Below are 72,089 nucleotides of genomic sequence, written 5' to 3' on the forward strand. Positions count from 1 at the left end.
GGGTGGAAGTCGCTGGGCTTCATGTTTGTTACAGCATCATGTAAATGATACCTCATTTTTCATTTGATTCAGATGTACTCAGTGTTCATGTACAGATTTTTTTGTAAATCTAAAGATAACTACTTTAGTGAGAACTAAACTAACCCTAACCTTATCTAACATCATCGTGCAAGTTGTAATATTTACAAGAAACTTTTTTCCTTTTGGTGAAAGCTTCAACATGTTTGATTTAATTACACAGGAGAAATATGGAGGCCTCACATTAGCCAAAGTTGGTTCTTCAACGGTAATTCAATTAAATGAATTAGACTGTGTCATCCTAGGACTGCCTTTGAGTTGTCCAACAACGTGAATGTTCATTCAGGTTTTTCTAATCATTGAAATCCATTCTATTTGGCATCAGTAAATCAGTTAAATGCTGTTGAATGGATTGCTTTCTACAATTCCTCTCATCCCGGCTCATTTACTGGACATGAAGTCCTAAACCTCACACACTGGCTACACTCACATTAAGGAGGCAGCCTGGCCAGTTAATGACCAGGAGGCAAGCAGTACTGCATTGTGGGAAAGCAGTGAATTCGCCAATTGATAATGCCTTATTCTACATTTCATCTGGAGTTTTAGTGACAGAAGTTGAGTATAAAACTAGAATCTTTTTCCTTTTCTGTAATGTTGATAAGATTGGCCGAGGAATTACATTCTCTCAGTCACTGTGTTGCTCAAGCATCGGAAAACTTAGGTAACCCCTCTGTCTAATAGCGTACTGTAAATGACTCATACCAAGATGGATTGCTAAAAGCAAAATGCTGCCTGTATCCTAGACTATACACTGTGCAGCATATCGTAACTGTGGTCATCATTCCAAGCTTTGTGGATAAACCACCGTAATATCACAGCTGAGAGTGAGGCTTTTCTTCCAGTCACTCCACTCACAGTTTACCATTAGATGGATAGCTGGACTGCACTATGGTATTGTGTATTGTGATTCATTTTTAGCCCATGCAAGGACTGTGGTCTAATTGTGTCCGGGAAACCTTTCCTGTGTCTAAACGCTCGGCCACTCTGACTGATCATTATGCTAAATGTCAGCTGGCTTTAAAGTTGTGGCTGAGGAAGCTGAGTGGCAAAGCCACCCTTCTTCAGTGGATTACTGCTCTCTGTGAAGATTCATCTGTCCACGGATGAGCGGCCGACAGCGGCAGCAGGCAGTAATCCTTCAGCCCACAACAGCAAGGCCTGATCCAAGGTGGAATGAAACATGCAACTGTAAAACCCCAATCAGAATTAAAATCCCAGTAACTCTACTGGACTGGGGCAGCAAGCTGATCCGGCGGCTGGTGATAACTACGGTACATGACGCAGATATACAATTTCTCTCCGTCAGGCTGGGTGCTGCGTTCTTACATCCAGCTTCGGAGAAGTAAAAGGGGTTTTGGTGATGGAGTGTTTAGCAGAGCTTTCCCGATGTACCTTCACTAAAGGGTGAGTCATATCAATTGGGGGGAGAGGAGGAAGGAGGAGTGAGGTCAGCGAGGGTGAGGAGGAGGGAATGATGTGGAGGAAGTTGCTGGAGGAAGAAGAGGAGGAGTAGGAGGAGGATGAGGGGAGCAAGGCTTTGCCGAGGGCATTGCTCATGATAGGAGACACCATCGTCCAGGCGGGAGAGTGCTCTGCCTTTTAAGTGGCCGATGCTCTCAAAATTGAGCTGGCATTCATTACCAGAATGACGTAGTCCGTCTGCACACCGTGTCTATCCCCAGTCTGACCCTGAATTCACACTGGCCCCTGCTTCCGCTCATTGAAGTGGAACTGAAAGAGGAGCAATTTTGAGTTGTAGTGCACAATAGGAATTCTTCAACATATATGCAACTCCAGGTTCCATCCCAAATTCCTGAGATACTGGGGATTAACCCACTCGTTGCTTTCAGTTCCCCCGAACGCCATCCCTGCCACTCCGCCTCTCTTGTCCCCCCTTCCTCTACACCGTGGAGCCTCATGGAGGAGGCAGTGTGTAATGCAATTTGGTTGATTAAAAGAAAACATTAAAGCACTACCTTATTGAATTTGACGGCACGTACGGATCCGGATCTCACCGGCCACTCTGTTTTATTGGCCAGGATAAAGGGGATCACGTCATTCCCCATCACCTCCCACCTCCACACCAGCCTCCACACCCAGCGGCCCCGCCTTCCTCCATCCCTCCCAGCCAAAGGCAAACCTTGGCAGGAGGACGTCCTGGCAGGACAGAGACTTATTTAGACCCCCCCCCCCCCTTGTCCGACTCCCCGCCCTTTCTCATTGCGCCTCTCTAACCTTGGCCGCCACAACAGAGAGAGAGAGAGAGAGAGACAGAGAGCGAGGGTGACAGAGCAGAAGATATTACAGAGAGATGAAAAGAGAAAGTGAGAGAGACCCTTGGCATAAGTAAAGAGGAGATACTTTGTTTGTGTAAATAAATAGGCTGATAGGTCATTAATCTCTTGAGCTGATGGGTTAGAGGTAGTCACCTCGGTCCCTGTCTGCCCACGATGACTCATCCCTTGTTCCTTACAGGTTCCAAGTCCTGCAGTCTATAATTTAGTCTTCGGTGTTCCTCTTGAGGGGTGGGGGCTGGGAGACGCAGAGATGGACTGAGAAGGGGTAGCCTTCAATGAATATCAAACACCTGCCAATCTCCTCAGCGGGGGCCAAGTATGCTCTCAGCTCGCCATACTCAGTCCATTTATTAGAGTTATGGTGATGGGGCTGGTCGGCCCGGTCATGTACGGGAGCAACAAAACAACTTCTGAATGGAAGTCCTGTGTTTAGATGACATCATCTGTGGCTGCTTCAATTACACTGCAAGAAATGAATAACAGCACACAAGGGGTGACGTGATGTATCGGCAGTCGGTTGAGCCACTGAATTTAAACTTTTAATGCGAATTAGTCAGTCAGTGCATTGTTGACTCCAAAGAGTGCATTACATCATCTATAGCACAAGAAAGATAAAAGAAAAAACTTTTGTCCGCAGAGGAGGCGACAGCAGGCTTACTTTGCAGAATTTGTAATTGAAGCTCACATTGAATGAAGGTCAATGTATTAATGATTGACTACTGTCAAACAGCATCTGTAAATATCATTGTTTTCTCCGGGAATAATATAACAAAGTGTGATTAAATAAATGAAATGCAGTAATTACAACGATCTGCTGAGTCTTGTTTTCTGTTGCACCACGCCCTGTCCACAAAAGGTTACATCACACAACACTACTTTCAGCCTGATTTGAAATTCACCAACTAATGCCCCCGATCAGCGCTTGATCGGCGGTCGCCTATCACTTTGTGTGAACTCTTCCAAGATGTGGTTAGAGAGGCTCGGCGTGCATCACAGACTCTGCGACGTCTCCAGCCAATCAAAGTGCAGACGGGTTTGAGGTGGTGAAGGTACATGTAGTCGGGAGGTGTCCCGTGTAGGATGGACAGGGTAACAGAGACTCAGTGCAGTTGTTAACTCCGACAGGTTCTGGTCGGGTTGGGGCTCAGGCAGTTTTCTCATTTGCTCCTTTAGTCGGATTCGGCCACAAAAATATGTCCTGAGCCTAATCTTTAGAACTGATGTGTCATCGGACACACCATGTCTCACTTCTAGTTTGTTTTTGTGATTGAATATGGTTTGGGGACCAGTCGGCGGTTTCTCCTGGTGAAAGATCGTGTAGTGTGAACTCACACACTGACTGCAAGACTCTTTGTCAAATGAGAATCAATAAAACTTAGGCAGACTTTTGAATCGTGCATGTTTAGCGTTGCTGGCTTGTCACCAGTACCTTCAGGAACTATCTGGGTTTAGTTTGGGGTCAAGCTACCTGATGTTGGTAGAAATATTTTCAAAATGTTAGTTGTTCTGGTTGCTTGCTGTTGCAACGGCCTGCTCCTTATCTCTGGATGTGAAATACTGATGTGTGGGAGAAGCAGAGCTGTTGGAGGCCACACCGATGGAGTTGGATGGACTAACAGCACCAATTAGCAGAGTTTAGAATTTTAGATTACTTCTGTTGAGTAAGCAACTTTATACTTGTATGTATAATGTATGCGTAATTTTTTAGAGCAGTTCTCATATGGTCATCATGCTAATCAGGAAAATCTTATTTCGTTTCCCATTCCTACGTTGTTATTAAACTGAGACAGCATTGTATTTCACCTTGTTGCTGGCCTCTTCATGCATCTACAATGAACTGGAACAACATGAGCCCTGGATGTTGAGACCTTCAGTTTGAAACTTTGGCACTGAGACATTAGCCTCTCCTAGAGGAATAACAGCTGCTCCTGACTAGACCCACATGTTCTGCATTATCGAGGGGTAGGAGGGCACATAGCATCAATTAGCAGAGGAGGAAAGCTTTATTAAAGCAAAATTCTAAAATCATTAGGAGACGGGAGACACCTGTGATTCCACGCTTGACATGTCTGACAAGATTTATTGGCAACGTGGACGACTTTTCGGTCACGCAATTACATGCACATGCATCATTTTAATTCCTCGCTGTCACTTTGTTGATTTCCCTCCTCAACATTGCTAAGGTGGAGGGTGAGTGTGGGGACGGAAAATTTGAGAGAGAGGGAGAGAAAAGAGTTGCAAAAAAGAGGGGGGGGGGGGGGGGAAGAAAAGCAGATTTGAAGGTTAGGATGATGAGGATGCACTGCCTTGCATCTGTGCGCTGTGCCACTGGGAAACTTGAGATGTGAGCAGATATGATTGTATGCTAGAGTTTCCCGCAAAGAGCCCCCCTCACGGCACAGCATCGAGTCGGGGGGGGGGGGGGGGGGGGGGTAAGCAGTGGAGGTATTATTGCATTAGGACATCAGATCCAGGGCATCATCATCTCTGAGGTATCAGTGGTCACAAAGACAGAATTAACGGACATGATAAATAAAGGAGATCATGCTTGGAAATTAACAGCAAGTGCCAAAGGTCAAAAGACAGGGAGGTCAAGAAGAAAGTGGTTGATGTTTTATAACCTCTCATCATCATAGCAGACTGCTGGTGCTGTGTGGGAGCACAGGCCTGAATGAATTATTCAGTTTCTGGCTGGTTGATCTCCTCTGGGACCACCACTCGCTCTACTCCAATGTTAGAGCACCACTTGACGGTAAATGCTCACTGGGACAAACAAGAGGTCCTTAAAAAAGACCTGTGCACTTAACTCTCTCACAGACGAACACACACACACACACACACACACACACAGTCCCCCCTTCTCGGCTCACCCCCTCATCTTGACCTCAGCCAAGATCAATACAGTATTAGCCAGATGTTGCACAACACCACGCTGGGGAAGGAAGGCCTCTGAGAGAAAACCTGTAGGAGGTTGTGTGCCTGCATTTATGAATGTACTCATGGGCATGCCAACAGATTAAGGGGGGGGGGGGGGTGACCCTCACATCGGTGAGAGCCGGGCAGGGAGGATCACTCTAAACTTTCACGTCATTGTTTTTTTTTCTTTACCGTATACATTTTGTTACAGATCCACAGCGATTTACAGAGCTCAGCGCTGTAATCCAGGGATGTCACACAACCTATTCTCACAGCATCTTCCCCCCAACGCTGACAGGGCAATAAGTGCAGCGCTGGGTGTGTCAAATGATGAGGTCCAATGCTGCCATCTTCAGGTTGTTTACAGCCAACGGGGAGGTGTGCCTCTCATCTGCAGTGCATATTGCTGCATATGTAACTGATCTTGCTTTCAGGACTCTTGCAGATAATTTTCACACAAATTGACTTATTAATAAACGTTCATGAAGATGAAATGTTCGTTCTGTTGCAGTTGGCTTTTGCCATATGTCATCATAATAAGCAAGGGGATGAGGATAGCGGTTTCTGTTTTTTCTGTATCATTAGTGGAACGGGTCATTTCTGGCTCTTGCAGGTTAGACATAGTTGACATTGCAGCCCATACAGTTGACATTGCAGCCCATACAGGAGGGCACTGTCAGAGTTTCAACTGGAAAATATGAAAGACCTCACATAACCCCTGTCTATTATGTCTCTGTGCTAGTTTTGCAGTTCTTTTTTGGCCAATAAATGTGTACATGACTATTCAGTTGATGCACAGATATTTCAGTGACTTTCTGCTGCTCACTGAACCAATAAATAATACGTACAACACAATCTATAGTTCGAGAACCAATTTGTGGAATTCTGTCTCTGAATCAGAGCACAGCATTCAAGGCTTTCAATTGACTGTTAAACTTGTTTAGTCAAAGAATCTGTTATTACTCAAATGTCTTTTAGTACTACATTACTGCTATTTTAAGACTGTACACAATGTTTAATCTTATTTAGATGAAACTGGTGGGCCTGGTTATGGTTAACTGTTTATTCTGTTTTTATTTGTAACTATTTAAACAGTTTTTAAATCATCCGTTATTTTCTTTTTCATTTTTTGCATACAAAGCTCAACTTACAAGTAAACTATTATCATAGTTTTCTGCCCTTTCTCCCCCTAAATTATTAACTTAATATAACAGTGGTTAAAAATAAGGATTCTAATATTTTTTTATATTTAGGGTTAATATATCTAATATTCGTTTTAAATCGCTTCTTAAAATTTATTTTTATAGACTTGCTGTAATGTGTTGTCGTCTTTTTACCATCTTCTTTTTCTTGTTAAAGCACTTTGTAATCTCTATTTGTATAGCATTTTTCAAAACAAAATGTATTATTAATATTATTATTATTCAATAATGTAGTGATATAACACTCACCATTCATTCAACATAATATAACTTATAGGTACATTTTTCTACTCAATGTTTAAATGCAAAACTTAATGATTAATGGAGATTTATCCATGGTACCATCCATTTGGTGTTAGAATGTAACGCTTAGCTCATCAATAAAATTAATCAAAATGAATTGAGCACAGCAGATGCCAGCTGGATGTATAGTGTAAAATATCCTACATGCATGTACCTATATGTGTGTCTGTGTGTCTACATTGTGTTGGTGCGTGTGAAAGTGTGTGAAAGTGTGTCTTACACCCCTCAGCATCCTCCCTCTCCACATTCTGCTGGCTCTCTCAACCAGCCTGTATCATCTCTCAGCAGCTCAGATCCACGCTGGTAACCCAACACTAGAGGCAAACGCAGCACAGACAATCAGCTCTGCAGCGCCTGCTTCTTGGTCTGTTGTCTGTCCAGAGCCTGTCCTCTATCTGCCGCCTTGCTCTGTCTAAACAGAGCTGATTGTTTAGAGCCGATTTCTGCTCTTCAAGCTGAGGTCTACAGCACAGTGTCTCCAAGGGCTACCAGCAGGTACTGTAAACATCTAATAGATTGACTGGTACAATATGTGCAGATGTTCACAGTTATAAACTGTAATTAAAGATTGATGATATGACAGCTTCCAAAACATCTGGACAGCCCCCTATTGGCTGGCTGCAGTAGAGGTCACGAACCCCACCTCCTGAATGTTAGTGGATGGGACAAGGACGAAAAAACAGAAAGCCTGAGTAAATAAATGTTTTTAAAAGGTGGTTTCTGTAATTTTTGGTAGTTCTAATCTCACTGATGTTTGCTCAAGTGGTTATTCAAGGGTCAGGTTATGATTGACAGCTGAAACTGATTCGCAATTGGTCAAGCACAAGCATCAGAAACAACGGCTCTCCTCCATTACCACTGTGTAGATGCTTGACTCTGAAAGAAGCCGCCAGGAGACGCATCATCCCTTTGTAAGCTTAGCTGAAGAGCAACCTCGCAGAGCTGCTATGGAGTCCACTGATGTGTAATTCAAACTATACAGTAGTGGTTACTGAAAAAAGTAAAACACACACAAAATAGGCTACTTTATAATGTATGTTTTTTTCCCCTATTTTTATTCAAGAGCCTGCTCTCAGTTTGAGAGCAGTACTCATTGATTTCACAGACACAATTTCATTTGTCAACACTGCACCTGGTTTTCCATTGGTTTGGCAATTTGAACAGAAAGCCATCCAAGAGCAGAGGAGATTATCCAAGAGCAGACGTTTTGTGCACATAAATAGCCTGAGGGTGATGAGAAGGGCTGAAGCTGGAGAAAATCTGTCAAAGCAACAAAATATCAGAGTAGAAGTGTTTGGTCTGAGCACACGCCGGGTGCGAACGCAGTTTTGAGTGGAAGCGTTACAAAATCTGAAGGTGGAACCAAAAAGTTCTGCTCTCAACCTGAAAGACGATGCTCTTGGTTAAAGACAGAACCCCCCACCCACCCACCCACCCCATAATATGTGTAGGATTGTGTAGCATGCTTTTCCACTGACTTCTGTTGTGCATTTGCAGATAAACAAGCTGTTTTCTTGTGTCACTGGCATCTTTCTAAAGGCCATGTCCACTTACAGAAGATCTACTGCCGCAAAGTAGCATGCTGTCATTATTTATTGCAATTAGGGGGGATGCATAAGCATAATGGGGGAAACATGCACGCACAGGAGGCCATACATGACGAATAACTGCATTAGCAGTTTGATACAAATTAAATCAATGGAGCCGAGCACAACTGATTTACAACAAGGGGGGTAAACAAGAGGTGAACTGAGCTTGTGTTTTGTTTCTGCAATATAACCACATCTGCTAAGCTTGGGAGGCATTTAGTTGAAAATATAATCTTTACATTATTGTTATAGCAGCCACTGTCTGACCACATCAATGCCATTACAAAGAGCCCATTTAAAATTCCCTGTAGTGGATGATCAGAGAGGCCTCCCCGGAGCAGTGGAGTGGTTTTACTGTAAGACAGATTCTACCGATCACCTCAATTTCCTCTCTGATCTACCATGGCAGCCAAAGCGCTGATGGTTCATTTGTCTGAGAAGGTGATGTTAAGGTGCAAAGCGCAACACAGGAAGGAGCCCGGCAGACGGTCTTGTGTCGGGTTATGGCTGGCCTGACTGCCGTCTGCGGGATGAGGCGGCCAAAGAGGCATAAGTGGGGTTGACCAGTGAGTGAATGACGAACAATTTCTGAGGACTGTTTTAGAATCAGCCATGTCAAGCACAGCTGACCAGAGACATAAATTGATTTGACACAGAGCGCCAGTTGTGGTCTTTTCTTGTAAGAATAGGGTATTTGTTCAGTCTCGCTACACGGCAGTGGAAACTGCTGAGCCGCTGAGGATTGCAAAATAGTATGGCTGGAGAAAAAGGATGAGACAAGAGAGGACTGATGAGGGGGTATCTAATAATAAACTGACTTAAAGGGAACACACACAAGCAGAATAAATGTATTTCTCGTGAGATTTAATGCCATGTAAAAATGAAGCCACCGGAAAGGGCTCGGATGGTGCTAAACGAGGATATCCTTGTGGGCTAAATGATAAACAGCCTGGCTAAGTGCATCCTGAGCAATGGCCTTTGCAAACTATATTTACAATAAAATGAGCTCTCCAAAAATCCACATTGACTAAAAATATCCTGCCTGAGTAAGGCTATGGAGCAAGCAAACCAGAATGCACTCATATCCCTAGGGAATTTAGCTTTAGTTTTCCCCTCACAATCACTTGGAGTGGAAACTTTTTTTTGTTGGCTTCACTATCCACTGATAGCTGGGGGCCAAGCTCACTGCAGACAGGACTATGTCTAATGTGTATGACAAAAGAGGGCCTGCCTTTTTAACTTGTAGCTTAAAAGGTGGATGCCAAACCACACAGATGCGCTGCGGCTGCACACATATTCAAAAGGAAAAGTTTGGACGTTTTTGGTAAATATGCTCAGCCGATTAGCTTAGCTCAGCAAAACGACGAGAAACAGGAAAACAGCTGTGGCTCCATCCAAAGGAAACTAAAACTGTTTACCAGTTGCTCCTCAGCTCATGAACAAGCAACCTCATTTAGGTAATATGGTGATTAATTGTGGTTCTCCATGTGGACCTATCTCATGACCTTTGACCCCATGGAGTAATGTCATCCCCTTTAGGTGTCCAGGCAACCAGCAGAGACTACAGGACCTCACTGCACCCAGTCCAGACATTTAGCCCGAAACATAACCCCACATAAAACTACAAGGGCATTCAATAGAGTTCATATCAGCACTAAGGCCCAACAGTCTACTTATGAAATGACATTTCAATTCACTAGTCTGGATTTTTATTTGGATCTGCACCAAAGTTCAGAAAATACGATCGTTTTTTTATCATCACAGAAACTGTCTGAAATGAATTTTCAGGTCAGAAGCTCTTTAATCTAAGCTGATACATAACAGTTGTGCAAAGTTAGGAATAAACACACACTTGGGTATTAGCATTGACAAGGTGAGGGAGTGCAATAACGCCTTTGGGAAATTAGCTGATGGCAGGAACTCAGCTGCTCCTCGGCCTTACCTGAAGGGATCGACTTACGTAGGAGCCAACCAAATATCAATAAGGGGTGATTTAGCTTTACACTGCTAAAGGATAAAGAGCTTATGCAGGAAACCTCAGGAAATATACTCGAGCTTGGCGTGTAAAATGCTGTCGCTTCAAGCAAATCCCTGATTAAATCCCCCCCAAACACATCTAGTTGGCTGCATGAGGGGAAGCCTGGAGTTGTCTGTGAGGCACGATGCCAACCATGGAGGAGGACAGAAAGAGGTAGGGGGAGGATAAAGAAGGAATAGGAGAGATGTTGGGGGTTGGAATATTATATGTCAGAAAACCTACAGAGCAGTTGTGCAGTTACATGCTGCGGATGAGTCTGTTTAAAGTAGGCAATGTTAATGCTTCCCCCTCAGGCATTTAAAATCCTATGTGTATTAGATGAGTGACATTCTCACAGATGAGGCCACCTCTTGATATGACTTTGATACTGAAGGCAAAGCAGTGACGTAGTGCAGGTGTAACGGAACCATTACATTGCTGGAGTTTAATCGAAGAATGTATCGCTTAATGTTTTCAGTCACATTTTGTGGCACATTGTAGTTGATTGTCTCTTTACGTGTTGAATGAGGTGCATTTCATACAAATGTATTGTTATGAGAGGGAGGGAATGAGTGTCCAGCACTTGGGCGTCGCACTGTGTTTCCACAGCCAGCGAGACCAGGAAAGCTCACTAAACGAAACATGGCTTTAACATCTGTAATACTAGTCTTGGATTTACAGCCTCTGTGAAGAGAACGGGACAACATTGCCTCATTTGGATCATTCATTTTTTATTACCTTTCCTGGAAATCTCTTCATTTTGGCTTTTTATTGCCAGTCATAAACATAATGGATGTTTTTCAGGGAGCACACACACTTGTCGCCTCTGTGGTGACAGACAGAGAAAATTAAAAGCTTGAGTAACACAGACGCGCATTAGTTCGTTGCTGCAACAAATCGTCTTTGAATGATAATGCTGAATACCTTCAGAATCAGTGATCCGTTTTTTTTTTCACGTTACAAAAATGAATGTTTTGAAAAATGTTTTTTTCTGACTGGCATTTGTAACAGATGTAGTGACAGTGTACACAGAAGCAACGCAGCTGAATGAGAGCAGAGCAATGGCGTGGCCTGAGGCTATTTACCAGAGTGATCAGCCCACGCATCTCATTAAGAGAGGCTGACTCACGTCGGTTTGAATGTAAGCCTCGGGGTCACACGGCCTGGAAGACCAAGGTAACATAGTGTCACTGCTGAAGAATCATTAGTACATGTCTTTGCATAATGCAGCATTTGGCTGTTTATATGAATATATGCAAATATGAAAAAATTCTAATGGTTCATGCATGATTTATGATCCTTACACAGGGAGCCTACACAAAAAATGACTAACTTTTTGAAAAGAATTGCGTGCCATTCTTCAGCCTTTATTCTGCAGGCTTTTTTCAGACTGCATTTACATCCATTAGAGAGACACATTATCAGTTTAGGCAGAATCTCAAATCTTCTTCAGCCAAGATCCTGATCACCAGGGCGTTAACATTTTGGGCACATGATATTTAAGCTTTTTGTGCCACCTGCAATTTTGGGGGTTTGGCAAATCATCATGATACCCTCAGATATAACCTTTTAAAAAGAATGATCCCTCACTTTGGAGAGGTAATTTGCTCTTTGAAGTTGTGACGGCTTAAGGTTTTGGAATAAGGGCGACTCTTTGATGTGTGATTAGATGTTCCTGAGTCCATCCTTACATAGAGAGAGATCGGGGAAAACAGACAGAATGGTAAAAAAAAATAAAAAGGCTGATCAACCTTGAAATGTAAAAACCTCAGTTTAAGATTTAGTCAATAACTAGCATTTAGCTTTTGCTTTAGTTGAACCGTTAAAACAGATTATTACCATTAGGTCTAGAAAGAGAACAAATGTAAATCTGCCGCAGTCTAGCTCCTGGAGTGAGGCAGACAGTAACCAGGAGAGCACTGTTGTCAGTGTGCTAATAATTGTGCTGCTGGTGCACAAAGTCATCACGAAAATGATCTGAGCTCACAGGAAATGAAATGTGAAGCGCAGCCTTTCAAGGAAGAACATCAACAACCACTTTTTATCAATGAAATAAAGGGATTGTAGTTTTTTTTACTACTTTCTTCATCAATGAATCTGCCGGTTGATATAGTCACTCTTTTTGTGTAATGAAATTGAGGCCATCTTTTCACTGTCTCATCTCATTGTGGGCTCACTGTACCCTCCAGTTTGCTGTTACCACACTGAAAAGACCGAGGCCTCTGCATGCTCACTATTCCACAAACTCCAACTGTCCAAAAGCAGCAGAGAGCCAGCAGAGAGCCCAGGCGAGAGCACAGTGCATGTCAGCACTGTCGAATGTGGCCCATAGTCAAATTGCTCAGTACAATCAAACCGACGTGGAGCTTTGGCTCAGATGCACGACGCCAGGCTTACTGGCTTACCTCAGCACTGCACCAGAGAGGCACTGTCACTGGATATTACCGTGTGGACCGGTGAACTGATTCTCCCACATCACAGTGGACAGGGACAGCTTGGCCATGAATCCCCCCTTACACCCACTCGCCTGCCCTTGAGACATACTCTTTCCTGACTTCCTGAAATGTGTCTGTGCACAAATTTGCCTCTGGAAACATTCGCATTAAATATGAATAGCCTTAATAATAAATGGAAGCTCTCAGAAGTTTGCATCCGTGGTACAGAAACACATGAACCAGGGTTTGTGACACAAAGCTCTTAACAATCACTTTTATGCTGTGGTGTGGTAAAATCAATTCAGAACAATTTGACACCACACTGTGTTTTTCTACCTATTGCTCACTTTTCATTAGAGTGCTTTTCTGCTCTCCAGTGGATACATAATAGAACATGTGATCTGTTTCTACAGGACAAAATGATGCAGACTTATTTTGAGTGTATGATACAGTATGAGGATGAAGGATGTTAGAGAATGTGAATGGCGTTAATTCCTCAGTTATACACAAAAGGTTTATATATGCAAAGCAGTTTGTTGGATGCAGAGCAGCATGTTAAGTCAAAGTTTCCTCCATGTCCTCCTCCAGGGACAAGTGCGCAGACGAGTGGCTGGGACTGGACCTAGTTTTCAGGCTGATAGAGCCATAATGTTTAGCGGAGCGCTTTGAGTAAGCGATGACCTTTCTCCTGTACATTTCCCCTTTCCACATGGAGATCATCAGCAGCGTGGAGAGCACCACGCCGCCCAGCGTGAGCAGGCACAGTCCCGCTATGACGCACCGGTCCAGGTGGGCACCTATCCGGGCGCTCTCCATCTCCAGCCTCTCCATCTCCCTCGCCGACACGCTGTCCCGGTCCACCACTACATCCCGAGGCACTGCGTAGGAGATGATTACCAGGGAGATCCCCGTCACCAAGAACGTGACTGCACTGATAAAGCCGTAGTCTATAGAACTTCCAGAGCCCTCCCCGAAGGATAGATCGTCCTCGGACATGAAGGAGAGCTCCGGGAACGTCTCGGAGCAAGGCTCGCCGTTGCGCACGGGTCTGTGCGCACTTCTACAGCTAGAGGCTGGGCTGGCCAGTCGCAGGTTGACATTCTCATCAATGTAGGTGAAAGAGGTCTCTAATTCCTCATCGCAGCAAAGTCGCACTTTCTCGTCGCCGAGGTGACCGAGTTTGAGCTCCGCGCCGCCCTTGCGCAGCGCCGTCCTTGGTGCTGAAAGGCACCTGCCATGGCAGCTGCGGGCCGGGTTACAGCCAGCCTCCCCGGGGAGCGCTCCTCCTGTTGATCCACCCGACTTGCGGACGTGCGGCGCAGCGGAAACTCGGTCAAGGACGTCGGGAGGATCCGACCGCTTCCCTGCCTCATCTGCGGGAAGCGGCTGCGGAGAAGCCATTCGGTTATCGCCACCCGCTGGTTGTCTCTGAGCCTTCCTCCCACGATGTTGTCTCTCCACAGCATCCCTAACAAGAGGGCACAGCTCCAAGTTAAATGTTGCATCTTAATTAGATCCCCCTCACTACAACGCGTGAAACCGCACATCCTCTAATGCGCAAAACACTTGTGCGTAACGGTGCGCGAAATGCACGTGTACCTAGTTGTACTAAAATCATCAGCAGCACCTAAAGTTGATAAGATCGTTAAAGATAAATCCGTGGACCCTTCTTGAAAGGCGCTTATAGCGGCTGTGATTAGCCAAATACCTCTGTATCCAATTAGGAGAACAATCCGCGTACAAACCGAGATTTAGGCTATATAACCAATTCTAATTCTGTTTAAAGCGGACACTGCATTAATGGTATAGCTAAATCAGACATAAATGTTGGCATAAACTGAACATACCCAAAGTCAATATTCAGTCGAGAATATAATCTTCTGCCGTGAATAGAAGCAATACTCCCATATACGTGTGGTAACGGTCTCTGCACACTTTCTCAGTCCTGCAGGAGACGTGGGATGCTGCATGAGGGTGGACCAGTCATGCACAATCCGGCTCTTATCTATTTCTATTTCTTTTCCCCCCCTGATCGCCAAACAGAAACCTCTCTGAGCCAGAAAAGGGTGAACTCACCGCGCTACTTCAGCATCCCCTTCGCCTTCTCCTCCTCTTCGTCACTATAGATGGTGACAGCGCATAATGGAGGCGGATTTATCTTTAAAGAAGCCTTATCAGTGAATATGCGTCGAATAGCCTATATTCTCTCCCCGCTCGATGCTGTGGAGCAGCAGCTCTTATAGTCCCTCCCACACACAGAGCCTCAGCTGCCCGCGCCGCGGCGCTGAAAGGATCGCAGCTATCTGCCTGTGAGCCGATTGAGATCACTACAGTCCCCATGAGCGGGGATAGGGATGCGAGGGGCTGAGAGATATATAGAAATAGAAAGAGCAATATATAAATATTTGAAATCCTTGTACAAGACTGCTACAAGGATTTAATATGCTCCCTACAAACAAAACATGAAATGGTATGATATATATTCTGTATTTTTTATAGTAACCTTGCACTCAAAGTGCTTTACAGCACAGTTTTGCCATTTACCCATTCAGATACACATTCATATAATGCATCTATGTGCAGCACTTTACCTTTCATTATTACAACACCTTCCAATCTATACCTTCAACACCTTCTATACCTTCAACACCTTCTAAACCTTCACCACCTTCTAAACCTTCAACACCTTCTATACTTTCATCACCTTCTATACTTTAAACACCTGCTATACCTTCAACAACACCTTCTATACCTTCCAAATTAATTTGGCCAGATATTACATATTGGTCATTTGTTGGTAAATTACATTCCAACCTTTCCTTCATTATTTCTTTCTTTTTTTTAACATAAGAAAAATCTTTATCGTTGAATATCATATTCATTGTAGTAAATATTCCAAGTTTTGTTAAATTCTGTCGGAGGTCTGTTGTGGCTGTTGGCAGAGGTGTATGGTCAAAAGTGTATTTATATTGGTGAAGATCCCCTGAATACACACCGATCTTTTAAGTCTTTGCTCTTTTCCCTGTGTGTGTATGCGTGTCTGTGTGTGTGTTTATGTTACAATAAATTAAATACAATTTCAATAAATATGCACCATAAATCCCACTACCCAATAGGCTCCCATAGACTATTTGATCAGAGCAAATAAACCTTTGTGTGGCCACACAGTTGAGGATCATGTACATGCACACTGTGATCTGCACTGATGTCAGTTAATTCCATCATCATATCAGAGAAAAAATGTATCCAACTGTGCTACGCAAAGAGTATTGTTAAGCTGCGTGTATCACGTACCATCTGTTCTACCGTGCTCTCTCAGAAGATTACTGGTCAGTATGTCAAAGCCATCCTAATCCAAGTTTAATCTAGACATCTAATAGGTCATCCTATCTGTGACCCCATGTGGGCTTAATCTTTGGGAGGTTCATCTTGCCCGCCTCCAACGCCTTAAGTGTTGATAGCATCTTCCAAAAAAACACATAAAATATCAGCACAGTATTTATTTTTCCTGTAAAGTGTAAAATAGATCCTTAGCAGGCCCCAAGGGGTAACGTCAGCCATTTCAGTTCTTAATCCCACTTTAAAGTGAATATTCATTTGCAGACTGTTCCACCTTCTTTAGCACAACCAGGCAGCAGCTGTAAATATTGTTGCCACTTTTCCTGTAGTCCTATTGGCTGAGCGAATGGCTCATTTCCCAACAAGTTTCCATTTAACAGATGAGTAAAGTGAGAGAAAAAGTGGTGAGGGAGGGAAGGAGAAAAAGAGTGAAAGAAAGACTACATGTTTTAGAACTTGCAGAGGCGGGTGAACTTCCGGGGTCCTTGACTGATTGATCAGAACGGTTTATGGCGCCTTGGGTCAGACTACCAGACTCAAGTCACTGTTGTGCAGAGAGAGGAAGCAGAAATCTGACTGTTCATGTGTGAGGGGTTAACAACAGCCGACAATCAGATGCTATCTGTCTGCAACAGTGCACCATTTTTCCTGTTGGCAAGGACACCAGGCTTGGGAGAGGAGGGGCGGCTGGGGAGTCCGTGATTCTAAAGGCTATAAATCCACAGTGTGTGTGTGTGTGTGTGTGTGTGTGTGTGTGTGAGTGAATGTGTCTACTGCGACAGGCATGCAGCTAGACACCAAATAAAGATGATGGATGTAGAAGATATGGTGAAGGGGGGGTTCCCTCTGAAAGCACATGGTAAAAAGAGGTAGTGTAAACTAGTATGAAGTGCATTAATGAATGAGTTCACCTCACCTCCAGCTGCTCCAGCTGCTCAGCGTCCGACAGTAGCAGACTGCGTATCGAAATTGATGAATATGAATGAATAAAACTGTTCTGTGTGTGAAACAGGCTGCCGCTGGGGAAAAGCCCCCAGGTCCCCTAAACCAGCACTTTAAAACCTACACCTTCAAGTGTCACTAGATAAAAAAAAACAGATGCATCGTCCTGTCATTAAACATTCAGGCCCATTGACTGTCAGGTGTAAAGTAATGTCCTGTTCATGTCTTATTGGAATTATTACAAATATGCAATGTTCAAATCATATCATTCAGACTGCATATACTGTATGAGTGATCAAGCAAAAAACTAATCTCCTCTTGAGTAAAAGGTTTTCAGAGTAAAAGGAATTTAAACCAGCTTCAGTGTAGCTACAATTTTTACCACTTTAAACTGTTTATCTGAGGACATAGAATAAGACTCGGTCTGCAGCCTAAAGAATAAATGCCCTGTCCACAATGACTGCTATCACTGTTTGACGGTTAATTAAATTGATATTCATATTGAACTTATCATGTGTCTAAATCACGGCAAACTCAACACTGCTCTTCCCTAGACCATGATCACTAAATACATGTGTCAAGTGTGAAATGAATGAGATTAACCGTTTGGGAGAAATGGGTTCCACATACAGACAATCAGACGTTTTTGTAATCGATTTTTTACTTCTTTGAATCTGTCCAGGGTGTCATAGCTAAGTCTTATTTTTACCCTCACACAAACAACTCTATTACTGTAAGTCGAAAAACAAGAGAATCTTTCTTCCATCTGTTCTTTATGACATGAAGTCGAGCATTACTAAACCAACAGAAAAAGTAAATTGTAGCTTGCTAGTGTACAACCTGCTGAGACTTATAAGAGAAAAAAATGTGGTGTACATTTCCATCTTGACCAATGGATAAAAAAGTATACACAGGAAAGATGATAATACATTGATGAAATCAACATTTTACAAAATGACCTAAATATGTTATCTGGGCTAGTAAATGTTTCTATTTGTGGGCTAAGTCATTCTAAACAGTTTGAAGACTAATGATGCTAAAACACATGTATCCATGTATGCAATTAAAGACAAAAAAGACCTATATCTACATTGACAACGGAGGTGCACTTAAACTTTATAATTAAAAAGAATAAAATATATAAAGCCTGCAACTTAGTTTTGGTAGTTACGCAACCATTTTTGATGTTACAGTCACTTGAATCTTGGTTTTAGATGATTGGACAATTGGCTGCTACAAAATATCTATAATGCGGTGCAACGCAATCCCCAAAAAGTCTAAAGGACACATTTTTCATAAAAGATAAACAGAATCATCAATTTTAACAGTGTTATCACATATCAACGTGCTGATGTCATAGAGGTCAAATCAGTACAGTTTGTAACTGTACCACAGACAGGCAGAGAGTGTCCTGAGGTCTCTGACAGGGTAGTCTGTCAAAGGAGCAGAGAACAGTGGATTATTAATAAGCATGTGTACACAGTCCCCATGGTTTGTTTGACCTGTGTAGCACGCAATTCTCCAGCAGCGCTTAAAAAGCCTCCCACAGAGGAGAGTGCAGGCAGACAGCAGCACGATCAGAGAATTCAGAGAAACCCAGACTGAGGTTGTTTTCTGTTTGGGATGGCATACTGTATGTGTGGTGGTGGCACTTGTTATGAAATATTTAAAACTTTGACCTTCAAGGTAGTTTACAGTGACTGAAGTGATGTGGCTGGCTTCACCACAGACACTGTGGGAATAGCAGCAGGATAGTAATGGTTTTCCTTGTGTTGTGTGTGTGGGTGTGTGTGTGTGCACAATGATTTATTCCTCATTTAAGGATTTTAAAAAGTGCCTGTTGTGATTAAGTATATCTACTTGGATAATTAATTCCGCCATTTCATCGACCCTTCTGTTCTGTGTCATCTCTTTATCATAATTAATGTGATCTTATCCCACATGCCACAGCCGCTTTTGCATTAGACCACCCTCAATAACTCTTGATGATAATTGTCCGTCCTGTCTCCTGCTTCTCTATCTCCATCTGGAGTGCTGATTATTTCGTACAGCCACTCTGATGTCCCCAGTTATAATAGGTTCCTCATTATGAAAAGAACAAACGTTTGGTTCTCGCTGCCGGATCCCATTCCTTTTGACACACTCAGCTGCAGTCTAGCTCTATATACTTGGTGCAGTAAATGAAGTAAGACGGACTTTTCAGACAACAAAGGAGGACTTTCATTAATTAGGTAAGGGAGAAAGTCTGGAATTCAAGCCAAAGATGTCATTTATATTTGGTGAACACAGTGAGCCAAGGACTAAGTAATCTGCTGGCACCATTGCCATTTATAAAATGTTTGCTTCTGAATTTCGGTTGGGATATATTGAATTTTCCATTCAGAACAAAATGACCTGGCTCTTAAAAGCTGCAGTAAATGAATAATGTATCATATTTACACAAAAGTCACTGCTGAGAATTTGTAAATGGTTCCCACTGTAGATATTCAGACATTTTAAGGCACTAGTATAACATGTCTTTATTGTTTCTGGTAGAACTAGACAAGCAGTATTCCCTTTACAGCTCTAGACGGCGGCTCTACATCGTGGTTTGTTTCATGTCCTCCAGTGATTGCTCAGCAACGGAAACAACCCCCTAGAGGTGAAATATCAGAGTCAAGTAAGTCTGAAGGAATGCATTTCATAAATATAAATGAACTAAGAGGCAAAGGGAAAGAAAACCTCTCCCAGCCCAAAAGAATATGCTAAAGAATTCAACAGTACAAAATAAAATCCAATTGACTTCAACTCAGTAAAGGTTTGCAGCCCATACTCACATTTACACAAAGGGGTTCAACCAAAGTGAAGACTAAAATACAGCCATGTGGCCGCTGTGAGGGTCCATTAATACTCATACATAAAAAGAGTTTTATAAACCACACAGATTGATGCCCCCTCTGTAAACCGTGTCATGATCTAAATATGTACAGTAACCCAGCTGTCCTGGTTTAATGTGTCAGTAGAAGCATTTAACCATAAGGTGGCAGTAAAGGCACATTCTGGAACTTTAAGGGGGGCAGTATCAACATCAGGGTCCAGGCAGAAACGTATGCACTGATCAAGTGGAGAGGACATCAAGTCCTGTCTCTCTTTATTATTTTGAGTTGTTAGGTTACGTTATGTGACTCATTACTGGCAACTACAATAGGGAACTGTTGTGTACAAGTAAAATAATTAGTTGTTTCCCTCTCCCCCATGGCCTTTATGCAAAGCTCAGCTAAACAAATATATGTACTTTCTACTACACTATTTTGTACTATGTATTTTGTTACAGGTTCATATTTCTTTTTACAAATTTAGAAAGTAATCAATAATGAGAAGTGGACAGTTGCTTTAGCGAATAGGATATACTCCATAAGTACTTTTACTACTTTAATAGTAAGTAGTTTTAAAAGCTAGTACTTACATTTATTCAAGTATAAATCCTGATCTGTCACAAAGGGAGCTGTAGCCAATTCCATCTAACACTGGCCTGGACACGTTGTCAGCAAAACACAGAACCAACATACAGAGACAACCATTCACACCCACAGTCAATATAGAATCTACAATTAATCTAATCCCATGGTCTTTGGACTGTGGGAGGAACCTGGAGAAAACCCACACAGACACAGTTGGAACATGACAACTAAACACAGAAAGACCCCGATGTGGGATTCAAACCAGGTTGTGACAGTACTATCACTGCAACTTATGCTCTCTGTTAATATGATAGGAAAACAACAACCTGTAAATACTGTTAATTGTCCTTCTGGTTTCATTTCAATTGATGTATTTAAGTGTTTTCATTATAAGGAATTGATAACCACAGCAGTACTTGGTGTTTTCGATCCAGGATTATATTTAACAAATGAATAAAGGTTGTTTTCAGGTTATAAATCAATGTTCATGAATCAAAAACTAACCAGCACTCAGCGCACTTGGTTCACACATATAACAAACACGTGCAACACCCTGTATAATATCCATGGAATATTAAAGCTGAAATAACAATTCCCCTTAACAAAATCAATACTGGCTCTGATTTACTTAGGACAGCCTGCTGTCTCTGACACCCCAGGTGGATGAATCCTGCAGGCAGTGATGGCAAAATGTCTCATCCACCTGGGAATAGTGTTATTTTTACCCCTTGACCCCCTGCAGGCAGCGAGGAGGACTGATGATCTGCCACCAGAACAGAACACTTCATTTAGCCCTCTGCTGATTTGATGTAACAGACACAGAGAGGATCGATTTGAAGTGACAATGAATTAATACAAGACAATAAATTACGTGCACACTGACATGAAATCTTTGGAGGGATGCCGGGGTTAACATGGAGAATTGACTTGCTGGAGGAACGGAAATTAGGGAGCACTTAAAACACAAGGATCCACTGCTGATCTCGAAAAAACACCACAACTGTCAGGCAATCTTAGTTTTTATCCACTGATCTGTCTTTTTCTATCAGTCCTATAAACTGAGACTTGCTTCCCTCCAGGCTGGTTTTCCTGCAGACTGCAGGAGCTCCCATTGCAAAGGAAGCCTCCTGCGATGGTTATCATAGACAGTAATATAAACAGCTGCATCGCCTACTGTGCTGAAATCTGAGCCATTTCCATCCTTCCCATTTACACAGAGCCCATGCAGTTTCCCAGGGAATAACAATCACACTTATCTGGACACATGTTGAGAGACTGGCTCTAACCATCTTGTCAGTGTCTAAACCAGAAGAGGGAGGGAGTAAACAAGTCACAAACAGTAAATCCTGACTATGTATGCCTCAGTTGGTTCCACGGCAGATATCCTGAACATCAGCGCACATAGCAGAGGACGTTCCCTCCCAACCAGTCTACCTTGGATCCTCTATCTACAATGTTACAGGTGTTTATCTCAAAGGGACGAGAATTGCTACAACAGCAGCCGTGTGTGTGTGTGTGTGTGTGTGTGTGTGTGTGTGTGTGTGTGTGTGTGTTGTAACACTCCTGAGACCTCACACACCTGTTTCTACATTGCAGTGATGTAATCCAGCCTAACAGATTGAACATCCGTTTCTTTTCCTTGTTGATGACGCATATAGGAAGTCAGTGGATAAAGGCAGACAACAGAATGAGAGAGAGGTAGAGAGACCTGGAGAAACATATGAGCAATGGAACAGGTAGATTGGGAAGTTGAGAAAGAAGCAAACAGATATAGGCTTCATCCATATTCTGTTTTTGTCTGTAAACACAACTCTTCATCTAATACAGATATGGACTTCTTCAAAAGTTTGAAAACTCCTGCCTTTCAGTCTGGACGGGCAGAAACTGAGACTTTTGGAAACAATCACAACAGCTTGCTGATTGGCTCTTTGTGGTGCCCACATAGCCATCGATAACTCATCAGAATCCTATCACATGACCATGTTCCAGAGGAAAACAACCAGCTTTACACTCAGCTACCAGTTTAGAACACAACAAGAATAATCAATAACAAATGTTGCTGACCCCCGGTGTCTTTGTTAAAAGCTGCAGTGTAGTTAAATTCTACATCCAACAATAATACAACTGCTTGCATGTGTGTGAGACGAGCTATAATTCAAAAATGTCATTGTCAAAAGAAAACCTACTTTTAGGAATGTAGCCAGACTTTGCCATTGTGTTCTCATGCAAATTAGCCTGTACTAAAAAAATCATCATAATAAACAAAAGCAGTGCAAACAGGCTGCTGTTGTGCTTCTTGTCATGCTGTGGCCATTTTGGATCCACCACATGAGATGAAACAGAGCAAATTTGCACAATAAAACATTTGGGTAACAGTGTGCCTTATGGATGCCACAAGAAGCTTAGACTGAATTTATTATGATTTATGGGATTATATTTTCTCCTACATTACTAATTTGTAGCTAAATAAGCTACAGAAACATTTAAGTCCCTGTCCCAGTAGGTTATTACACCTAGAACTTCACAATCTTCAAAATTACACATTCAGAAGGTTTGTCATGAAAAGTATCCCATCATGGCCTTAGAATGATTAAGTGTATCTATGCCCCTTCCTTCCACATTTCCAGACTGGGACAGACGAAAGTGCTGATATGGCCCCGCCCCACATCTCCCCACCCTCCCTACTCACCTGTAGCTGAGGAACCTTTTTCCAGCCACTGAGCTCCACGCACAAGTTGACAGGATTGGTTGCCCCATACAATCAATGGCAGTTTTCCGACTCGCTGCCTTTCTTTAATGGGGCAGTTTATAGCTTTCATGTCTGACATCATAAAGTGGTTTGACAGAGCTAATATCAGGTTCTCCTCCATCTTGGCTCACAAGGAAAACTTGTGCACAAGTGTATACGATTTAGGTGAAAGGGATCGATAGGCCCGAATTGAATATTAAATAATCCTAGTGCTGTTTTCACTAGTGTGTGATCTAAATCTCAATTGTACCAATCATTGTTTATTTCCCCTAACATTAGCCCTTTATATTTAAATACTTTATATTTACATTGGAAGCTGGTCCTCTCAAGGCCACAGTGTTTTTTTACAGTAGTCCTGAACAAACTAAACACCTTTTGAGTTTTTAGGACAACTGAAGGCTACCGCAGGTTCTCTTCTCTCTCATGTTTGGAAGGGGAGGATGAGGTGAGGAGTATTCAGCTGCAACATGCAACTTCACAACTAGATGTCACTAAATTTGACACACTGACCCTTTAGGTAAATTGCGGCCAACCACCCAAACGTCTTTGCTATTGGACAAGGCTGTGATGTCTATGGTCAAACTTCAGGAGAGGAAGGTTTGTTACAGTTACATTTGTGAATATGTGATTGTGCTCATAAGGTGGAAATACTCAGCCATGGTGTGCTTGCTAAAAATATATGTACACACACACACACACAAATAAGTACACACAAATACACAAACGTTTATTTCAACATCCTTGTGCAATCATTCTGTATGATTCCCAACTCACATTATTTCCATCTGTAGTGAAAGGTGTACATTGGGCACATATTCTCTCTATCTTAAACATACATTTTCATTCTATTTTATTGCCCAATTCACATTTTCTCATCCACCTCATTCTGACCATCTCCTGGTGTCAAAGGTGAGTTCTCCCCCGCGTGTGATCTAAAAAAGTGCATCTTGTCTTGATATCTAAATGGCAGGAGATAGAAAGTGGGACTCCATGCAGTAAAACCGTCAAATGTCCTTGTGTAGTAAGATGTACCCGCCTGCACGGGGAGTCCCCATCGGAGGAGGTAAAAGAAGGGTGTCAGTGTGAGTGCACCGCGAGCTGCTGTGTGCACAGTGCCTGAGAGGCTGGGCAGGACGCGCTCAGTCATGACCGGGTGAGCAGGGAGACAGGAGCGCAGCGCGGAGCAGAGCTGCAACACATCCTCGCTCTGCAAACTTCTACCAACACCAACCGAGGCTTCACTTCCCACTCTTTGTTTTGACGTGATGGAGAACTGTGCCGGAGTTTCATGATGCAGCATCACAGGCTGGATTTGGAGCAGACGCAGTGGGACTGGATTACATCTGGATGATGAAGGGAAGTTTTTTGCAGGATTTATAGCCGGGCTCCTGTTGGCACTTTCTGACTCTTGGGGCCCTCATGATTTGATGTATCGATCTTGAACGACTGGTGTGGTTCTCGTTAAAGCGCACAAAGTCCCAGCCTCCCGCTGTAATGGCAAACCTCACCATGGATAACATGACAGTGCTGAATGACACGTCGGTGCAGGACAATCACACCTTGGGCCAATGGACAGACTACACTGTAGAGTACAAGGCGCTCAGTGTATTCCTGGTGTGCCTCATATGCGGGGTGGGGATCGTGGGGAACGTGATGGTCATCCTGGTGGTGCTGACCACCAAACACATGCGCACTCCCACCAACTGCTACCTGGTGAGCCTGGCCGTGGCCGACCTGATGGTGCTGATTGCCGCCGGGCTGCCCAACATCACCGACGCCCTCTACGGTCAGTGGGTGTACGGTTACGTAGGGTGCCTGGGGATCACCTACTTGCAGTACCTGGGGATAAACGCGTCCTCCTGCTCCATCACCGCCTTCACCGTGGAGCGCTACATCGCCATCTGCCACCCCATCAAGGCGCAGTTCCTGTGCACCTTGTCCCGGGCCAAGAGGATCATCCTGCTGGTGTGGGCGCTCACCTCCGTCTACTGCGTCATGTGGCTCTTCCTGTCGGACACCAAAGAGTTGGTGTACGATAACGCGGTGATGCTCAGCTGCGCCTACAAAGTGTCCAGGAGCCACTACCTGCCCATTTACTTCACGGATTTCGCGGCGTTCTACGTGCTGCCCCTCATGCTAGCCACGGTCCTGTACGGGCTGATCGCCAGGATACTGTTCCTGAACCCGCTGCCGTCCGACACAAAGGACGGCAGCACCAAGAAGTGGAAGAGGGAGATGAGCCAGGGAGGGAGGATGATGAGCTCCGGCAGCTCCAGCAGCACCACGGCGGCCTCCCGCAGACAGGTGGGTCACTGTTTGTTCACCAGCTCCATCACTGTGTTTGTGTAGAGGAGGGGAAGGCAGCTGCAGCATGACCCCAGGTCAGCGCCCCCCCCCAGTTTGAGCCTCCAGTCAGAAACTATAGTGTGATCGATCTCATTCGGCTCCCCGGCTTGTCAAATGACAATATGCACATGATCTCATTCATACATTGCCCACACGTAGTATTTAAAAAAAGAGCCTTCCTTCATCATTTCATGACTTGTCCTCTTATAATCACTGACTGCTTGATTATTCCACTCGAAACCACTTCAAACTCCATCTGTCTAACATGTCAAGTACAGTTTGGTTGAAAGACAGATTTTTGCTCCTGAGTGCAGGTTGTGGTTTTAAACTCTCCTCTATGAGCAAAGAATGACACAAACTAATAAACAGCACAGAATTTGACAAGTCTGAGGTAGATCACTTGTGTGTTGTAACTCCTCACTATGCACACTGCAATACATTGACATATTGAACTTTTGCGCTATTGCTATTGAAAGAAATTATACAACGAGATTTTTGGATATTGTTTTATTGCCTATAGTTCTACCAGTAACCGAAACAAAATCCCCTCCCTGAAAAACCCTTTTGATTCACAAAATCTGGATCATTATCTGGATCTGCACCAAATGTCACCTGTTCATACTCTACATGTGCCTGTTTCTTTTCATAAAGCTCCCAGCAATCTTCCTAAAATGTGCTCTAAAAGTTATACAGTCAAACATATAATTTATAGCTGGTTTGATTTACACAGGGGCTTTGCCATCTTACATTTTCAATTTGGAAACTGCACAATTTAAGAAAGCTGTTATCTAAATAGTTCGTGTTCTGACATATATCTGCCTGTGTGTAGCTATATTTAGTTTCTTATTTTAATAATCTGAATTAGCAGTTCCATTGGAGAGTCTCCCCCGATCAAACCCTTCTGAGGGGTGTGGTTTGCAGCTCTACATCACATTTTTTTATTAGTGTATATAAATGAATATCTCTGAGTAAAGCAATCAAAATTAAATCAAAGTAGTCATCTACGTTATGTCATTTCAGTCCTGGAGAAACTTGAATTAATAAAAAACATAAATTTCACAAAACATGTTATGAAGCTAAATGTAGGCCTAATTTATAACATTAATGCAAGATGTGTATCAATAACTACAAGCTTTGCCCATTTGAATAGTTTATTTCTATTAAATTGTCAAAGTGGTGACCCTTGCCTCAAAATACAGAAATGACCATAAAGCATGTATTATTTCACCAGAAGTGTTTCATGTTGTATGTGTGCTTTACATGTAGTGCATATTAATATTACTATAAGTAAAGAAAGAAATTTACTTTGTTATTTTACTTAAAAGGCAATAGAGATCTTATTTGTGAGCTTATTTGTTAGATTTGCAGCTGAACTCTGAGGTTTATAGCAAATTCTCATTCAATTAGGAAAAGGAACAGAGTTTAGTGGTGGTGCTTGAGCTCTCCAGGAGCTGTTGCTATTCCACAAGGACATGTAGCTATAATGTATGAAAAATGTGAGAAAAAAAATTAACATTTGCATAGAGTTTAGTGAAGTGCAAAATAACTGTCCACTTTCTCAATAACATCTTCTTAAATCTCTGACACACATTTATAGTAGAGTTTACAGTAAATAAGAGTCAAAGTAAAAAAAGTGATAAAGACAACAGGAACAATTCGGGTATAATCTTGTTCATAATGATGGAACTCAGACCTCTTTAACTATCCTCCTGACTCAGTTTAAAATAACAGTGGGTGCTCTGAGGCATAGACTCTACTGTGGCAGACACTCAGGTAGATAGCAGAGCTCGACGTTTGTTTATCAGATCACAAGGAGACGCTCTCCTGGAATGACAGGGGGTGTGGTGCCCTGAGGCAGCTCCAAAATCCAAATGAGTTAACCCCAACCCAAATAGGCTTTTGGCTTGTTTTTTTATCATTTTTACACACACCCACCATGCGTGTCTGCATTAAGTGCTCATTGTGCTCATATAAGGAACAATCCACACCATGTACGTTAGTGAATTACCCAAAGGTGAAGAAATAATGAGGAGTGGGTGTCTCGCTCACTGGAGCCCCTTTCCAGTCCAATTAAACTCACATCAGTGCAGCTCAAACACCACAACATAGAAGCGAAGGATATTTAATTACAAACCTGAAGTTTCACATCAGGATTATCACCTCTTTAATAATATATAACAAATCCAGGCTTTGTTTAATTTGCATATGTACAGATTTGAGCAGTCTTTCAATTTGGAAATCAATCTGAATAAATAAAGTTTCTCCAAGTAGCAGTTCTTCAAAAAACATTTGCTGTTGTCTTTTCATAAATGTGATTAATTTATATAGGCTTCAAAAATGTTTTGAAGCTCTCTTTTTTTACAGGTAAATATCTGCTCTATCAAATTATAATTATTCTTCTATCTAGATTTACCCTATTGCTTATTGAAACTACAAGGGCACCCAGAGAGCACATCCGCCAAAGCTGACAGGCCACTTTATCATCGTATTGCATCTACATGTAGAGAGATTAGAAAAGTTCTGCACACTGCTCCCATTAAACATGGGAAAAATATCCATACTCCTATGAAGTTTAAAGGAATATTTGTCACTATACACAAACTGAGAGATCACCCTCCTAGAAATACTGATTTTGATTCACAAAATCTGGATCATTTTCTGGATCCACACAATGGCATCTGTTTTTTTAAGATACCAGTGAAATGTCCGTACTACACCTACCTGTTTGGAATTGGCTGTTTGTCTGTTCTGTGGTGATGCTGGATGCAGCTTATTTTTTCCTGACAATGTAAACGTGACCTGCAATAATTGAACCATGGCAAATAAAGGCCTGCTGCAGGACTAAGTCCACAGAATCTGGAAGCTGCACCACCAGCTACACAAACAGCTTATCAACTGTTTATTCAAAGTTCAGTAACGCTCCACTCCGTTTTACAGACCCCGAACTGAAGTGTTGGCTGCTGTTGTCGTTGAGCCACGTGTGTTTATGAGTCCCAGTCACTACCTCTACAGATCGTTGGTCGCCTGTGTGATGGAAATTTGACCTGGTGAGACCAGAGATTAGCAAATAATAGTCTTTTAAGTATACTTTATTCCCTGCGAGGAAGGTCAGACAAGCATACAGCATGCGAAGAGCATTCTGCAGACGGAATGACAGAGCAACAGTTACAGCCGTGTGCTTTGTGTTTGTGTGTGAACTATGTGTATGAACTGAGTGAATAGTAAAATACCAGGAGATAAGACCCAGACACAGGCTGAAGGCCTCTTTCGAGGTCCTGGTGGGGGGGAGACGAGCACAGTCTCAGATTTGTGGCCCTGATGTCATCTTTCCAGTTACACAAGCAGAAATAGTATGCATAAGCAGAGATAATATATAGTGTTGTATAATGGTCAAATTTTCCATTACACCTGTTTATTTCAATATTTTGATTTTGCAATGTATCACATTTCCAAATTGCATCAAATCTGACTCTCCACTTCGTTGCATGCGGAACAATACACATGCTAAGTGTGAAGTTAATAAGTTGAATGGTTCTTGGGATATCTGAAATCAATAGACAAAAAACTCTGGGTTATTTCTGGAGAATTGTTCTTTTTTAAACACAACACCTCGCAGTGTTAAAACAAATGAAAAAAAAAAATCCTGGATCCCCCTATCTTAATTGAATCTGCGCTGGAGAGTAATGTATTCTTCCTTGGCCAACAACCAATTCTTCTTCTTAGCTTCAAGAAAATCGGTTCAGTAACTTTAGCATAATCTTGCTCACAGACGGACCGCAATGAAAACATAACCTCAGTGTTGAAGGTAATTGTGTAGATATTCAGCTGGGAGGCAGTAACATAAACAACTAATAAGAATTGTTAAGCAAAATGAAAAACTGTGCCTTGAACAGGCTTGTGTGATTGATTAGTGGAGGACTGATGGATCAACATTAGATGTTTGTCTCCACACTCAGATCCTTTGTATACTTGGATATCCTCGGATTTGCTTCTTCTGGATTTTTCTAGTTCTATGAAGCTCGTTCACTTCTTATCGGGTTAAATCACCATGGTAACTTCTCCGGTGAAGTTGGTGATAAGAGATCAACCTGTATAAAAGCTCTGCCCACTGACCAATCAATTCCTTTGAAACATGACATCAGCGTTCTTACAGCATCCCGTGGAGCTGGGTGTGGATTGTTAGAGTCTTTGAGGAGAACCAGGGTCTTCACAGACCCATACAATCTTTTGACCTACTTTGATGAGCATCTAAATTAAAGATATAGATCCTCATCGGAGAGAAGGATAAACCTTTATCAGCTGCTGGGGCCGAACCTAACCAGCCTGACAAGTAGGAGCAATGAGCTCACAGTACCACAGACTGTCTGCGTCGCTCTAGGTTCCTTTACTTAAATTACTGATATTCATATACTTGGTGTGTAGGCGGCAGGATAACCACACATAGTTAAATACTTTTATCCTTCTCTTTAAGTAGGTGAAATTAAATATGTGTTTGGAATGGGGGATAGATAGTTTACAGATTCTCTCTCTCTCTCTCTCTCTCTCTCTCTCTCTCTCACCAAAATGACACTACAAATGAGTTCTCTCCTAAAAGCGAAGGATATGGGAAGTTTAAAACAATGTCTGGTTTGTTAAGTCAATGCCTGCATCAAACACACCCATTAGAACTCAATCTATCCCTGTCACTTAGATGCAAAGTGTACACAGTAAACACGCCCCTTTCATCTGCATGCGCTCAGATTTGATGAGGAAAACCTGGTTTGATTTATCGAGTTGATGAACAGCTTCGTGTGACCACTTAGCCTGATTGTGATCGTTAGGTTCACCTGGTGATCGGAAAGATATCCAGGGTGTGTTGAACTCGCTTGGTAGTAGAGACCTCTGGGTTGAGTCTACGTCATTGAGCCAGACATATTCAGAGTAACCCTGGTGTCTCCACAGGAAATCTCTTTCTAATCTGTCATGTTTGTTTAGAGTAAAATCAATTAAAGGGACAAAGAAGGCAGCGAAATTATCAAAGTCAGGATAATTTCTGTGGACGGCTCATTTGCATCAGGAGCTGTGGTGTCATGTCAGAGTTTTTTCATCAGAGAAGCAGTGAGCTCATTTTTTAAAGGAAAAGAACCTTCAATCAGTAATCAAGAGGGAAAGAGATACAACTGTAAAGACGAGCAGAAGGATGCGTTCAAGTGTTCTCAGCTCAATCAAACCAAAGAAAGAGAGAAATGTGATGAAACAAAAAGATAAAGAATAGCTCTTAGTCGACAGTATTTTGAGTAGTAGAGCATGTGGTGGCAATGACTTCTGCACCAAGTTTGTCCAAGTGGAACATTTCTCTCCGGACTCTGTCATGCAAAAACAAGACGTTAAAGAACCAACAGACTAATGAGGGTGACTCATGGTCTTATTCTACATAAAGTCAGGCTGACGACAGCTCTGTGATTCTAGTTTTAAATTACCTCAGCTCTTAGCGTAGTTAGCTGTGTCAAAAATGCAGTAAAATAGATAAAACTATGCTTCGGGCTGTTTTCAACGGAGGTATTGCAAGCTGTTACGTGCCCTGTGTAGAACGTTCAGCTAATTGAAACATACATTTGAAGACATGCATGAGACGGACGACTGAACAGCTTACTGTTAGGGTCTGTAACAGAATGAAAAACAGGCACAAATGCAGTTTCATGATTAACTTGCAGTTTAACAGCTACTGTATATGAACATAGCTCCAATTAATGAGACCTCTAGGTATTATTTTCATGAAGATATCCATTAATGGTGGTCTGGGGTTTTGTTTTGTCTTTCTTGGAATATTTAGCCTGTAACTTTAGAACTTGATGGGTCTTTGCCGCTCTTGAATGCACCTTTGTGAGGATCAGGTGTAGCTGATGTCCCTGCTGATTTCTTATTATGTGAGGTGCCCTTCAAAAGCAGAACTCACTGAATCTCTGATAAAGGCACTTCCTCACAATGCATCAGCTGCACCTTCTAAATAATGGCACCAGAAAGACATTGACACATGAATCAAACTGTTTTGTGTGCTGCCCTTCTTTTCCTAATTCACTTTACGGCAAACAAAGACCCTGAGCTTTTTCTTAAAAATAAAGAGAACCAAACTAATTAATAGGTACAAGAGTGTTTTCTCTTATGATATCTTGGGTTGGACCTAAGCAAAGTCAAGTCACCTCATCAATATTTAAGCAGCAGTGTGGCTGCACCATGTTAATCTGAATAAGTTTAGTCAAGTTGACTCAAGTCAAGTGTTTGGGTGGAGATGCAGCTGTGCTCACAGACCAGACACTGTTATTTAGTGGATTAAAGCTCTGTGACAATAGTTTTTAATGCTGGGCATACTGATCCTTTGAGCACCTAGTTAATTTAGTGACACCCATGGGTGTTCCAGGTAACAAGTAATAATAATAAAGATCCTAGGGTTCTCATTGACTATATACTTTAGCTGTCGTCAGATAGAACTCATGAGCTTGTGATGATGGAAGTTTTGAGCATTCACATTTCCAAATAATATAAAAAGTGAGTTCCCAACTGGTGAAATGCCATCTCAAATCAGACTCGGAACAAACTCGGAAGGTTTGGGGATCTTGTTTTTTAACGAATTGCTGACAGCATCACTTAAACCAATAAACATAATCAGCCTTAAACAGTAGTTCAATCCGGAGAGACGTCAATTCAACGGTTTAACACCATTTGTTGAAATGCTCACAGAGACAGTGAAGTTGAATGTTATAGTCTTTTGGCTGTTTAGACCCCTATGTGATGTCATCAGGATTAGAAGGGTGGAGCAGAACGCAGGATATCAATCCCCCATTGGTATATAAACTGGTGGTGGTTTAGGATCCAGATAAGTTGATGATTCTGCTGAAGACTGGAGGAGATTGGTTTACATGCGTAACTGAATGACTGCTGACTGCGGAGGAGAAGGAGTTTGACAGCAGCCGCGTGATTGGCTGAAAGAGAGCACAATCGGATTGACCATTTAAAAAAGCCCACAATCAGCTGAATATTATAAAAGAGAGTGAGAGAATTGAGATTGATTGAATGGGTGGAAATATTCCTGATTGAATTTACGCCGGTCTTCATTTGAGATGTTGGCTTTTAAATTAATAGACTTCTGTAAACTGAAGATGGTTTTACAATTAACATGCACATGTTTTAAATTAATTATATCACACCTGATCCTTTTCCTTTGCTCTCCTGCAAATATTGAAAAGAGGGGGCAAGGTGCTCAAAACACATAAATATGAATTCAGTTATTTGAATCACAGGAATCTCAGTTAATGGGACTTTTTCAAGGAGCACCCGAATTCACAGTTAGTGTACACGGTACAATTAGCAGGACAGCTGTCAGTTAATTTTATACAGCAATGCAAAGGTATGAGAGGGAGATGGTATATCTGCATTTTACTCAGAAGAAATATAAAATGCAGAAGATAAACTCTGTGACTTTTACTATTTTAACTTTTAAGTTCAACAAAAAAAAATTCTCTCATGGCCTCCGCCATTTCTGAAAATCGTATTTAACACGTCACAATTCATGAACTCAGATCTGTGAGAAAAGGGATGAGAGGGTTGTTCATACGGACTCTTCTTGTGAGCACTGCAAACACGACTTCATCTGAGGACATCAAACAAAACAGAAGAGCAACATTTGTGCCCAGTTTTGTTTTTCCACACACACATACAGCAATAAAGGGAGCAGTGGAAGTTGGTGTCGCTAGTTACATTTCTGAGAAACTGGTGGCGTGGGGCCAGCTTGCAGCAGCTCCTTCTCCCTTGCACGTATTTAAAATTTGCATTTGTCAAAATGCCAAACATGACGCCTTGTTGTTGTGTGGAGTCATTTTTGATGAATGATCGTGGTCAGGGCAAACATCTGTAACAAATACGTTGCCATATTTTTGTGATTGCTCGGTCGTAAAAGCAGCAGGAAAAGTTCCATTTGAGATTGTTGTGAATTAAATACAAATTACAGGATTACAAATGTGTATCCCTTGTGCATAGAAATATCTCTTGAATACTACAAGTGTAACGGCTCATTCCTTGATGTAATTATTTCATAAACTGCATATTTACATGTGTCAGTAGGAAAACCACAAGCGTAAATACTAAGAATACAGTTTGCTGCATTCCATTTAGCTGCTTCAGTCTCAGGGTTCTGTCATTGTGCCAATCATGTCACACATCACTTGCTGTTCCACAATATTTTTGCATCTGTACCGGCAGCAGCCAGTGGCCTGAGGCATCATGTGAACATGAAATCTCAAGAATGCTTCCAGGGGATCCTTTCAAATTTGGTAGAAACATTCACTTGTATTCATGGTGTTTCCAATTTGGTCAATGGTCAAAGTTACGGTGATGTTTTTGATCTTGTGAAAGCACATCTCAGAAACATCTTGAGTGAAATTCTTAAATTTCGAAAAAAAAAACCTTCATGTTGACTCAAAGATGATTTGATTAGATTTCAATGGTCAAACGTCACAGTGACCTCATATGAGTTTCATTAAAATAATATAAGTAGAAGCTTTGCTGGTTGGTGAAGGCTGCAACCACAGGACTGTTTTCTAGTCTGTCATTTGATTTTGTTGCTGCAATTACTAACTCACGACTGAACTTTAATAGGTGACCAAGATGCTGGCTGTGGTGGTGATCCTCTTTGCCTTGCTGTGGATGCCCTACCGGACCTTGGTGGTGGTCAACTCTTTCCTGGACAAGGCCTACCTGGACACCTGGTTCCTGCTTTTCTGCCGTCTCTGCATCTACTTAAATAGTGCCATCAATCCGGTCATCTACAATGCCATGTCCCAGAAATTCCGTGCCGCTTTCAAGAAGCTGTGTCACTGCGGCAACCAGCGCATGGAGAAACCAGCCTCTTACAGTGTGGCACTCACCTACAGTGTCATCAAGGAGACGTCCAACGGTGAAAGTCCCGACCACTTCACTACAGAAATGGACGCGTTCAACACACCGGCAGATCAGTACCAACCCACCAAGAGGATACCGTATGAGGAGCCTTCCCCTGGGGCTGATGTCAAAGTATGAATAAAACCAAACATGCTCCCCCTATCAGCAGATATCAGAGACTGACAGCTGCAGTATGGATTAAGTCACCCAGTGGACAGGCCAGTCAGTTCTAATTTATCTGAGGAGTTTTCTCTCTGAAATGTTTATTTTACTTGACAAGCCCATTTACCAGATGCCAGCTAGGTTGGAGAAAAATTGGCTGCCTTGTAGTTTTTTAGTATTCTGTATAGTATAATTAAAATTTGTTTTCATTAGCTGTTTGTTAAACCTGCACAGCACTGAAGAGCTGAAAACAGTTTTAATGAAATGTGGCTGGAAAATGGGAAACATGTCATTGGAGGGTGTGATGCACCCAACCCTAATAGTATATAATGTAATGCAGAAACATGTTTTCAATAAACATTAACCCAAACTGTCACAGAAAAAAATAGCATGAGAGCAGTTCATCATCACCTACAGTCGATCGATTTGGTTTAACCAGACTTCCACTACAGCCTCTGTTGAACCAGTAGATATGTTAGGGCTGGGTATGTCAATATTTATTAAAATATAAGTTTAGTTAATCATTTTCTGTTCAGCTTGAAATTCAAATATAGTAGGGAGAAAATTAAGTATCACCAAACGTATTTCTACCTCGTGAGCTCTTGAGCTTTTGTTTTCTGTGCGAACACGGTTTCCTCGAAGGAACCAAACCAACCTATTTGGGTAAGGTTGGTTCTGTTGGGCAGTAACACAAAACAGTTTGCAGTAACTTGATGGATTTGTGCATTTACAACTAGGAATTATTATTTAAAATTCAAAGGGACTGCATTTGTCACTAACTGTCTTAGTTGGGTAGGCATTAGCTATAAGGAAGTTGATGCTTTTCCAAGTTACTAACATTATTTTACATGCATTCTTTGATTAGCAACTTTGCTAATGTCATCACCTGGGTAAGGCAAAATTCAGGAATCAGTTATAATAGCTGCAGATTGTTGAACAATGGGCCACCATCAGAGTCTGCACAGTAGTGGTCGGGGGAGGGAGCCGTGGCAGCGAGGTCCCACATACATGTGCTTGACTATTCTCAGTCAGTCTCAGCTGTCAATCATGACGTATGACTCTGATTTTGTCGCATCCAAAAACTAGCTTAAACCAAACTTACCCACAAATATCAGTATGATAAGAACTACCTGAAATGACTGAAATCATCTTTGAGAAAAAGCTTTGCAGTTTGGCCCATGTCCACTAACCTAGAGGATACACGAATTATGACCTATACTGCAAACAGCCACTAGGGATTGATTGAGACGTTTTGGCTTCTGTAAACCATGGAGCACCAGACTTCCATCTTTGTATACAGTCTATGTTTTGAATCCTGTAGTTCCCCTGTGACGACAGGACTTTCACGCAGTAATGATAGCGAATTTAACTAGCTGTTTGTGATTAATTACAGGCTTTTTGGCATTGCACAATATCTTATTCTCTATATTTATTGGAGCTTTAATTGTTTTCTTTCTCTGCACCTGGTATATACATAAAATGTATTATGTGTGTGTGTGATGTAACTAATTAGATTTTCTGTTGGGTAATAACTAAAGAAATTATTTGTAATATGTTTTGTGTAAAGCTACGCAAACTGAATGACATCTCTGTCTTCGTGTTGGGTTGTTGACAAGCAATGCAAGTTATTGCCAGTAAATCTGTGTCTAATGTTTTTAATCATGGAAATGTTCTTTTCTGATCAGTGTTTATATTGGTTCCATCACCCAGCCATAGGATATTGTTGTACCAACGGTACCAGTGCTTAACAGATTACTTGTAGCAAACAAACGTCCTCTTTGTTCATGTACCGCCCCAACAGAAACCATGTAATCCAATTGAGTCGAAATGCTCAACACCGTGACATTTTAATCTTGCTACTAGAGAGACAAGCACTGACATGGAATTACATGACCTTTCAAAAAGATCCAAGCAAAGAAAGGGATGGACATCAAGGACACATGAACCTGCTTTGTTGATCGCCTAAAATCGTATGATTTGAGAGAAAAAAATTACATACGTTTGCTTTGGTCTCTCTGAAGGCGACCACTGTGGACTCTCTGAGGAGCCAGTGAAGGAACGTGACCAATGTATAATAATGATATTAATGAGAGAGAAATGTGTAACCCCAATGTGCAGATGGCGAGGCTGGTTGTAAAAGGGTCAAATAACTTGTGTGGCATTAATTCACGGATATTGGGTTAGAGCGCAGTACTTTTCTGTGATTTATCTGCCAGGCCAAACCACGGAGCAATGATGGAATGTTTAAAAAGATCTCAACAAAGTGCCATTCTTGAGCTGGTGCAATTCAGTTTCTAAGTTAAGAGCTCACCCTGCCATTAAAAGAGAGAAAAGTCCTGCAGTTTATTTAGCCTGGTACAGGTGTAAATTGAAGAGCACTCGGAGGGTATGGAAACTGAATGAACTTAATGAAAGGGAAATGTTTTCATACAGAGCAGCATGCTTTTTCCATCTTTATTGTAGTTGTCTGAAATTGATTGTGAAGTGCAATGTGAAATTAATTAAATATTGTGTTATGTGGGCTTTTTTATGCCAGGGAGTGCATTTTTTAAATATCTCATTTAATCCACCATTTCATCGATGTGTTTTCAATCATTTCAAACCTGTCAGTGGAAGCTAACAATCTCCAGAGTGGAACGACTGAGAAGATGTTGATAGTAGATTGTAGCGTAAGGTACCACTACTTTGTGCATTTTTTCCTCCTGTTTGTTGAGACATAGTTCAGTTAATATTTTTGGGGAACTAGAAGCTGTGTTGGAGACATTTTCTGTTCCACATTTCACACAGTCTCCAGCATGAACACAAGGTTTTGTGATGTGAACACAAAGATGAGAAAAGCTGAAACCTGGTGTATATCCATCAAAGCCCATGCTTTGTGCACATTTCAGTCTAAATGTAGCTTTTTTTTCAGCTTTTTGCTGTTTGATGGATTGTTTTGTATTTTGTATTGTTCTTTGCCTACAATAAACCCACAGTAATTGCAGGGCCTTTTGAGTGGTGTATTATTACGTCATCTCAACATCTCCTACTGTGACTTCTTTTGTTGCTGACTCTCTGCCACCAGCAGCCATCAAGGAAACGGTCTCCTCCAAAATGCTGCAATGAATCAGGCAGATGGCTTCTGTATGAGCAAGAGCGGCACAGAGGGCATCAATCAGAGGGTCGATGGCTTCAATCTGAAGTTACTTAGCATGTGGTGGCTTGCTTCAACATAAATTCATCATTGGAGGCTAACTGCACTGCCAACAAACAATATGACATCCCCATGAGATTTATGATCACTGCAGACCTCTGACTCATCAAACCTACCTCATCTTGAAGAAATGATAATACCTACCCTGGTGGTATGCCCCTGGGCAACACTGGATAAATGTGAATGACTTTACTTTTAGTTTGTATGTACGAGGACTAGACCTTCCAGATGAAACAGCAATATGATTTATTTTGCATGACACCGGTGGAGTTCATGCAAACCCTCAAATGTCACCAGATATCAGACTACACTATCAGTGCAAAAATACACAAGGCTTTGGAACAAAATAGAGATTCAGATTCAGTTATACATTTGTAATATCCAGATAAATAAACCTGTATGTCAGAACTTTTGTCAACACTAGTGGGAAGACCCCGCATGTATTGATGTCCGTCAGTCAGTGGCTCTACCACTTGAGTCCTCTCCAAGCTGTGATTGATTTTTTTTTCATCTGTCAGTTATTGGATGGATTTAGATTATTTGTGTCCCTTGTACCCCTAATCATAAATTGTAATACTGTAGTGTTTGTATTGCTGTTTAATCTTGTTCAAGAAAGCAGAAGTTGGTAATCCTAGAAAAGTTAGCAACAACAGGCTACAAAATTACAGAGATACACCCCACCCTCCCATTGGCCCTCTCGTCAAAGTTACGCCCCCAAAATAGATGAACTGATTTGCTGTGTTTGGTTGTTTGTATTTGGCAACAGACACCAACTTAAAAATATGAAAAAGTGTTTCAGAAGCCTTGACAAAGTCATATGATCCCGGGGTCCGGGGTATTTTATTAATCACATAGTGCAAACATAACTTCCCACAGACTAAATTGCAAGGTGTCCCTTGAGTCTCAGTCCTGAGTGTCCCAGTGAGGCAGCTCAGCTGCTGCCTTTTAAACCTGAGGATCTAACAGCTCTGACCTGCACGGATGGATCCTCTGGTACAGGTGAAGGTGCTCTGCAAGCCCCCTCACCTCCACAGAAGAAACTTAAAACTTCCAAAAAGTATCATGTTACCATGCTGACTTTAGCCCTATAGGCTACAGCTTAATAGACCTGTTGGCATTAGATAGACTCCTATTGGTATGGCTGTAGTCTCCTCCTAGTATACTCTTACTCCTCTCACATAGTTTGATTAATGTAAAAGTTCTATTTTACTTGGTATCATGTGATCTTTGACCATCAACTTTGGGTCGGGAGTCTACCCCGGAAAAGGACAGAGGTCACGGTTTTAAGAAATCTATCAAAATTCTCATTTCTTTTCAGTTTAAACCTGATTGAAATCTCCACTTTGCAGTTGATTTATGTTGATTCAACTTATCAGTATTCTGTAATTTGGTGCTGCCATTCAGAAAAGTATTCGTCCTCAAGCAATATGTATGACCTTTAAATCAAAGATCTTCCACATGTGGTTTGCATTGCTCTGAACTGGAAATGATTGATCCATTGGAGACACAGCTGAACGGAGACGTTCCAAGTGATCAGAGCATTTTGGGCAGAATTGGAATTCTTTGTGTTTTCTAATTCAAGGTTAATGAAATGCAGTCTTCACTGAATGGATAAAGTAATATTGGAGTACCAATTACAGTTTTCTTTAATAGACCATGTTTTTCCACTCACTAGATTTGGAAAAATCTATCAAGGCAGTGATATCAAAAAAGTTAACTTGCCAGGAAAAGCTGCTTTGATTTTGCTAAAAACTTAAAGATCTAAAGTGTATGAAAATGAGCCATTGACCAGAACTGGAGTGGTCCAGATGATGAGGCATGAGAATAAAAGCCTCAGCAGTGGACAGCTGCACCAGTAAACTGGCACTGGCTTCGTAAACCTTATTTATTTGCCAGGCTCTGCCTACCATCCCTATTTCAGTTGAGTGCAGTACATTTTTATGCTCTTTTTGACGATGACAAACAAGGAGGGAAATTATGCTTTGCCAGCAGAAGGCCAACACATTTTCATGAGCAAAGAACTCTACCGTGATAATTCAACATTTTCCTCTTGTGAAGGATTCCAGGCCATGGCTCTGACATTTAATTATGGCTTTTATCCTTTCCTTACTCTTCATTTACATGATTATAGAAGTATTCAGAAGTTCTCTATGCTGTTAATCTTTGACTGAGAAGATATACCATTTAAATGAGCTTTCCTTCTGCAGATCTATGTTTTACCATTAATGTGATGGAGAATGCAGCACACAGATGTGTGTGTTATACGGTCAATATTTTTACAGCTAGGCTTTTTCCCTTCGGTCTGTAAATATGAAACAGTTTGCCACTCCGGGGGTTTATTGACACAATTCAAACCAATGGTGGTGGAAATGCTGCCTTAAAATTTTTATTTAAGGCAGGACCCTTTGCACTGCAAAGTGGAAGTGCTGGGTATACAACCACCGACCTTCTGATTAGTGGACCCTCCTGAGCCACATCCGCTCACGGATGACATTGGTTGAATCTACAACTCCTATACACAGCAGTCAATCACAGAAGGGTCATGGAGGTCAAGGCTACAGAACAATTGTTGGTGATGTCTGCCAAACCAATAAACTCAGCAGTGTCAGTTAATTTATTTAGATTGACTGAATAGAACAGACCTCGTGGGATTATGAGCTGATCCTTTGCCTGACACCCGGCACTCATTTTCAGGTTTCATACACATTTTGACCAATGGATTTCCATGACTTTTCAATAACTTTAAACCAAATTTTCATGACCAAACATTTTGTGAAATCTCGGTGTATACATGAAAAAGTGACAATTTTGTATTTAGGCTAACAATCAGAATTTCAAAGCATACAGTATACCTTAAATTACACAAATGGATGAGACAGTAGTTTAATTGAGGTCTTTGTCTGTTGTAACCGATGGCATGTACATTCCAATTTGTAGCCAAGCATGGTTAAATCTACACTTCCATGGCATAGTGCATTATCCCACCTGCTTTCCCCCCAAACTTTTCAATTAGTATAAGAGCGTATGCCTGCTTATATTTTGAGCATATTCCTTTTTAAGAGGCGGGTGAAATTCGCCTAAAACGCCTGTTTGAGGACACCCAAATTAAATTGAAAGCTGTTCTTGAACCATTTGGAGTACATGCATGGTCTTGGTCTCTTTTGAAAGGTAACATTCTGAACTTTCCCCCCCAACAGACAGAATCCCTCTAAGTACTACTGGCATTGAGTAATAGCAGTTGGCACTCAGTGAAATAGAAGGTTTTTATTTTCGCCTGAATATTTTTTGTAAACAGATGCCTACTGATGACTCTAGCTGGGACTTATGAGCTGGAAGACACAATAGGACCCTAGCATGAAGCCTTGACTAGCCCAAGTTTAAATTTGATAACAATACCACAGAAAATGAATATTTGACAGATTTTTTCCTAAGGCCATGTCTCGGCGTTTTCCACCAAGGCCATTTGGAGACTCCAACGGACCCTTTGTAACCATGGTAACAATTTTGTACCAGGCTAAAAAGGCAAATTTTACATTCCAAATCATACTTTTATATAAAGGAGACAAAACCGGTCATATTGTTCAAAATTTATACAAATAAACATCTTTCATATATTTTAGCAACATGTAGCAGTAGCGACTGGGATGAAACACTGACGCTGACGGCCCACTGACATTATGCAACAGCTGACAGTGGCTATTCTTTGATGTAATAGTGTGTTTTGGACTAATTATGTTACTGGATTGGATCGTCTGGACCTTTGGCAATGTACCAACACCGTTTTTGTTGGAATTTTATCGATCTGTGGATTAATATGATGATTCTCAGGTAAGTGACAACCTTTTTCTAATTTCCGGTCTGACTTACGCTGAACTGAGACGTTGATTGTACCGGCTCTGGTGATCGGATCTTGAAATGGTTTACATCAGTGGAATCAGACGAATCTTAGCTTTCTAACGATATGTTGCATTAGTACCTAGCTGTACGACGCAGCTCTTTAAATAAAAATAAATGCAATCACCGTCCGTTCTGCAGTACGTGATTGCAAGGAGGTTTTAAAAGCATAAGAATTATTTAAAACTCAGCGTAAATGAAAGACATGTAAATATGAATATAACAAATTTCCCCAAATTGGTTCAGGATGTACAATACGTGGGACACTTCTAGGCAGTTAACATTATAGCAAAAATGCATAGAAATGTCCCACTCTTGGTGTCAGGGAAGTGCAATACTTGGGACCCTTGTAGGAACTTATCATTATAGCAAAATGCCCTGAATTGTGCCGAGCTTGTAGCCTGACGTTGTCATACTCAAAATTCTGGTCAGAATGTGAGTCTGATACCACTCCATTGGGCTGTGATTATGGGGCGTGTTTCAACCGAACCAGGAAATAAAATTCCTCTTCGCTCAATTGGATAGACCTACAACCAATCAGAGCAACGTAGTATGTGACATATGTAAAGCGACGCATAGTTGTTGTCAACAGAACTCAACTGCACGCACGCTGGAAGAAGTAGAAGATCAGTAAAAACGATTTTTGCCGGGGTTGTAAAAATTATTTAAGGATACACGGAGAGCTTACCAACACGATCAGCATTTTTGAGAGAAACAGTTAATGTAACAGCCCCCCCCCCCCGAACATGACGCAGAGTTTCTCTACTGATGGCACACGGCTCTTTATTGTTCACTTCATCGTAGCCGTAAATACACCGTAAAACTGGAATGACATTAAGTGTACGATATTTTAATCCATAAAACCAAACACAAACGTTAAAATACAATAAACAAACAAATCACCGCGAGACAAGTCTGATGCGTTAACGTGACAGCGACTCCCATTCCGCGCTACCTGCAGCAAAGTAAATGGGACCAGCTTCCTTACCTCGTTCCGCTGGCGAGGGGTGTTGAACTAGAGTTTTTGAGAAATGTCGCACAGCCGGCGTCGTTCCTGCTCCTATCCTTGTGCCGGCGCTGTACGGCAGGTGTCTTATTGCACTGGTCCGCAAGCGAGGGATCTGGTGCGTCTATTAACATGGTCTGCTCCTTAAACTGCAGGTATTTATGCGAGGGGAGTCGCTACGTGTAAAACAAAATAAGCCCAACACAAAATAACAGAATAAAACAGTATGCATAAAGAGGCAGGTGTAGCAGTCAGTTACAGTAAAGGTGAATGCAGGATTTAGGATTACAGCTCCACAACACATCAAACAAATCGTATCGCATTTGTCGGTCCTGTAAGAACTTAATAACACTGTTGGAACACGACATTCCCATGTCCCATCTTCTTCGCGACCATCGGGGCCAGCTGATAGATTAAACTTTTTCCGAATCCCTGTAGGAAGGACGGCAAAAACATCTTTTCGATCTACAAATGCCTTGATCGCGTTTCTCTGTTCCTCTTTCAAAATGAATGCGCTGTCGATGTCTCCTAAAACAGACTCAATGGCAGCATCTACACATCTCAGCTCTCCAGCGGCAGGCATGTTTGTGGAAAACAAAGTCAACCCAAGCGCTCTTTGATGACGTGGTTGATTACGTTACTGTTGATCATCTGTCCATCATCGTATAAAGCCCGCCCTGACAATCTGATTGGTCCGGTCGATTTCGAACCGGGCATAATTTCTTCCCAACGGAGCGACTCCAGACCGAACTTCCCGACCTCAAATGTTGTGGGCGGGGCTAAGTCTGTCTGGCATCTAGGCAACCGAGCTTGTGGTTAAGGATGTAGAATACGTGGGACACTTTTAGGCACTTAACATTACAGCAAAAATGCCTAGAAATATCCCGACCAATCAGAATGAGTCGGACACTTCTAGGCACTTATTATTGAGGCAAAATGGATAGAAATGTCGTAAATGAACGACATGAATACAATAAATTTTCATGACTTCTCCAAAACCTTTGGGATACATTTTTTGTAAGCACTTTTCCAGGCCTGGAACTAAACATTTAACAATTCCATGACTTTGTCAGGTTTTTCATGACCGTAGGAACCCTGCATTTTGTTCTGACTGAGCCTTTGTGGGCTATATTTTATAGTTGGAGTTTATGATTTCAAAATATAAACACAGATATATTATTTTTTCACTATCACATTTTTGTGCTATGTTTGTTGAGCCTTTTGACATGAAATTTCACAAAGAAAGATGAACGACCTAGAGCTTCACAGTTTGTTTTAAAGTAAAAAAGCAAATCTGTAACAACAGAAAGTTCAATTACCCAAATTAATGTATATCAATGCAAATTCTAACAGCCTCTAAAAGTTTAACCAACTTGACAGAAATGTGTTCGGTTCGGTTTAAAAGCCTTGAATCCATCTCGTAAAACACAATATGTACAGATGATCATGCTGCATAAATACAATTTAAGTAGGGATGCTCCGATATTGGTATCGGTACCGATATTGAAGAAATTTCTAGATCGGGTATCGGTGACAATGGGCCGATCCATATCGGCTGATATATTTAGTGTAATTCTATGCTGTGCGCTGTGAGTGACGTCATACGCAAGCAAAACGCCGTGCGGAGCCTACAGTGTTTACGAAATACAGCGAGCGAAAGGATCGGCTATCTCGAGCTTTTACACATTATCTCAGCCAACAAGCTCCAGGGCTACGTGCAACATCTGTAAAGTGAATGTTCCGAGGGGCGGTACTAAAACGTCTAGTTACAGTACGTCCTCGCCAGCAGTCCTGAACCCGGGAAGCCGGCGAGCGGCCGCTCAGTGATTTTTTTTTAGTTTTTTTTTTTTGGTTTTTACCAAGCTAGAGAAGCTATTGTTTTGTTCAGATGCTTTTTAAATGGATGTTTAATTCCCATTTGCACTAAACTATATAAAGAGCTGATTGCTATTTATTTTGAATGTCTACCAACCAAGCTAGTGAAGCTATTGTTTTCTCAATTTCAGCTCCTTTATTATTTTATTATTTATTTTGCTTTACATTGTATTTTGAATCCCTAATTGCACTGACTGAACCAGTCACACTATATTTTTATGATTAAGATTGTTTAACTGCTGCACAATTATTAAATAAATAAGTAATTCAGTACATTTATATCTGTTTATTTGTTTTAAAAAAAATAGGAAAGAAATGTTTAAGTCAAGTCTAATGATCCCAGTCTTTTCCCCCCAATGAAACTTACAGTTTGTTACCATCATTTTGCGCTGTTTTTCTATATCGGATCGGTATCGGCCGATACTAAATCTCAGATATCGGTATCGGAGGTGAAAAAAGCGGATCGGGGCATCCCTAAATTTAAGTAATTTTCTCTAAAGTCCATTGAAGAACATTGTATTTAAAAACCTTATACAGCACTAAAAGGCAAGAAAACTGTCTCTTGTGAGTTTCACTGTTCACAATCATGTAGAGTTTGTTTCTGGTTAGGATGTACATCAATCTTATGTAACTGTCAATAAAGAGGCCTCTGCAAAAACCCAGAAACAAAGGCTATAAACCAGGATAATGCATTCAAGAACCAAGTCAGCCATGTTAAATCCTGACCAATGATTGGGAAATGACGCCGTGCAGGCTAATGTTTCCTACACCTCGGCATATCAAATTAGTAAACAGAAAGAGAGAGCGTGGCATTAAAGAAGCTTAATCACAGCTCATCACTCAGGAACCCCAGAAAACCTCCAGGAGTGCAGCCTGTATGTAACATGTCAGCAGTTGATAAGGCCAGTAGGGAGGAGGCTGAAAACAATTTGTGGCAGATGAGCTAGTAACACATGGAGTAGGATGTGTAGAGAGAGTTTTTACTAGATTCACACAAATTTGTCAAATTTAGAAATGAAATGGATAGCCTTGCATGTGTTTCTAAATATATGTGCCACTATAACCTTGACTGTCACAATAACACCAATACTGTGATTGGGTAGCAGCTATTTTAAAAAACTTTAACAATTCAAAGGTTCTGCTAATTCCATCACAGCGAAGCATTACTGCTTCACACTTCTTCACTCTTCTGCTCAAAATAAAACTTCCCACTAACTAGACCGGCACTCGATAAAGTGCACATATCTGCCCAGGCCTAATAGTTATCTTAAAGACAATCAAGTTGCACCAAATTGCACATGCTTATAGAAATCAGTCTCCAAATAAACCAGATCAACATGCAAGAAACATTCCCTGGGAAAGTGATGTAAATGTCTAAAATGTCCTTATCTAACAATGGTAGGGAAAGGGATACAAAAATTCCTGGATCTGCCCTCGATCTGCACCAAAATATTACGGATTTCTCGTAGACCCACCTGAACCCTCAACTAAATCTCATGGTATCCATCCAGTAGTGTTTGTGTAATCTTGCTAATAATCCAACCAACCAACATACAATCCAAACCATACAAACCCAATCGACCAAACCATTACAACACAAACCAAACCAAATTAACCAAGCAGTACAAACCAAATTAACCAAGCAGTACAAACCAACCAAACAATACCAACTGCCTGGGTTGAAATAGCTCTCCGCAGTATTTTAAGATGTACTTACGCGGCCCTCCTGTTAACCTGGTAGTAGGCACTTCAGCCGGCTACTGTCGCTGCACACTTGGCTCTCATCTACCTGTGCTGACCACAGCTGGGAACCTAGGCAATTAGAAACCTTATTTGAAGGTCTCCTTCCTACTCCCTGTGAGGCACCGGGTATAATAATTTTCTGAACTTTTATAGTGTTTTAGCCAAGTATGACAGACAGCTTATTCTGGGTCTCAGTTCTCTTACACCGACTCAAAACATTGTTTTTAAAGGTGATTATTACATGTCATTTAGCAGACCCTTTTATCCAAACCGACTTCCAATAAGTGCATTCAACATCTATGAGGGGCCATTCAGCATCTTTCCCAAGGACACTTCGGCATGCAGATGAGGAAGACTGGAATCAAACTTGCTCTACCCTCAGACACAGCCACCCTAAAGAGAACAGCACTACAAGTCCTACGTCCCTATCTCACTAATAGAACTTTCTCTGTTGTAGTAGAAAATGCCTGTTCTTCAGTAGCCCATTTTAAGTTTGGTGTTCCTCAAGGGTCTGTTCTTGGGCCTTTGTTATTTTCAATATACTTGCTTCCTCTCAGTCAGATCTTTAAAAACCACAGTGTCTTGCACCACTGTTATGCAGACGACGTTCAGTTATAAGTCGCTCTTCAGTCAAACAACTCTAGCAGTTTAGACAATCTCCTTGCCTGCCTCAAGGATGTCAAATGCTGGATGTCGCAAAACTTTAGAAAAATGTAATGAAATCGGAGATCATAGCCATTGGCCAAACAAACTCCACCAACCTCCCTCTTTAAAAATATGAAGCAGGCAGCTATAAATCTTGGTGTAATATTTGATGCGGACCTCTGTTTTGATGCTATCCGATTTACATTAGGTCAGTGATTTTCAACCTTTTTTGAGCCGCGGCACATTTTTTACATTTACAAAATCCTGGGGCACACCACCAACCAAAATGACACAAAATGACACTCTATGGCCTAACACAGTACATATAATACATATAATTAGTAATATATTTTCTAAATGTATTAAAAAGCACTATTTTAAATTATTTCAGCCCTTTATTACTCTTACTTTTTAATGAGGTATTGAATCAGATTTATGAAACAATCTTTGATTTAACTAAACTTTATTTAACGGAGACATATTATACCCATTTTATCACAGTTGATATGGTTCCTTGGGGTCTTAATGAAATGTCTGTAACATATTTTGGTCAAAATACCACAAGGATAATTTAAAACAGGACCTTTTAACCCTGTCTAAAACAGATTGACCTGTTTTGAGTGCCAATAGTTACTCCCGCCGTTTACCCGCGCTTCATTGAATTTCTTCACTTTGACATTCAGAGCACTGGGCAGAAACCATATCGCGTCAACACCCACCGTGGGCCTTCGCGATGCTTTGTTTTAATTAAACAGTCGGATTCCCCTGGTCCGCGCCAGAGTCAGCTGCTAGGCGCCAGCCGAGGCGCACCGCCACGGGGGGGCCCCGCGCGAACGGAGGATTCCCCCAGTGGGCGCCGTAGCTGAGGTGATCCGCGAGAAGGGCCCGACACGCGTCCAGAGTCGCCGCCGCCGACCGCCGTACCCGGTCCCCTCCAACGGCCCGCCTTCCGCACCGGCGGGGGACACCACCCCGCGGTCCTAGAGAAAGAAAGCCCCTGCATCCACTGACGCCGTGAGGCACCGCAGAAGAGGACCTCCCCCCCATAAAAAACGTCGAGGCGTGCCGCACGCCGGGTCTCCGGAGGCGTGGAGAGGAGGGCGACGGGGCGACTGCTCCCCCAGCCGCGGCACGTGCCCAGCGGTTTAACCACAAATACCAATGATATCGGTGAAAGTCAAGTTTATTACCGATGTGCAGATGTCGGTAAACATCTTCGGTGCAACACTAGATATTAGATAATTTCCCACGGCACACCTGACGATCTCTCACGGCACACTAGTGTGCCGCGGCACACTGGTTGAAAATCACTGCATTAGGTCATACAGTGCCTTGCATAAGTATTCACCCCCTTTGGACTTGTCTAAATTTTGTCATGGTATAACCACAGATTAAAATTTATTTCATCGTGAATTTATGTAATGGACCAACACAAAATAGTGCATCATTTGGAAGTGGGGGGAAATATTACATGGATTTCACAATTATTTACAAATAAAAATCTGAAAAGTGTTGAGTGCATATGTATTCACCCCCTTTACTGTGAAACCCCTAACAAAGATCTGGTGCGACCAATTGCATTCACAAGTCACATTTGCAAGTCACATAATTAGTAAATAGGGTCCACCTGTCTGCAATTTAATCTCAGTATAAATACACCTGTTCTGTGACGGACTCAGAGTTTGTTGGAGATCATTACTGAACAAACAGCATCATGAAGACCAAGGAGCTCACCAAACAGGTCAGGGATAAAGTTGTGGAGAAATATGAAGCAGGGTTAGGTTATAAAAAAATATCCAGAGCTTTGAACATCTCTCTGAGCACCATAAAATCCATCATAAGAAAATGGAAAGAATATGGCACAACCGCAAACCTACCAAGAGGAGGCCGTCCACCCAAACTGAAGAGTCGGACAAGGAGAAAATTAATCAGAGAAGCAACCAGGAGGCCCATGGTTACTCTGGAGGAGTTGCAGAGATCCACAGCTGAGGTGGGAGAATCTGTCCACAGGACAACTATTAGTCGTCTACTCCACAAATCTGGCCTTTATGGAAGAGTGGCAAGAAGAAAGCCATTGTTGAAAGGGATCCATAAAAAATCCAGTTTGGAGTTTGCCAGAAGCCATGTGGGAGACACAGCAAACATGTGGAAGAAGGTGCTCTGGTCAGATGAGACCAAAATTGAACTTTTTGGCCTCAATGCAAAACGCTATGTGTGGCGAAAACCCAACACTGCCCATCACTCTGAGCACACCATCCCAACAGTGAAACATGGTGGTGGTAGCATCATGCTGTGGGGATGCTTCTCTTCAGCAGGTACAGGGAAACTGGTCAGAATAGAGGGAAAGATGGATGGAGCCAAATACAGGGAAATCCTTGAAGAAAATCTGATGCAGTCTGCAAAAGACTTGAGACTGGGGCGGAGGTTCATCTTCCAGCAGGACAATGACCCATACAGCCAGAGCTACAAAGGAATGGTTTGGATTAAAGAATGTTAATGTCTTAAAATGGCCCAGTCAAAGCCCATACCTCAATCCAATAGAGAATCTATGGCAAGACTTGAAGATTGCGGTTCACAGACGGTCTCCATCCAATCTGACTGAGCTTCATCTTTTTTGCCAAGAAGAATGGACAAACCTTTCCATCTCTAGATGTGCAAAGCTGGTAGAGACATACCCCAAAAGACTTGCAGCTGTAATTGCAGCGAAAGGGGGTTCTACCAAGTATTGACACAGGGGGGTGAATACTTATGCACCCAACAGATGTCAACTTTTTTGTTCTCATTATTGTTTGTGTCACAATAAAATGTATTTTGCACCTCCAAAGTACTATGCATGTTTTGTTGATCAAATGGGAAAAAGTTTATTTAAGTCTATTTGAATTCCAGTTAGTAACAGTACATAATGGGAAAAAGTCCAAGGGGGGTGAATACTTATGCAAGGCACTGTACATGCTTTAATTATTTGTTGCCTGTTATGCACTCAATGCTGATATCAGTCAGAAATCCATTCACCCACTCCAACTTGTGCAAAACACTGCTACCTGCTAATCCTGCGTTAGCCCACCTACACTGGCTGCCCGTTTTATTCCAGATTGATTTTGAGATTTTACTAAAGCTTTAAATGGCCTCGTTCAAAACTACTTAAAGGATTGATTGACTTGTTATGTCCTCAATCTTTCTCTGACCATCAGTGGATGCAGCTCTACTGGTTGTTCCCAGATCCATGCTTATGACTAAAGGTGACTGGGTATTTTCTGTTCTAGCTCGGACAAATACATAGTTAGCATCATTTAAATTTCATCTTAAAACTGTCCTTTATCGCAAGGCATTTATGAATACTTAATACGTTGCTGGATTTTGTCTTCCAACTCTTGACATTTTACCAACTTAAGTTTATTTCAAATCCTAATGTTGTTGTTGTACTTCTCTGTAAATTACTATGTAACCTTCTTAAAAAAAATTGCTATAATTTGAAACAATGACTGTTGAGACCTTTTTTTCAAATGCTTTCATAATCTTTCGGTTTTATATGCTAAATATTTTCAAAACAAAAATTCACCTTAACCCTTCTAAGAAGAATGAAATGAAGAATGAAATTCATTAATGTCGAATAAATGGAGTCATATAACTATAAGAATTAAGGCAATAAGTAAACAATCCACCCTGCAGCATTTGCTAAATAAATAATTTACAGCGTAGGAAACAACTAAAATGATGTGATTTAAACAAAATTTTGATTATTACTGATGATTATTATTACATTTCAGTCCCAAGTATGTTTCAATCTCAGCAAAACCTCTTATGATGAACAAGTCATTAGGGTTTAAGGTAAATTAACTATTTAGTTAAGAGCTGCTTCCAGGCAGCACTACTTTCCTCAAATAATGTTTCTGAGATGAGAGTGTAGGAGGATGATTTACTTCACATTTAATGAGTGGTGCTTTGAGATTAATGCTGATGTTGCCATCATGTTATATTGTTTAAAGGTTAAATTGTTTGTTTCATTATGAGTAACCGAAAAAGAAATAACATCTACGTCAGTGTCTGACTTGTAATTTTTAGTCAGGAATATTTCATGCAGACAATATTTCCCACTTAGAGAAGGGAACTAAAGGACATGTCAAACCGAATCGCTGCAAATACACCGATAAATAATCCAATATTTACACGGGTGCAATCAAATCGGATCATTTTAGATGAATTGTACTGTTTTTCAACAATGTGACACTGAAAATGTTTTGTGCTGATTGACTGTGGCTTTCCTTTTACATCAGCACGGAACGCCTGTGTGTTTCCTCAGCTGCTGTTCCAGATTCTGTTCCTCACATGTGAAAAGTGTCATATGGCTGCCTATTGAGCCTTGGGTCATTTAGTTCCTATCTGCGAAGATGCTCTTGGGTTTTACAGTTCAAACAGCACAGACCTGTTCCTTATGAACACAATGATTTGTGGGTATTTGCTTGACACTGTTGCTGGCAGTGGTAATAGCCTCGTGTTGACAGAGTCTTGGATTAGTATTAAAAATGTCCAGGCGTTAAATGATGGAAACTGTTAATTAAAGTGATAACTTTTTTAGTCGTCATTCAACGATATATTGCAGGGACACTTATAAAGAGAGTAGCATAATACCATGATGAGTGAGAACGTCATTTAAACATTATCAGATTATTCAAATATTTGCAGATAAATAAGTAGTACGTGTCGATAAGAGACACCAAAACAAAGCAGCTCTAACAGAAGGGAGCTGTGTAAATTTCCCTTTTGACTTGATGGGATCAGTGTCAGGTGTGGGTGTGTGTTCAGTGCAGCACATTTAATGTCCAGCTCAGATTCCTGTCATATTGTTGATGAGGTGAGCAGCAAGGTGCCTAGCGACCTTGGCCCTGGCTGTCTGCTATTGACAGGTGAAGGAAATGTTGCTGAGCAACAACAGCAACCCAACCCTTCCTGTCAAAGCCTTTAGCTTCCCACTAATATTTTAGGAATATTAATGACCTGTTGTTAAAAGTTTTTAATTACATCCTTGAGCCTTAATATATCCATGAGGACGATATTTAAATTTGACGAATAACCTTTGATAGATCACATAGCTTGGTGACTATTTCATGCAAAATAATGTAGACTACATTCAGGATAATTTTTTCATGTACGTTCCAGTTCCAGTTATTCTAATGATTAATAGATTTCTACGGTGGCCCTGAGAGCTCAACGAACAGCAACTTAAGAAAACACATGCAAGTTGACAAAACACAAGCAAAGTAAGAAAACATCATCATCAATTTCACAACACAACACAACACATTACAGAAACGCGCAGCAAATAGACAAACGTGCTGCAAATAGACAAACGCGCAGCAAGTAGAGGAGAAAACACAACGGAAGTGTTTCCAGAGGACAGCTAAAAGTGATGGACACTGCTGCCACAAAAACGTCCAATACACCATACAAATTCGGTTCGGCCACCCGCGGCTCTGGAGCCGAACGCGGCTCTTCAGCCCCTCTGCAGTGGCTGTATAGTTCAGTGTTGTGCATATGTTTCGCGAACGCTGAACTTAACGAATCTGTTTTCATATTATTAACGTGAACGTAGCGATGAACGTAAGTGAACGTCATGTACAATTTTTAAATCATCAACGTATCAGGCCATCAAGAAATACCAGGTGTGTGTCCCGGCGCTCCGACCCCGCCCACTCACTCGGAGAGACCCATCTGATCACGGAAGATGGTCCGATCTAGAGACATGCCGTCTTCTCCTGTTAAACTGAATAAACAACGCTAACAAGCAAGCCCCTGTTTGTGAGGCAATGTATTGTCCATAGTGTGCAGGGGTAAGAAACCTTTACTATCAAAAGAGCGAGTTGGCGGGGTCGGAGCCCCGGGACCTATACAGTCTATGCCCGGGACCGGAGCGCTCGCCACACACACACACACACACACACACACACACACACACACACACACACACACACACACACACACACCGCCCGCTCCTGGTATTTCATGATGGCCTGATACGATGATGATTAAAAAATTAACGTGACGTTCACTCATGTTCATCGTAACGTTCACGTTAATAATATGAAAACTGACTCGTTAAGTTCAGCGTTTGCGAAACATATGAACACCACTGTACTGTACAGCCACTGCCGAGGGGCTGAAGAGCCGCATTCGGCTCCAGAGCCGCGGGTGGCCGACCCCTGTGTGGAACCGAATTTGTATGGTGTATTGGACGTTTTTGTGGCAGCGGTGTCCATCACTTTTAGCTGTCCTCTGGAAACACTTCCGTTGTGTGTTTTCTCCTCTACTTGCAGCGCGCTTCACTATTTGCTGCGCGTTTGTCTATTTGCTGCGCGTTTCTGTAATGTGTTCTGTTGTGTTGTGAAATTGATGAAGATGTTTTCTTACTTCGCTTGTGTTTTCTTAAGTTCCTGTTCGTTGAGCTCTCAGGGCCACCGTAGATTTCTTTACCCTAGCAATTTTCTGCATTCAATAGCGGAACAATACATGAAAAAGGACACCCACCCCAGGCAAGAAAAATTATTCATTTTTATAATCAGTTGTGTACAAACCGCACAACGAGATAAGATTAGTTTCATGTGGGATTCTTGTGTTTTATAGCAGAATCTGTTGTTGTTAAAGCTACCTTAACGTTTTTTTAACAGATTGCATGAAATAGGAAAAAAAACCATGGTTATGGTTGAAAATAAGTGTTTGTTTTTTTTCCTTTTAATTGAATGAAGCGTAGTTTATAGATTGGTCTCTCTATTGTGAAATTTATTACAAAAACAAGATTTAATTTACACAAAGGGGGAAAATTATTTATCCAACATCCATGCGAAATGTCTGACTCGCAGGGCAACCCTTGTTTACTGTTTATAGATCTATAGATTTGATCTATAAACAGTAAACAAGGGTTTTAATTAAAATACATAAAAAAATGTCTATCATAATAAACGGTTTGACCCTCTTTTACTTACCCATTATCGTATTAGCCATGAGAAAGTCAGGTCAAAACAAGATGCACTCATGACCCTTAAAATAGTGCAGGATTAATATGCTGCACTTCTGTCACACACTCACAAACACTTAACAGCACTGAGATGGTGGAGATAGAAGGCAGGAGCAGGTGAGCATTGAAGAGCTTCTTTCACTTAGTCGACCACTAATCTTTTGACGAACACAGCCCTGGTCAGACCTCTTCAGTCTCTCCCTCTTAGATTCAAGGCAATGAGAAGTGCTTTTTATTTCACATTTATCTTCAGCATGATGCTAAAACCATTTTAAATTAAAATGCTCCCTCATACGTATATACTATACACTAAATGAAGACAAATTAAAATTGACTTTTAGAATTTTTCTGCCATATAATCCAAAAGTAAAAACTGAATATCCCATTGACGACAATATGCAGACCCTTTACTCAATACTAGGATAAACTTTGTTTTGTGATACTAACACGGGACATCTGCATCACCTCCTATCAATCAATCAATCAATCATTCAAATTTTATTTGTATAGCCCGTATTCACAAATTACAATTCATCTCATAGGGCTTTAACAGGGTGTGACATCCTCTGTCCTTAACCCTCAGCGAGAGTAAGGAAAAACTACTAAAAACCCTTTTAACAGGGTAAAAATACGTAGAAACCTCAGAGAGAGCCACATGTGAGGGATCCCTCTCCCAGGACGGACAGAAGTGCAATAGATGCCACGTGCAGGAAAACATCAAGATTAAAGTTTTCAAGATTAAAGATTAAAGTCTCTAGCAGCATTTGATGAGGGTAGACATCCCGAAGGACAACCCCAACATGACATGCCAAGCAGTCCCGCTGCAATCACAGTCCATGGTCAGCAACCATCCAGACCAGACGCCACTCCAGTCCTCAGTCACCGTCCACCGCCGCCCACCAGGACCCATCACGAGCCACCACCGCGGTCCTGGTCCACCGCCCGTGCCCAATGCCAACGCGACACAGGGTCCGCCACCAGCACCACCATCAGCCCACATAACTCAGAATCCGCCACCCGGGATCCAACACTGCGACACCGGGTGCGCGATCCACAAACCGCAATCCATGGTGCGGCCACAGAGGCCCTGGATCTGCGGGTGATAAAGCAAAGGGATTCCGGGGAAGGGGGATAGGGATGGAGAAGCTCTGTGTGTCATGTGTCATAAAATAGAAAAAGTTACGTTCTTCCGCACTAATTAGCTCTAACTATAAGCTTTATCAAAAAGGAAGGCCTATGCTGGGACCATGAGTCCAACTGGCTGTGAGGTCATGATGTATAGATGGTGGTTGATCATATGACATAACCCATCATTCCCAAGCCTCAAGAACGTCTTCCTATGATGATTTGCTCACATGTTTTAATCAGTTACACCCAAATGGCCAATAACCAAATATTGATATTAACTTTAGTATCAGCAAAAACAGTTGAGTTATTTTTTTTTTCAAAGACCTGGATGTTACCATGGTGATGTCCAACCAGGAGGGGACTTTCTGTGGTGTCAGTGGCCAAACGGAGGAAATACAGCATCTTACCGTGCAGGCCACCATCTATAACAAACTGATGAAGACAAACAGCACACCTTAAAGGGGAAAAGGACACAATTTTCCATCTTTATCCTCTGAATTAAATTGAATAACAAGTGCGACTGAATGAACTCTGCGCATAGCGACATCATCTGAATCTAGGCTCAGTTTATGTCACAGAAGACCAGAATGACCATCTTCTGAATTTTATTTTCAATCCAAATATTATAATTATATAAAAAACATTTCCAGTAGCTGTTTGTTACCTCTAAACTGGATTATTAAAGTACTTTTAGAGGGCTTTCATATTCCCGTCAAGACCCTGACATATGTACATGTCCACAACATTGACTTGAATCTGTCAGAACAACTTTTTTTCCACAGACAACATGTACCTTCAGGAATCTCTTCCAGCCTGCAAGTAAGTTATTTCCTCATGAAAATACAAATCAAACACGTCACAGAGGGGAAGCTGGATCAGATCTAGACCTGCTGACTCCCTACCATCACAGATTAAAGCTGACAGTATTCATCCGGATACCTTCTAACCATACACAGAATTGACAGTAATTGCCTGGATTTGTGGGATTCAGGAGGGTTCCACCTCATTCAGAGTTAAACTAATGGTATTGACAGATTTGTTTGTCTGGCCCCCTGGAAATCAAACTATTGACTATATTACCTCAAGGAACCATCGTACACACAAGCCCACAGTGTTACTGCTCCAGTAGAATTTGTTATTGTCACTGAAATATATAACGTAACATAACAGTTATGTTACGTTGGAATATCCGGACCGGGATGACTTAGTCAATTTTCCAATAGCACCTTTGATTTGTTCATAATTTAATTCACCGTTTTTGGCTTCTTGCCATGAAAACAAGCCAAAAAGCTACACTGTAGGATGCTGAGGGATTCCCTTGCTCTCTGTCTTCTTTATGCTGCAATGAAAAAGGAAGTAAAATAAAGTAGTGGTTGATTTGTGAGCCTTGTTACTGATAACCCACCTCAGTCAGCAAACAGCCCCTGAAATCACTTTGGATAGAAATTACAGCTGAATGCAGAGGGGGCCGGTCTGACAGGCTTGACTCGTATATCACAAAAGTCAAGTTTGAATAATTGCATTGTTCCTGTTTCATATCTGTGCAGTAATATCAACATTATGAATTTGGCTGTTCAAACTCAAATAACCATTTGAATCTTAAAGCACTTAAATTATCTACAATAACATGTTAACAACTCAGACCTAAATGTTTAAAGTGCACTTATTAATATTATTAGTAATATTAATTTATATACAGCGTAAAGAAGTACGCTATGTAGCAGGATGGGGGGGATTCAACACCCCCTGACAATCTCCTCTTGTTAAAAGAGCAAAGTCATCATGTTTGAATCATCCTCCGGGAGCAGAACTTGCTCACAATGTATTTTAAGTTGAAATTGCTCACGTCCCTTCAGTAATCATGCCCAGACGTTAATTTGGTAAAAAAATGTTTTAAATGACTTCGCTTAGTGTTGGAGGGGAAATGATCTTCACCATGAAAATTATACAATGGGAGGACTTTAACAAGGAATCTTGCAAAGGGCAGTTCTACCCTTAGTGAGGTCTGTGTGATCACTTTGTAAATAGCAGACATAACATCTAACACAGTGTTTTGTATTCAGTCTGATGAGCAATGCCTAACTGATCATTTGCTTCATGATGTCATAACTATTATCAAATACTTTTCTTGACATTTTGTAATTGCAGTCAATTCTTTGAATGGCATTCAGCCTAGGCCGAATGCAGCGTCATGATGTGATTGGTTATTCAAATGACTCCATATGGCCCTGTCATTTCATTTCTGTCAGGCCGGGCGAAAGGCAGGACTCAGACGCAGAGCGGATGTGTTAGGAGAATGTTTTATTTATCCTCCACACAGAGTAAACTATGGTACAAAAACAAAAGCGCTCCAAAGGGAGGAAAAACAAGGCTTCATTCAATAAACCTAACTAAGACTAAACACTGAAACAAAAAAAAGGCTACAAAGAATAATCACTCTACTGAGGTAAAACTATAAGCACGAGGCTAAGCAAAATTTAGACTATGACTCTGGTATCTATGGCTCGGGCTTGAATGACGACAAAAGACGACACACTGGCACAAGACAAAGGGAGACACAGACTATATGAACACATGGGGGAAAAGGGAACAGGTGGACACAATCAGGAATCAGGGGAGACGATCAGACCGGTGACACATGAGGAAGGGCAAGTGACCTGAAACGAGAGGAGAGTTACTTTTCAAAATAAAACCGGAAATGACGAGACAAAAAACACAAAACAAGACATGATCTCACCGCGGTGTGACAATTTCGTACCCAAGGAGGAGCCTGCAGAAATGTCTTTTGATTATGAGGCTCCAGAGTCAGTTTCTCTAATCACTATCCCTTTTAGTGAGTTGGCACAACTTTTGTGCTCACCTTAATATCATCATCATATTGCTATTTAAAAAGTAACTTATTTAATGATCCTCACCACCAAGCCAACGTCTGCGGACCGGAGACAGTTCACAACCACTGAGTATGTTTTGGTGGATGACGGGCAGGGCTGAGTTCTCAGCAGTGACCTAACCCGGTGTAACAGGCCATAGTATACCCCCAGGCCGGATCATACCCGGGTTTGATTTGGACGGGGGTTAATTTGGCCTGTTACATCTGTAAAGATTCTTAAACAGTATTCAGCAACTACTTCAAACATGGCAGCACTGCCTAATTTAGGAATATTTAATAAAGATTTAATAGAGGGTTTCTCTAATTGTAACTGTAGCATTACCTCCATTTCTGTATTTATTGAACCAAAGACTCTAAACGCCCTATACTCAGCTCAGGTTGAAGGTGGACAGAGGAACACTAAGCGTCACTTCAGACAACTGGACTCCATGCACCAATAAGAATGATGAGGTGTAATTGCTTGAACTCTGGTTGATGTGACAAAGCTAACAGCAGAGAGAGGAAGATACTGACACTCTGGACACTCCCTGACACTTATAAACAGATCTAATCATCTCAAATAGTAGAAATCCCCTGTGTGGTCGCAAGGCCTATCAATTTGAACTCCCTGATGTTGCACTGGCAGTTCAGCAGCACTTTTGGGCTTATTAAAGTGTAATGCTCTTTTAGTATTTTTTTTTTTTTCTTCATTGTTTTTTATTGCAGTTTTTTGTTTCCATTCAACAAACAAGCAATGTCTACAGAACTAGACACAAAACAAAACAAACACAAAACAAACATGACAGCTCTTACATGAAGGATGAACATATGGCATGATACAAGAGGTGGTGAATCTCACAGTACACAAATGTCGTTCAAGTCCACAGCAGTCCTTTTAATAGGGTGGAGGAAAGGTCTGGACCGATATAGTCCAAAAATGGGCGCCACACTCTGTAGAACTGATCTACACTGTGATGTATGACGTTGGTAAGATATTCTAAAGGGATCAGTTCAAAAATTATTTTGCGCCAACCACAGACAGAAGGGACCTTGTCACTGATCCACTGCAAAAGAATATTTTTCCTAGCTGCAAACGTCAAAATATTATACAATCTTTTGTTGACTGCTGTTTTCAAACAGTCACTTGGAAGACCTAGAATCAGGGATATGGGGTCCATTCCTATATTAATATGAAAAATTCTCTCTATTTCACTAATAACTTCAACCCAATAACTTTGAAGTTTATGACAAGACCAGAAACAATGAGTTAAAGTTCCCACATGAGTTCTACACTTGAGACACAGAGGGGAGAGAGAGCGGTTGAAGAAATGCCTGCGGTGAGGGGAAATATGTAGTCTGTGTAAAATCTTAAATTGTATTTCTCTTGTCCGAGTGCAAATTGAAATATTTTTTGCAAGAGACCAAATGGTATCCCATTTGTCTTCATCTATGGTCACAGACAACTCCCTCTCCCACACACCTCTGACCCCCTGCGCACCAGTAGTAGAAAAACCATTAAGTACATGGTAAAATGAGCTCAGAGACACTTTCAATTGTTGATGAAACAGAATCCTCTCAACAGCAGATATTTCAGGGTGATCAATAAGGGTTGTGCTATGAGTGATATAATGCCGTATTTGCAAAAAGCGAAAGAAATCTTGTTTGGACAATTTGTATTTGTTAGTCAGCTGTTCAAATGACATAAGCGTATCAACTGACAATAGGTCACTGAGGGAATTAATATTCTTATTAGACCATTGTCGAAAACCAGGGTCCGAAGAACCTGGGGGAAAAGCAGGATTATTAATTACTGGGGTGAAAATGGATGTTATATTTGATCTTCCCTCAAGACGGCGGACAAGCCGCCATGCTTTTAGAGTGTTGATTGTTACAGGGTTTGCACAGAAAGCTTTGATTTCTTTAAAAGTATTAAAAAATAATAGATCACTTAGTCTGCACTGAGATAATGCTGTCTCAATATCCAACCAGATTGAAGTTTTACCCCTAGCCCAGTCATTTACAAATCTTAAATGGGCACAAAGTTGGTAAATTTTAATATTAGGTAAGTCCAGGCCACCCATCGAGCTTGGTAGATGTAATACTGCCATCTTAAGTCTGGGTCTACGCTTGTTCCAGATAAAAGAGCTGAGCCACCCATTTATATCCTTCAACACCCTTTTAGAGAACAAAACAGGAATCATTTGGATAGGATACAATAACCTAGGCAGCAAATTCATTTTGACCAGGGCAATGCGTCCTAGCCAGGAAACAGGAAGTGACATCCATCGCTCTAGGTCCTGCTTAATTTTACAAAATAAGGGTGCAAAGTTGGCTTTATATAATTGATCAAAGGATGGTGTAATGAAGATTCCTAAGTATACAAACCCATTGGGAGACCATTTGAAAGGAAATGAAGGTACAGTAGTTGGTATTGTTGAAAGGGTACCAAGGGGCATAGCCTCTGATTTAGCCAGGTTGATCTTATAACCAGAAAAACAACTGAATCTGTCAATCACATCAATAAGACCTGGTACAGATGTTTCAGGTTCGGTCAGAAGAATTAGAACATCATCAGCGTATAAAGTTATTTTATGACACAGCTGTCCAATCTCTAAACTGCGTATTATGGGTGTCACCCTTATGGCCTCAGCCAATGGCTCTATGGCCAAAGCGAATAAGAGGGGCGATAGAGGGCAGCCCTGCATCACCCCTCTGTGAGTATTGAAGTATTCAGACCTGAGTCCATTAGTCAAGACTGCTGCCTGTGGTCTAGTATAGATAATCTTGACCCATTTAATAAAGTTCTCCCCCAAACCAAATTTACCCAGTGTATACAGTAAGAAAGACCATTCAATTCGGTCGAATGCCTTCTCTGCATCGAGAGAAAGCACCAGACCACTAATAGACTCCTGCTTAAAAGCTATGATAGCATTCAACAAACGTCTAACATTGCTAGCTGAATTCCGACCCCTTACAAAACCTGTCTGATCTTCCTTTACCAGTATAGGCAAAAGATTTTCTAAACGAGAGGCCAAGATTTTAGAGAGCAGCTTCCTATCCACATTTAGGAGGGCTATGGGCCTGTAGGACCCGCAAGAGTCAGAACACTTCCCCTTCTTTAAAATTAAGGATATATTGGCCTCCTTCAGTGTCTGTGGAAATTCTCCTGTAGTGAAGGAGTGATTGAACATATCAAGAAGAGGATCTACAAGAATATTTTGGAACTGTTTATAAAATTCAGAAGCGAAGCCGTCAGGTCCTGGTGACTTTCCATTTTGTAATTTATTAATAGCTCCAAGCACTTCAGTTTTAGTTATGGAACTATTAAGGGCAGTCTTATGCTCTTCTGATAAATTTGGCAACGTCAATTGAGCAAAGAAATTGTCCATTAGTTGCTCTCCCTCTGGAGCTTGTTCGGAAGAGTATAGGTTTTTGTAAAAATTCTTAAAACAGTTATTTATCAGTTTATTTTCATATACCTTATGGCCATCTTTATCAGATACAGCTGCAATAGTTTGGGACTCTGCACGCTTCTTAACATAATAGGCCAGACATTTGCCTGCTTTATCTCCGTGCTCATAAAACCTCTGTCTAGTATATTTCAATTTCTTCTCCGCATCCCTGGTAAGAAGGCAATTTAGAGCTGTTCTGATTGCCGTGATTTCTTGCCATAATGGTGGTGATGGAGAGGCAATATAGGCTTTTTCCTTATCCGTCAATTCACTCTCTAAAGATTTTTGTTTCTCCTGTCTTTGGCGCTTTTTTGTTGCAGAGTACGAAATAATTAAACCTCTGGCATAAGCTTTGCATGTTTCCCACAAGACGGAGGCATTGCTGGCCGATGAAGTGTTGATTTCCAGAAATGCTTTAAGTTCAGTGGAGAAGTTGGAAGTAAATTCCTCATCTTTAAGGATAATGGTATTAAGTCTCCAGTGACGAGACCGATGTAATGCTGTTTTGAGATTAAAGTCTATAGTAACTCTTGCGTGGTCGGAAATAATTATACTGGTTATGTCGCATGATAAAACTGAATATAAGTCAGTTCTTGGCAGAAAAAAATAATCAATCCTGGTTTGACACTTATGTGGGGCGGAGAAAAATGTATATTGTTTATCAGAGGGGTGGGTGCATCTCCAAGCATCAATAAGCCCAAACTCCTCACATAGAGCATGGAGCGTGTTGGCCTGAGGAGAGGGGGGCGCGTTACTATGTGGAAATTTGTCAATAAGCGGATTTAATATTAAATTAAAATCACCGCCAACAATAACAGTGGAATTAGAAAGGAATGGAGCTAAGTCCAAAAACATTTTGGTAAGGAAGGTGACTGGGTGGGCAGGTGGAAAGTACACGTTCATCATTACAATATTCTGACCCTGCAAAATTCCTTTGATTATCACATAGCGACCATTAACATCCCTAACACAGTCAGATACTATAAAAGGTAGGTTTTTCCTAATCAACACTGCTACTCCCCTACTTCTTGTTGTAAAGGATGAGAAAAATACTTGTCCGAATGGCCCTTGTTGCAACTTTAAATGCTCTGTGTCATCAAGATGCGTCTCCTGTAACATAGCAACATCTATATCATCCTTCTTTAGACATGTAATTATTTTTCTCCGCTTAATAGGGCTGTGGACACCCCGTACATTCCAGGTACATATTCGCAGCTTATTCATTATTGGTATTATTCATGTATCATACAAAGCATATTGAGCCAAGAGACCCACCAAACACCGGGTAAGAGAAAAGTAAGCAAATAAAGAAAGAAAGAACAAAGAGCTGTACAACAAAACATTCAAAAACAGAAATTTGGCAACGACCCTACTAAACATGTAGGTAAAAACCGTCCTTCTCCTGCCTGCGGCTGAGAGCCGACAGGTACGACATGCGCTTGACACGCGCCTACTCATAGACATAAACACACTACTGTCCGCCAAGAACACGGCGAAGTAGAACATTTCACCTGGTTGATTATAAGCAGTAGGAAAGGAAAGGGGCAAAGTCACACACGTCTGGATTTGGCAGATACTCACATATGACACAGTCCAGACGCAATGTTAAAGAAAGGGATATTCCGGTGGTTACAGAGATTTACGGCAGCGTTTCCACGAAAATCGCAGCTGCCTCCGGCGTGCCAAATCTCCTCACCACACCGTTGACAGACAGCCTCAGCGTGGCGGGGTATAGAAGGGCATATTCCACGTTCTTCCTCCTTAGACAGCCCTTCACCTCGTCAAAAGCCTTGCGTTTCCTGGCCACCGCCGCCGAGTAATCATTGAAGAAGGAAACTCTGATCCGGTCCGCTGGCTGGTTCGGCGCCGCACCAAGGCGCCGGGCTGCAGCCATCACTCGTTGTTTATCAGCGAAGTTGTGAAGTTTCATGATGATGGGTCTGGAGCGCTGGTTAGTGCCCGGCCTCGGTGCTAGGGAGCGGTGCGCGCGGTCCAACTTGATCTTCCCGGATTTAGTTGTGAGATTGAGATAGGAGGGGAGCCATGTCTCCATGAAAGTGACCGGATCCTTTCCTTCCGTGCCTTCGGGCAGCCCAATCAGACGGAGGTTACATCTTCGGCTGCGGTTCTCCAAATCATCTATGTGATCTGCCATGTCGGTTATTTGTTTCTCGAGTTTTGTCACTTTAGCCTGCAACACGTCCGTTGTGTCTTCCACGCCGGAGATCCGTGTCTCGGCATCACCGACCCGCGTTGCCAAAGCCTGGATCTGAGATGTTTGTTCGCGTATAGCAGCGAGCACAGTGTTAACTTTAACATCCAATGACTTTGTAATGTTGTCAGTTATCTTACTCAAAGCCAGAAGAATACTTGGGTTAACAGCGCTCCCAGGCTCCTCGACCTCGGCAGCGGCAACCACCTCGTTAGCATCTTCGGGTTCATCCGCAGCAGGCTCCATTGCGTCGCTAGCATGCTCCTCAGAAGCAGTATTTTTCTTGGGTTTGGACCGAGGCATTCTCAGAAAATATTCATCCAGGCTCATAATAGACCTACTCCTACGCTCGCTTATAACGTTTCACCAGGTGAACATGTATTTTAGACGGATATTTCAGTGAACCTCACCGGAGCTCAACAGGCAGGTGTTCACACTACGACGCCATCTTGCCAACCCCTCTTTTAGTATTTTGATTTGATAATTAACATTGTTATTGTCTATTAGTGTTCTCAATTCGGTGAGGCTTGAAGTGTGTGTGTGTGTGTTTGTGTTTTTGTGTGTAGCTAGTATGGCACTTTTTTTCCCCCACTACATATTGTTTCATCAATGTTCTTTTTTCCCTTTTTGCATCCTTGTGAGCAAAAATCCCTTCTTACTCTTTGAGGTGGAAAAGGGTTGAACATTATAACGTGTTATCGATCTCACTAAGTGATACAGGCTTCCATGTATGCAAGACATTGACACTGTTTGGGGGGAAATTCTATTGGATAATGAAGCATTCACGGCTTTTAGTTGAACTTTATTTTAAATGATTAGGAGACCCTCTGACTAGCAAAACGCCGTCCTTTCAATTTGAGGATTCAGCCACTGGATCGTTGCTTCTCTCCATGTTTCATCTTCCCAGAGGAGTTTTCTGTCAGCGGCTTGGCTCCAGTTCTTCTTCAGCATCAGGGGGAGGTCTGTTCTGCAACACTAGCTAATTGGCCTTTATGACAAGAGAGTCACTCAATGCCACAGTTAGCAGGGCTTTTAGAAGAATTATGAAAAGCCCATAGGCAAGTTGAAGCTGCGTCTGTATCTTTATCATGAACTTGACAGAGGAAGTGTCGATTTCTTTGACAGGAGTTTCTCAAATCCCATTTCAAGTCTACTTGCAAGGATCTATGAAATAGACAGCAACAATTCTGCACGTGATATCACATAAGAATATTGAAATATCGGAGAAGTCATGATAGTAAAAGTAAATTCACGCGTGAAACCATGAACCTGCGCCTACTGTTAATGTCTGTCTGAATAATTATCAACAACTGTAACTTAAATAATTAAGAATTATTAACACTAAAAAACAGCTAAGACTAACGGAAAATGGCAGATAATCTTAACACTACTTATGCACTTATGTTTTTTCATGCAGTGTCTACTAAAACATATTGTACTCCAACAAACATTAAATGATTTTAATAAAAAACAATGTTGGAGTTTATTAAGAGTGTAAGAAACACACATAATATTACAAATCAGATGTGTGCCATCCCTGATTACAGACAATGTTTGTTTAGTCCCTGTTCTATTTGTTCAGACCAACAATCAAGTAAAATCAGGTGATTGCTCAAAAACTTGCATTAAAAAAAACATTCAACATTGAATTGTTGTAACACCAAATTCAATTATTTTTATTGCACACATTTTTTTTGAAAAATAAAAGAAATCCAGAAAGCAGATCCAGGTCCTTATAATCATCTATACTTAATTAAGTACTTATTACTTAATCAAATGAGATGCAGCCTGAAACAACATCTCACTCAATTTTAATCACAGCAGATCCATTCAGTGATGATTTCAGTGACTTGATTATATACAGATGGGTGAAGAATTCAGGGAAATCCCAACATTAAGTATATTGGTAATTTGGCCACCACATACATACAGACCAGCTTCTATGCACCTTGGCATTGACTCTACATTTCTGTGGAACACCACTGGGTTGATGAACACGATTTCTCTGAAATATATGCCCTCATTTGATGTTGTCGATGGAGAGCTCTGTCTAACACATCGATCAAAACTCTTTCGCTTTTAAAGGTCACAGCATATGAATCACATCATTTTTATACTATCAAACCATTCAGTGAACCCTCATGTCCTAAGGAGTATTTGTGACTGACACACGTGCCATATTGTATCTCTGCACCAATAATGAATCCTTTTTTAAAGTACCTGTCATGTCGATACAAAATCTAAATCCCCTGGACCTTCTCTGCATTTTTATGTTGCTCTGCTGCCATCCAGCATGACTGGATGTAGTTATAGTTATATAATCATAATTAGTTGTACATGCAGTGCTTTTTTATACAGTACTCTCTTGAATCTTTCTCTTTCAGCAAATGTAGGAGATTGAACTGCTTAAAATCAGTGCAGGTAGAGCCCCTGAAAGCAGCCATATTGTTTTGTTTTTAGAGTGTATATAAAGTGGATGGATACAAACACAGTCTGCACATTTGAAGCTAGTCTGCAGTGTAGCAGTCAGAGGATGGAGCTGTGGTAGCCAGGTACCACTGATACACACCCATGACCAATCATGGGTCAGTCTCAGCTGTCAATCATGACACTTGCTCAGTTTTTTAGGCATCAAATAACTGAAATTATCAGAAACATGGAAACTTGAACCAACATCAGTGGGATAAGAACTACATATAATGGCAAGCTTTGACAACTAAGCAATAAAAGGAAATAAAAATGATTGAATGGGTTAGTTGGATTCAATAATATTATTCTGAGTGAAGTTATTGAGTTGCAAGTAGTTTTTTGCTAACACAGCAGCTAGGATTTCAGGGTCATCAGATCTCAGCGGAAGATATACCTGCGTGTCATCTGCATAGATGTGAAATGAGGTGTAGCAGCAATGGATTATTTTGATCAGAGGAATCATATAAATAGAAAATCGAATTGGGCTTAAAATGTAACCTTGTGGTACACCACAGGTAATTTGTGTTTTAGAGGATGTGTAATTGCCTATGAATGAGCAGGTTCTTTCTAAAAGGTAAGGATCAAAACGACTAAATGAAGTATCCTTGAGGTCAACCCTGGTTCTAAGACAGTTGATTAAAATGGCCTGATCTACAGTATCAAAGGCTGGCCTTAGGCTGGGAATGATATCAAGGCTGCATGCAGTTGGTTTCATGTGGGCTATGATTTCAGATAAAAAGGACAGGGACACGGATTCAATTTGCAAAAATAAGTATGAAGGTTCCTCTGGGCATTTAAAATGCGTCAGATAGAATGACATTAGGCAATAAATAATTTTTCCTGTCTGTAAAAGCATTTAAAAATCTCTCAAATCTCTTGTGAGGCGTCGACAAAATGAGAGTGGGGGGGTGATGATAGATTTTATTACTTGAGCGAAAATTCTGGGATCAGAATCATTTATCAAATTCAAGTTAGAAAAGAAGGATGCTTTTGTGTCCTTTTGCTTCTTTTACGGTCGTTGGGTAGGTTATCATTGCAGCTTTCCAGATGTCTTAGAATAAATGTAAGCCTGTTTTTTTTTCATTTTCTTTCCTTTTTCCAATACTAATGCTGGGTGGTTTCATTTAGCCAGGGCTGGGTTTCAATCTTGGATTGTTTGTTAATGTAGGGGGCTACAGAGTCCTGGACTGTCTGGAAGGTGTGATTACAAAGGGAGACCAGCTCGTCTGTGTTAGAATTTGGACTAAAAGCAGAAGCAGAGGTAAAAATCTCAGAAAACTTGCTAACAGATGCAGGATTAAAAACCAATAAACAGATATCCTTAGTTTCAGTGTTGTTAAGGCAGATACCCTTAAAAAGGACAAGATCAAGAGTGTGACCCCTTGAGTGAGTTGGTAGATTCTAGTGTCTCTATAAAATATGTAATAAAAGTCTGAGTAGGTCAGCAGACATTATTGTTAAAGAGGAAAGATGAAAATAATTAAATAAAAGTGTTTGTACCGTCATGGTTGAATGCACTTATTGTTAAACCCTTTAGGTAAAAGAGTCAGCTAAATGATATGTAATGCAATTTAAAAGTTGAGGACTTTATCCTCAACTAAAATGTGATGAAAGCTCAGCAAACTCCTCAATAGAAAAACTGTTAGGCTCGCTCTATAGATTATTAAATAATTACTGTTTTTTTTAATGAAACCAAGGTGTTCGAATGAAATGTATTACAAAAATTATATTCCAGTCAGACAACTCACGTTTGAATGTTTAACAGTAGAACAGGTTTAGTGTTTGGCGTCTAGGCAGGGATGGCGAAGCTTTGAGGAGTGGTGTTGCCATTCCTCGTAGGCGCATGCCCAGCAGGAGAATATGCTACCTAGTGGGACTGTATTGGGTTAGAGGGGAATGTACTACCTAGAGAATGTGCATCTTTGGAAGCATGTAACAGTGAATAAGCAGATTGAATGCTCTAAACCCAGCAACCACCAGATTTGCAACAAATAGTATTTTACATCGGAACAGAGATACATTTTATTCAAGCTCAAGGGGGCAGGAACTCATGATCTTTTGAGCTTGCAGAATGTCCTCCTTATGGAATATGACGTAGCGTTGGTATGCAGAGGATGACCAGCGGCCCAGAGATTTAAGAGTGGAGGCAGGCAGACGTAGAGCTGCGATTATCGCTACACCAATTCTTAATGAGTGAGGAGAATAATGCTCGGGTGGGAGGCCACAGCTCCGGACGAGATCATGAAGCATAGTAGAAAACCAGGATCTCGTCATGGGTTTGCGTCCGTTGAAGGTGAAGAGAGGTGCCAATCGATGGGGTTGGAAGCGGTGCTGCAGAAATTTTGTCATGGAAGAGAAGGCAGAAAGAAGTATTATTTTTAGCAATGTAAAGTGCCTAGACTAAATCTATCGGTTTTGGAGTGTTTTAAATATAATGAGTACATGTACTCTTCTAGTGTTACATCCGAGAGAGTGAGGTCATGCTCGGGATCAAAGGCAAGAGACCTTGTAGTGTATTCACCACACTTTAGAATCCCGAAGAAAGCTGTCAACATGACAGCTTCCAGCATCGAATCGATGTATGGTGAAAAACAACCCTGCCTCAACCTTAATACCAATTTGTGTACCAGTGAATTAGTGAGAGGATGTCTTTGGTCATTTCCTGGAGGACTTGCCTTTTTAAGGCCATTCAGGATCAGCTTGATGGAGGGATTCGTAAGAAGACTTTGGGAGGCTGGATCTTGACATCTCATTTGAAACTGAATGCCTGCTAGCATAGCTTTAATACTTTGTGCTTTAAGATGAGGGATTTGAATGAATTAATGATGAAAGCACAAACTACCGGAATTTTTGTTGATAGAGGACTGATGAGGAGGCTGGCACAAAAGGAAGAGTAGAAAAACCAAGCTGAGTTATATGTTTTAGTAGTACTTTTGGCTAAACCAAGTCTCATGTATTACGAGGCAGAGTGCAACAGATCCTGCAGGGTCTTGGACGTGTTCAAATGATGATCATCTGATTGAATGAAGGGCATGGAATGCTTGAGGGCTTGGCCTGGGGACACATAGCTTTGAACAACACATAGCTTTGAACAACTAACTCGCTGAAGAGGTTCCTAGTTGCAGAGATGATGCAAGCTGGTGGTGATGAGGGAAAGTCTATGACTAGGAAATCGTCCAAAAGATGTAGGACAAACGGGAGTTTGTACGAGTTGTAAAGAATCCAACATAGTGCTTCTGAGAGTGTTAAAAATGGAAGGGCTACTGCGGCAACCGAATGTCAATTTAACAGAATAATAAAACTTTATACAAAAAAGGTGCCATTGAGAGTGGTAAAGTGGAAGGACTTTGAAGGCATCGGTAATATCTGCCTTTCCTAGCCATGCACCGACACCTGCTTAATCATCTGTATTGCATTTTCGACAGAAGCGTAGAATAAAGAAAAGGGTTCTTGGGGAATTAGGCTGTTTATGCTAGGAATTGTAGAATTGTGAGGAGCTGAGAGGTCGATGACGAGACGTTTTTTTATTTATTTTATTTCCTGGTGGCGATCCATATGGGGCTTTCTCTGAAGATGGGAAAGGGGAGTTTTGACAGTGGACCTATCATATATCCCTTTTTTAACTCCTTCTGATAGTAGTTCATCAACCACTTCTGGCTCTTTGCATGTGTAGCTAGGCGGTAACTCTGGGTAATTATGATTGCCACAATGCCACCTGAGGACTTTCACCTCAGGAATACTACATGTAAATGTATAATGTGTGCGACAGCACTTGTTCTTTTGAATCACTGGCGCAAGAGACGTGTATAAATCAATAATGAACTACTTTAATAAACAAAAATGCATATAATCAAGACACAATACAAACCAAACACTTGAGTTAAAATGCGTAACTACTGGACAGGGCTGTGACTTACCGCGGCGACGAGAACCAAACAAAAGAGGGGAAAGGATTAATAAAACAAACCACCCGTGAAACAGCACACCAAACAAAACGGGTCGTGAAGAACTCCCTCCACCAGGAGCCACAGCACCTGACCACAACAAAAAGATGATTAAAACAAGTCAAGGTTTAAAACAAGTTAAACAAACAAACAAAAAAACAAAATAACACATACAAATATCTAAACACAATATAACTGGTTTAAAGGTAACTGTAACAGCCCCCCAAACACGACACAGAGTTTCTCAACTGATGTCACACGGCTCTTTATTGATCACATCATCGTGGCACCGTAAGTGCACCGTAAAACTGCAATGAGATCAAGTACAAAATCTTTTAATCAATAAAGTCATACATAAACGTTAAAATACATTTAACAAACAAATCACCACGTGAGGCAAGTCTGATGCGGTTAACGTGATATAGCGACTCCCATTCCGTGCTACCTGCAGCTGAGTTAATAGGACCAGCTTCTTACCTCGTTCCGCTGGCGAGGGGTGTTAAACTATAGTTTTTTGTTCCGTAAGGTTTTAGAAAATGCCGCACAGCCGGCGACCGGTCTTTGTTACTGCTCCTCTCTATATGCCGGGCTGTACGGCAGGTGTTTTATTGCAGTGGTCCGGAAGAGAGGGATCTGGTGTGTCAGTTACAATGGTCCGCTCCTTAAACTGCAGGTATTCATGCGAGGGGAGTCGCTATGTGTAAAACAAAATAAGCCCAACCCAAAATAACAGAATAAAACAGTAAGCCTTAAGTGGCATGCGTAGCAGTCAGTTTCACTCCCACCAAATCCTGATATAAACAATTCACCAACTGTACTATACAGGATTTCTAGGCCATATCTAATTGCCCTTTAAATGTATATCTCTAGGGGTGTTCTGCACGTGATATGTTTAATGTGCAGCCTGCTTATACTATTTGCCCTCGAGGAGGAGCACCAGTTTCTGGACGTGTCTCTCGATCACTGGGGGTTGGATGAAAGACCTTGCTTTTTCTTTGCTCTTTTGCACTCCTGTTTGAACCTTGATCTGACGAACGAGACGGTCGCTGTCTGGAATTGCTTCAACCACTCTTGCTAGTAGCCGCTGATCCCTTGGGAGGTTTGTCACCTTTGCTGGTGCAACTCTTGCTTTGGCCATTGCAAGGCTGCAATGCACTCTACCTTGGTCATCCTTGTACCTGAGGTAAGAGCAGGCCCTGTATCCCTTGCTACTGGAGTCAGAGAAGTGATGTAGTTCTGTTCTCATTATGTTGCCAAAGTCTAGTGGGTTGTAACATCTTGAAATGGCAACATTCTTTAACCTCAGAAGGCCGACCTTCCACTCCTCCCACCGTGATCTTAAATCTTCAGGCAAGGGGTCATCCCATCCAAAGCCTCTGCGACATAGGTCTTGCAGTATACACTTTCCGTTTAGGGCAAAGGGGGCGATGAACCCCAGTGGATCATAATATTTTTCATTAGCCTTTAACTTCTTTAAACACTGAATGCGAACAGCAGTTAATTCCTTGTTGTTCGGTAGCAAAGGTGGACTGACACTCTTGAAGGGGAGAGGCATTTTAAAGTGTCTGTCCTCTTTCTGCTTGATGTGTTTACTGAGGAACTGTATGAACTGAACATCCTCCTGCGATATATACTTGTCCTCATAGACCCTTTCATTGAAGTCTAAGTCAGGGGTTTTCAAAACATCACTGACTAATGGGGTAGGAATTTCTTTTACAGCAACGCTGTGAACGAAGCTCTGACTTCGCTGTCTGTCCAGATGAGGATTAGATGAGCCTATGATGCTCCAGCCGAGCTCGGTTCTCTGTGCAAAGGGTTCATTATCTCTGCCTATGACGGCTTCGAGTGGGGCTAGTGCTAACGGAGAATCATAACCGATTAGCAGTCCTACTTTACAATTTTGAAGCGGGGGCAACATATCT

General features: G+C 41.5%; 2 protein-coding genes across 2 annotated transcripts; one reads left to right on the top strand and one right to left on the bottom strand.

Moving 5' to 3' along the window:
- Positions 1–13,392: 13,392 nt before the first annotated feature.
- Positions 13,393–14,238, bottom strand: LOC128450010 (transmembrane protein 74). Its single transcript, XM_053433409.1, has one exon. It carries the CDS (start codon positions 14,236–14,238, stop codon positions 13,393–13,395), a length of 846 nt encoding a protein of 281 aa, XP_053289384.1.
- A 10,233-nt stretch (positions 14,239–24,471) lies between these two features.
- trhra (thyrotropin-releasing hormone receptor a) lies at positions 24,472–37,647 on the top strand. Its single transcript, XM_053432831.1, has 2 exons — positions 24,472–25,611; positions 34,285–37,647. Exons 1-2 carry the CDS (start codon positions 24,802–24,804, stop codon positions 34,702–34,704), a joined length of 1,230 nt encoding a protein of 409 aa, XP_053288806.1. The 5' UTR covers positions 24,472–24,801; the 3' UTR covers positions 34,705–37,647.
- Positions 37,648–72,089: the final 34,442 nt, after the last annotated feature.

This window comes from Pleuronectes platessa, chromosome 10, assembly GCF_947347685.1.
Source record: "Pleuronectes platessa chromosome 10, fPlePla1.1, whole genome shotgun sequence".
In the NCBI taxonomy this organism is placed as follows: domain Eukaryota; kingdom Metazoa; phylum Chordata; class Actinopteri; order Pleuronectiformes; family Pleuronectidae; genus Pleuronectes; species Pleuronectes platessa.

Coding starts and splice junctions, on each gene's coding strand:
- LOC128450010 (XM_053433409.1), bottom strand. CDS start 14,238: ATGGCTTCTCCGCAGCCGCTTCCCGCAGATGAGGCAGGGAAGCGGTCG.
- trhra (XM_053432831.1), top strand. CDS start 24,802: ATGGCAAACCTCACCATGGATAACATGACAGTGCTGAATGACACGTCG. Junction 25,612..34,284: donor CGGCGGCCTCCCGCAGACAG/GTGGGTCACTGT, acceptor GAACTTTAATAG/GTGACCAAGATGCTGGCTGT.